At 43.5% G+C, this 72,089-nt stretch overlaps 2 protein-coding genes across 2 annotated transcripts; both read right to left on the minus strand.

Moving 5' to 3' along the window:
- Window positions 1-5,246: 5,246 nt before the first annotated feature.
- On the minus strand, window positions 5,247-46,331 carry LOC134352495 (zinc finger protein 239-like). The gene is made up of 5 exons (XM_063059765.1): window positions 46,299-46,331; window positions 41,608-41,789; window positions 35,148-35,795; window positions 21,891-21,986; window positions 5,247-6,530 (listed from the first exon to the last, which is right to left on the minus strand). Exon 5 carries the CDS (start codon window positions 6,300-6,302, stop codon window positions 5,247-5,249), a length of 1,056 nt encoding a protein of 351 aa, XP_062915835.1. The 5' UTR covers window positions 6,303-6,530; window positions 21,891-21,986; window positions 35,148-35,795; window positions 41,608-41,789; window positions 46,299-46,331.
- On the minus strand, window positions 40,415-41,601 carry LOC134352831 (zinc finger protein 239-like). Its single transcript, XM_063060320.1, has one exon. It carries the CDS (start codon window positions 41,474-41,476, stop codon window positions 40,550-40,552), a length of 927 nt encoding a protein of 308 aa, XP_062916390.1. The 5' UTR covers window positions 41,477-41,601; the 3' UTR covers window positions 40,415-40,549.
- Window positions 46,332-72,089: the final 25,758 nt, after the last annotated feature.

Here is a 72,089-nt window from a genome sequence, read left to right on the forward strand (position 1 = left end):
GGTATGCTGACATTTATAGCAAGAGGATTCGAGTACAGGAGCAGGGAGGTACTACAGCAGGGAGGTACAAGGCCTTGGTGAGACCACACCTGGAGTATTGTGTACAGTTTTGGTCCCCTAATCTGAGGAAAGACATCCTTGCCATAGAGGGAGTACAAAGAAGGTTCACCAGATTGATTCCTGGGATGGCAGGGCTTTCATATGAAAAAAGACTGGATGAACTAGGCTTATACTCGTTGGAATTTAGGAGATTGAGGGGGGATCTGATTGAAATGTATAAAATCCTAAAGGGATTGGACAGGCTAGATGCAGGAAGATTGTTCCCGATGTTGGGGAAGTCCAGAAAGAGGGGTCACAGTTTGAGGATAAAGGGGAAGCCTTTTAGGACCAAGATTAGGAAAAACTTCTTCACACAGAGGGTGGTGAATCTGTGGAATTCTCTGCCACAGGAAACAGTTGAGGCCAGTTCATTGGCTATATTTAAGAGGGAGTTAGATATGGCCCTTGTGGCTAAAGGGTTCAGGGGGTATGGAGGGGATGCTGGTACAGGGTTCTGAGTTGGATGATCAGCCATGATCATACTGAATGGCGGTGCAGGCTCGAAGGGCCGAATGGCCTTCTCCTGCACCTATTTTCTATGTTTCTATGTAATCCTCAGAGGGAGATCAGAGGTGGAGAGAGTGAGCAGTTTCAAGTTCCCGGTGTCAAGATCTCTGAGGGTTTAACTTTGCAGTTTTAAAAAAGGCAAGACAGCGGCTGTACTTCATTAGGAGTTTGAAGAGATTCGGAATGTCAATAAATACACTCAAATAGAGCATTCTGACAGGCTGCATCACTGTCTGCTATGGGGGTTGGTGCGGGGGGGGGGGGGACGCTACTGCACAGGTCCAAAAGAAGCTGCAGAGGGTCGTAAATTTAGTCAGCTCCATCTTGGATACTAGTCTATAAAGTACCCAGGACATCTTCAAAGAACGATGTCTCAGAAAGGCAGCGTCCATTATTAAGGACCTCCAGCATTCAGGGCATGCCCTTTTCTCACTGTTACCATCAGCTAGGAGATACAGAAGCCTGAAGGCACACACTCAGCGATTCAGGAACAGCTTCTTCCCCTCCGCCATCAGATTCCTAAATGGACATTGAACCTTTGGACACTACCTCACTTTTTAAAATATATAGTACTTCCAGTTTTTTTGCACGATTTTTAATCAATTCAATATACATATAGTGTAATAGATTTACTGATTTATTATTATTATTTTATTTTGTTTTTTTCTTCTATATTAAGTATTGCATTGAACTGCTGCTGCTAAGTTAACAAATTTCACGTCACATGCCGGTGATAATAAACCTGATTCTGATTCTGGGAATGATTAAGTCTCTCCACCAGAGATTTCCTGAGACCTTGTATGGTCTCAGAGACAGTTTATTGTGAAAGGATGGGGACAAGTAAAGATCCGTTAGATCGATTGAGGAGAAATCGCCGATGGAAGCCGAAATACTGATAGCAGTGTTACCTGAAATCAGAATTGGAATTAATATGTTGCGGGGACAGAGTGCAGACTAAACAGGGGGAATCACATTAGCTGTCTCCGTGTCTTAGTGGGGTTAGCACCACCTAGTGCTATGGTCTGCGTGAAGCAGTGTCGGATACCGGCAGAATACAGTACTTGGGAGGTCTCCGACAAGACAACGGGTTACGCGATTCAACCTCAAAGTCTGGCGGTCCCGCTCAGCCACTGAAAAGATCAGAAGGCAGCTGGACAATGTCAAGTTGATTTTCGGCAGCCAATAACACGGCCCTCCATTAGCTGCTGTCATCCTATCCATGCTGACAACTGGAGACAGAGGCAGTTGCGGAGGAAACCACATTACTGTACCTTACTCACTCTTCCTTCAGTTAGTCCTGACGAAGGGTCTCGGCCTGAAACGTCGACTGCACCTCTTCCTAGAGATGCTGCTTGGCCTGCTGCGTTCACCAGCAACTTTGATGTGTGTTGCTTGAATTTCCAGCATCTGCAGAATTCCTGTTGTTTACTGTACCTTGCGACCGACCTCCCCATTATGACGTGAGTGCTCTTGGAGAAACCCGCTAACTGGGTGGGTAGAGCATAGGAAGCCTCTCGTAAAAATGGAAAGGGCACATTGCAGAACGAGCGAGTGAGGCAGTCAGCAAGTTGCAGCAACGTGTCGCCCACACGCCCATGGAGAGCTGCATAAGAGACCATCCAACTTCCAGTCCCAGTGTCCCCACCCCACGTCCCATTACGCTGGAATGCCGGCGCACATGGGGTAGAAGACTCCTGCATTTCGTCGCAGAAATAACTACAGCCACAGTTCGAGAGGAGGACATCCCGGAGAAACCAGCTGCCCGTACCAGAAAGGGGACCGGCCCAACCCAGATACAGCATATCGATTGGACACCTGACACAGCAGCAACGGTTGAAATACCTGTTCACTACGCTTGACATCTATTCAGGTCTTCTAATGGTAATTTCTTGTACAAAAGCTGATTGGGATCACACTCTGAGATTGCAGAAGTTGACTAGTTATAATGGGACCACCCTGCCGCCCCCCAACAAACAATTAGATAATGGGTCTCATTTTTCAGGATGCTGTGAAAGACCAGGCTGCCTGTAAAGGCATTCATGGGTATATCACTTACCTTTTTATCCCAGACTATTCGAGAGGATGAATGGATTCTTGAAACAACAGATCTGTTTATTAACACTAACTCCTATCTTCCTGGGGTGACTGGCTGAACTACGCAAAGCCTTCTACAATCTCAGAACAGACCCTTGCCCCAAGAATCACCTATGACTAGAATGACAGGGGGTGCCACAGAACCTGAGGAAGAAACGGGCATTGAGGAAAGGACTCTCTCGGTGGGTAGGAAGGTATGGGTGCATCTACTGGGTAACAGAACAAGGTGAAGATCGCCTGCTGTGTTTAAACAGGGAAAAGTTGACAGAACGAGAGTAATCTTGAAATATCTGCAAAACAAATGCTTTCTTTTAGGTGAAATGAGGATGCTGAAGGGTCAGTAACTTGGATCCTTTTCCAGGTACAGAACGTCACCTGGGTGCATGGGAAGGACACACAAAGGCCATAACCCAACACGAAGAGAATAATTTTCTTCACTGTAATGGATTTAACTTCTATGGGCTAAACACATTAAAGTAAATAAAACATACTAATAAGACAAACAAAGTATCCCTTAACCAAGATTTTGAGGAAAAGCTTTGGAATTGGGGAACCAATATCCAGATACACCCCTGGCTTAGGATCCTTTTGCATCATGCCGTAATTGTAATATTAGTTGTGCTTGTCGTGCAGTTTATTTGTGCTCAGAGCCTTAAGGGAGAGGTTAGATGACTGTCATGACAGGTCCCCTCTACATTGTATGATTCATTACCCTTTATGGATCACGAATTATAATAAGTCTGCTGTTTAATACTGAATGAAGTTCATATTTGTATTCAATGTGTATAGATGTCAATTTGTATTGAATGAAGTTTTTAATGCAGTATTATGTTCTTGCGTAATAAGGAATCAAGGGTGGAATGTAAGGAGTTGAACTTGATTCTTCCTTTGTAAACCTAAAATGTGTAAAACAAAATGGAGGTTTGTAGGACAAAATGGTGTTAGTCTGGGATGAGGGAATGTTTTGAGATCCAGTACACAGAAATATTTTATTAGTGTGATTACCCATCTACAGCCTACACAGCAGGTAATGGTGAATAACATATCAGAATAAAGGGTCACAAAGGGTATAAAATGGGACATTTGTTTGTGCACAGGAGAATCTTCCAGTATGAGACATGACTAGTGCTAAGAGCTGGGTTTGGAGACAGGGGAGAGGGGAGAGGGGAGAGGGAGAGGAAAACTGAGATGTGAGGGAAATAGAGGAGGAAGATGGAGGGGGGGAAAGACAGGGATGTGAGGGAGACAGAGAGGGAGAGAGACATGAGGGACATGGAGAGGAGGAGAGAGAGACATGAGGCAGAGGGCGAGGGAGAGAGAAGAGGCAGGGAGAGGGAGAAAGAGACCGGAGGGAAAGGAGAAGAGAGAGAGACATGAGGAAGCTGGAGGGGGGAGTGAGATGTCAGGGAGGCAGAGAGGGAAAGAAAGATGTATGGGAGATGGAGAGGGAGACGAAGATAGGAGAGAGAGAGAGATGAGGGAGGCAGAGGGGGAGGGGAGGGGGAGCAAAGGAGAGATAGAGGGGGAGGAGAGGGGGGAGGGGAGAGGGGGAGGGGAGAGAGGGAGAGGGGAGGGGGCATGGAGAGAGAAAGAATGAATGAGGATGATGGAGAGCAATTGAGATGTGAAGGGGAGGACGAGAGAGGGATGGAGAGGGGGAGAGTGAGAGACGATAAGGGTGATGGAGAGGGATTGAGATGTATGGGGAGCAGGAGGGAGGAAGAGAGAGAGATGGAGAGGAAAAGCCAGTAGACTTTATTTATATTCTTTATATTAATTCAATAAAGCAATTCTTTATAACCGTTAACACATGTACAGTGCATCCTTTGTTGATCCGTTTTACTGCTGAATCAGAAAAGAACAAGGAATAAACTTTTAAATGTTTTCATTACAACCCACTACTTAAGATAAGTGAGATCTCTTCCTAAAGAAAGAACTGGTTTAATCTCCTCAGAATGGGTTACAAGCTCTCTCCCCAGGCTACATTGCCATGAGTGGGCAGCATGCTGCCCAACACGATCCATCCCAAACAATCCCACAAGGTCCCAGGCCAGCAAACTGAGGATAATATCCACCTGCTCCATGATCTGATCCACCATTCCCAGAGGGACACCTTGCAGATCCATCTTTTTCACTTGTTTCAGCTTGGCTTGAGTATATCAAGAACCAAACTCAATTTTATTTAAGCAATTTATTTAATACTCGTGGAATGGCAGTATAATGTCCAATTTGCAGTTCAAATTCCTATGGTGGAATGAAGGTGAAGGTTTGGCGTGGGCCCTGCTGTTGCCACACGACTCACCCACTCCGACGGGAAGGTGGAGCAGGAAGCCTGTGTTAGGACCCGATAGATAGTGAACTATGTCTGGGCAGCAGGAAGTCAGAAGGAATCCCTGGTGGAGGCCAACAGCGGTCCTGACATGCCGCCGAATCAAACTCCAACTGTCGGAATGACTTAAGAGTCAGATCGAAGGTTGCAGTCGGAGTGGAATCCAAATCCCCAGCAGTCACTTGTGAATGCGCTGGTGTGACTGCAAGTTGGATATTCAAGCGATTCCCTTCCCGCAGGCAGAGCAGGAGAACGGCCTCTCCCCGGTGTGAATCTGTCGATGCACCAACAGACTGGACGAGCAGGTGAACCCCTTGCCACACATGGTGCAGGAGTACAGCCCCTCTCCAGTGTGTACTCGCTTATGTCTTAGTAGGATGGATGAAGAAATGAACTGCTTCCCACAGACGGAGCACGAGAAAGGCCGCTCTCCAGTGTGAACCCGGCGGTGCACCAAGAGACTGGATGAAGAAGTGAATCCCTTCCCACATGCAGGGCAGGTGAACAGCCTCTCCCCCGTGTGAACCCGCTGGTGTGTCAGCAAGCTGGATGACTGGGTGAATCCCCTCCCACACGCCGAGCAGGAAAATGGCCGCTCCCCAGCATGGACTCGTTGGTGTATCAACATGTGTGAGGACTGAGTGAATCCCTTCCCACAAACAGAACAAGAGAAGGGTCTTTTTCCAGTGTGAACCCGCTCGTGGACCAGCAGGTGGAATGAGCAAGTGAATCCTTTCCCACACACAGAGCAAGTGAAAGGCCTCTCCCCGGTGTGAACTCGCTGGTGTGTCAGCAGGTCAGATGACTGGTTGAATCCCTTCCCACACACGGAACAGGTAAACGGCCATTCTCCAGTGTGAACCCGTTTGAGCACCAGCAGCTTGGATGAATGAGTGAACCCTTTCCCGCACACAGTGCAGGCGAAAGGCCTCTGGGTTGTGTGAATTTGCTGATGTCTCTGCAGATACTGGGAGCTTTTAAACCTCTTGGCATAGTTGGAGCAATTAAATGTTCTTTTATCAGTGTGAACCTGGTGATGTGCCTTCAGCTTGGATGACTTGGTGAATCCCTTCCCACACACTGTGCAGGTGTACGGCCTCTCCCCCGCGTGAATTCGCTGGTGTGCTAGCAGGTGGGACGAACGTGTGAATCCCTTCTCACACACGTTGCAGGTAAACGGTCTTCCTTTAATGTGACTACATTCACTAGTTTCCAGCTCGGGTGGGTAGCTGAACCCTTTCCCAAAGTCCTCACATTGACATGGGTGCTCCATGCTCTGAGTTTCCTTCTGACTCTCCAGGCTGGACAATCAAGTCCACACGCAGAACAAGTGCAGGGCCTTTCCTGTATAAATGGTTAAATCAGTCTTCACAGAGGGAACTGAGTCTTTCTCCCAGCGTATGTGTGTCTCTCCCAGCATGTGTACGTCTCTGTGACTTTACCATGGGGATCTAAAGTCTTGTTTGATTGTTCCGATCTGCAAATCTTCTATTCAAAGCACCTGCAAAGACATCATTGCACATAAAGAAAAGAAATTCAGATCAGGCAGTGTTCATTTCTTCTCCTCATCCACACTTGTAAATCTCCATCCTATTTCCTTCACGCTGCAGTGAAACTTCTATCAACACCCAACCCTTTGCACTCAGTTCTCTCCCTCCTCTAAAAGCAGTGGCTTTAGCTGAGAGCAGTTGCACACTCATAGTTGTCCCCTCACAGTCGCAGTCTGAGGAAGGATTGTATGACGTAGAGGAAAGAAGATCATGGACTACTGGGTGGCAAGTGGAGATGCTTCTTCAAGAGCAACTCAGATCAACAGCTGTGACTTGCAACCATCAAAGTTTGCTAATGTGAAAGATTTCTTTGGTTATAGTCAGGCAGCGCAGAAACTGGGCGTCTGACCCACAGGGTCTGCATTCACCTTCAACCATGCATTCACACTAACCCTCACCACTCCTGTTTCTCCACTCCCCCCAGATTTTACCCTTCACTTACCCACAAAGGGCTGTTTACAGGGGCCAATTAACCTACCGTCCAGTGCGTCTCTGGGATGTGGGAGGAAACCAGAGCAACTGGAGGAAACCTATGCAGTCACAAGCAGAATGTGGAAACTACATAGAAACGGGACTTGAGGTCAGGATTAAACCCGGGGTCTTTGGTCCTGTGAGAGAGCAGCTCTATAAGCTGCACATTGTCCGGAGAGCAGGGTGGGGGTGGGAAGGGTCAGAAGTTTGTCCGTTATTACTTCAGCCTCTGTACAGAGCTATAAAGCAAATACATCTAGTTATCTTCTGCCCTTAATTCAGGAATACGTCACAAATTGTTTCCAAGGAGTTCATGAGGTAAACTTTGACAGAGACACATACTAAGATATTAAGAGAGGCTAAACCCTTGACCTAGGCATTTTAGGTAGCATGTTAAACCAGCACAGTGAGGTACATCTGTTTCAGGAGGGAACTGTTGAAGATGGCTGATGGCCAAAGCACCAGATGTGGTGCATAATGAATCACGTGAGCACGAGCCTGGAATTAGGACACTACAGAGATTCTCTAAATTTGGGGGGATTTGAAGGGGATGGTCAATCCATGAATTAAATTCAAGAGAGGGTGGGTGAAATTTTTCAGAAAACTTGCATATATGCAAACAGCGTCAGTATTATTTTGCCTCACTATTATCAAAATAAAATTCTGACATCCAGCAAGTCATTAAGACTCATAGACAGAAGTATGGACAAAGGTAGACTGCGTGGAGGGTCTATTAAAGAAGCAGAGAGATTTGAAGAGAATCAGGGAGATAAAATTCCAGGAGGTAAGGTCTTTACGGTTTAAATTACAGTTGCTGGTACTGCTGAAACAAAAAAATAAGATTCCACTCATGCCAGGATTTGGGCGGTGCTGAGATCACTGTGGACTGTAGAGATGAAAGAAAATTATTCTAAAAACAGGATCAAGTTTTTAATGTTGCGACTGTACGGCCTTTATTAACCACCACTGCCTGGCACTTTATGCTGTCTGTGCACACTATGTTCACATCAGATCTGCACACGATGGCTAGTTTTGCTTCCACTGCACTTTCAGGCACAGAATTGTAGATCTACAGTCAAAAAAATTACTCAGAGTATCACCAGAATCCTTCCACTCATTACAGTGGAAACATGTTCCCAGGTTACTGACTGTTGTCATTCCTCTAAAGGCTACTCACTATCTTTTGCACCTTGATTAAACTTCTTTTGATTTCCAAGAAACCAATTCCAACCCAGACAACCCATCTTCATAATGACCATTCCCTCATCCTTGCACGTTTCATATAAATATACTCTACACAAGTATCACAACCTTTCAAGGGTCAAGGACACAAGGGGATTTGAAATATAGAATAATCTTTATACTTCAGTCATGAGTACGAACAGTTCTCCAACTCTGGCCTGAGTAAAAATTCCTGCTCTTTGAATCCATGCCACAGCCACTAGAAACGAGTGTCCTAATGCTTTCTTAACTAGCTCTATCTGCTTTGCTACCTCTAGGAACTCATACTCCTGCATTTCAAACTTCTTGTGTCCATTTATATATCTCAGTGTCTCACCAGTTAATGTCCATTCCCTTGACTAATTTCTTCCACCCTGAGATGTATTTTCTCAGTCTTCTTGGCATTGATTTCCACTTACCCCCTTTCTTAGCCCTAAATTTTTTGCAGCTATTATAACCCCAACACCAATTAAAACTTACGGCAGAATTAAAGAAGGAGATTGTAAATTTTTTTACAACAGAGAATGACGTCATTCAGCCATTCGAGTGTAGATGGAATCATAGAACACTACAGCATAGAAACAGGCCCTTTGGCCCATCTAGTCCATACTGAACTGTAATTCTTCAAGTCTAGATAGTCACTGAGCACAACAGCACCGAAACAGGCCCTTTGGCCCATCTAGAACACATCAATCTATGATTCTACAAAGTTATTGGCAGTTTCTATTGGACCAAATGCGTGCCTCTTTCTCATTGTCTTGCAAATTATCCTCAGTCAAGTGTCTCTTCACCTGCATTCAAAAGGCATTGATTGACTCATGCCTCTACCAAACCCACAAACAGTGAATTCCTGGTCTTAATTATTCTCCAAGTACAAAGTTTTTCTTATAGCCTACTTGGAAAATTTGTTCCGATTATTAAACATGTGTCATTGGTTTGTGTACCTTACACTATTATCATGAATAAGGAGAACATCGCAACAGTAGTCAGACTGAAATGACTGAAGGACCATCTGGCCAGGCCTGAAGGAGGGAGCTGAGAAATACGAAAAGGATGATCACCTTGTTTGAGTAGTACTGTAGACATCCCAAATAATCAATAACAATTAGAAGGACAAGTATGTAGCAAAATGTGGAGAGTCGCAAGTCATTGCAGAGGATTTTAAATTTGGTAACATAGACTGGGCTCCTAGATGTCAAGAATTATTTCTGGCCAGGAAAAAGGTGGTGTGCTTCAGGTACATTTTGTGTGCTGAAGTCCCAAGGAGACACCGGATTGCTTGAAGGGAGAAAAAGCTGAAAAGCAGTAGGGAGAGTTGGCATATTTTGTGTGCCACAGACCCGAGGATACACCGATTGCTTGGAGGGACAGAGTGTTTAAAAGAACCGAGTGAGGGCAGTTGGCATACTTTGCACGCCACAGGTCCGAGGAAACATTGGATTGTGCATAAGCAGGGTCTTGGCAAGGCCCTGTGAAAAGAAGTTAGGATTAAGCAGAGCAGCCGTTGTGTAAGTGGGGAGTTGAGGCTTTGGCTCAACGAAGCTTTAGTGAGGAAAAGCTAGGTGGTAGGTAGATTTTTATTTATTTATTCTTTCTTTCTTATTTCTCATTGCAGAATTGGATCAGTCACGACGAAATGACAGATCAGACTTGATGGGCTAAATGGCCAAATTCTGATTCTGTATCTATGGTCTTACGGTCATATGGAAAGTTCCTCCCTGTATGTCCTGTCTATCAACCCCTCAGCCTCCCAAATGATCCAGAGTTCATCCAGTTCCAGCTCCAACTTCTTAACATGGTCTGTTAGAAACTGCAGCCGGATGCACTTCTTGCAGGTGAGGTCGTCAGGGACACTGCCCACCTTCCTACATCCTGCAAGAGGAGCATTCCACTCTCTTGCCTAGAACTGTGGAAGACAGTAGCAGTATGTGTGCGAAGTTGCTTTTACTAGGGAGAAGGTGCTTGGGAATCTGAAAGGTCTGAAGGTAGATAAGTCACCTAGACCAGATTGTGTCCAGCCCAGGGTTCTGAAAGAGGTGGCTGAAGAGATTGTGGGGGCATTAGTAATTATCATTCAAGAATCAATCAATTCTGGCATGGTTCCACAGAACTGGAAATTTGCAAAATGTCACTCCACTCTTCCAAAAGGGAGAGAAGCAGAAGAGGTGAAATTATACACGGGTTAGTCAACTTCAGTGGTTGGGAAGATGTTGGAGTCGATTGTTAAGGATGTGGTTTGGGGGTTCTTGGAGGCACATGATAAACTAGGCCGAAGTCAGCATGGTTTCCTTAAGACACAATCTTGCCTGACAAATTTGTGGGCGTTCTTTGAGGAAATAACAAACAGGATAGACAAAGGGGAATTAGTAGATGTTGTGTACTTGGATTTTCAGAAGGCTTTTGACAAGGTGCCACATGAGGCTGCTTAACAAGGTAAGAACATAGAACATAGAGCATAGAATAGTACAGCACAGTACAGGCCCTTCGGCCCACAATGTTGTGCCGACCCTCAAACCCTGCCTCCCATATAAGCCCCCACCTTAGATTCCTCCATATACCTGTCTAGTAGTCTCTTAAACTTCACTAGTGTATCTGCCTCCACCACTAACTCAGGCAGTGCATTCCACGCACCAACCACGCTTTGAGTAAAAAACCTTCCTCTAATATCCCCCTTGAATTTCCCACCCCTTACCTTAAAGCCATGTCCTCTTGTATTGAGCAGTGGTGCCCTGGGGAAGAGGCGCTGGCTATCCACTCTATCTATTCCTCTTATTATCTTGTACACCTCTATCATGTCTCCTCTCATCCTCCTTCTCTCCAAAGAGTAAAGCCCTAGCTCCCTTAATCTCTGATCATAATGCATACTTTCTAAACCAGGCAGCATCCTGGTAAGTCTCCTCTGTACCCTTTCCAATGCTTCTACATCCTTCCTATAGTGAGGTGACCAGAACTGGACACAATACTCCAAGAGAGGCCTAACCAGAGTTTTATAGAGCTGCATCATTACATCGCGACTCTTAAACTCTATCCCTCGACTTATGAAAGCTAACACCCCATAAGCTTTCTTAACTACCCTATCCACCTGTGAGGCAACTTTCAGGGATCTGTGGACATGTACCCCCAGATCCCTCTGCTCCTCCACACTACCAAGTATCCTGCCATTTACTTTGTACTCTGCCTTGGAGTTTGTCTTTCCAAAGTGTACCACCTCACACTTCTCCGGGTTGAACTCCATCTGCCACTTCTCAGCCCACTTCTGCATCCTATCAATGTCTCTCCGCAATCTCTGACAATCCTCTACACTATCTACAACACCACCAACCTTTGTGTCGTCTGCAAACTTGCCAACCCATCCTTCTACCCCCACATCCAGGTCGTTAATAAAAATCACAAAAAGTAGAGGTTCCAGAACAGATCGTTGTGGGACACCACTAGTCACTAGAATTGATTATGGGGAGCAAGGACATGGCAGACCAATTGAATAATTACTTTGGTTCTGTCTTCACTAAGGAGGACATAAATAATCTTCCAGAAATAGTAAGGGACAGAGGGTCCAGTGAGATGGAGGAACTGAGCGAAATACATGTTAGTAGGGAAGTGGTGTTAGGTAAATTGAAGGGATTGAAGGCAGATAAATCCCCAGGGCCAGATGGTCTGCATCCCAGAGTGCTTAAGGAAGTGGCCCAAGAAATAGTGGATGCATTAGTGATAATTTTTCAAAACTCGTTAGATTCTGGACTAGTTCCTGAGGATTGGAGGGTGGCTAATGTAACCCCACTTTTTAAAAAAGGAGGGAGAGAGAAACCGGGGAATTATAGGCCGGTTAGCCTAGTTGAGAAAAAGGACCGCAAAGGTAGTAATCTCGGGATTACTGCCTGTGCCACGCGACAGTGAGAGTAGGAATGCGATGAGGTGGAGGATAAATGCGTGGCTGAGGGATTGGAGCAGGGGGCAGGGATTCAAGTTTTTGGATCATTGGGACCTCTTTTGGCGCAGGTGTGACCTGTACAAAAAGGACGGGTTACACTTAAATCCTCGGGGGACCAATATCCTGGCAGGGAGATTAGCGGGGGCTACTGAGGTGACTTTAAACTAGAATGGTGGGGGGGGGGAATCAAATTAAAGCGGCCAGGTGTGAGGAGGTTAGTTCACAACAGAGGGATGGGAACCAGTGCAGAGAGACAGAGGGGTGTAAAGTGAGCGTAGAAGCAAAAAGTACAAAGGGGAAAAGTAAAAGTGGCAGGCCGACAAATCCAGGGCAAGCATTAAAAAGGGCTAAGAGAGTTGTAAAAGAGTGCCTGAAGGCTTTATGTGTCAATGCAAGGAGCATTCGTAATAAGGTGGATGAATTGAAAGTGCAGATTGTTATTAATGATTATGATATAGTTGGGATCACAGAGACATGGCTCCAGGGTGACCAGGGATGGGAGCTCAACGTTCAGGGATATTCAATATTCAGGAGGGATAGACACGAAGGAAGGGGAGGTGGGGTGGCGTTGCTGGTTAAAAAAGAGATTAACGCAATAGAAAGGAAGGACATAAGCCGGGAAGATGTGGAATCGATATGGGTAGAGCTGCGTAACACTAAGGGGCAGAAGACGCTGGTGGGAGTTGTGTACAGGCCACCTAACAGTAGTAGTGAGGTCGGAGATGGTATTAAACAGGAAATTAGAAATGTGTGCAATAAAGGAACAGCAGTTATAATGGGTGACTTCAATCTACATGTAGACTGGGTGAACCAAATTGGTAAAGGTGCTGAGGAAGAGGATTTCTTGGAATGTATGCGGGATGGTTTTTTGAACCAACATGTCGAGGAACCGACTAGAGAGCAGGCTATTCTGGACTGGGTTTTGAGCAATGAGGAAGGGTTAATTAGCGATCTTGTCGTGAGAGGCCCCTTGGGTAAGAGTGACCATAATATGGTGGAATTCTTCATTAACATGGAGAGTGACGTAGTTAATTCAGAAACAAAGGTTCTGAACTTAAAGAGGGGTAACTTTGAAGGTATGAGACATGAATTAGCTAAGCTAGACTGGCAAATGACACTTCAAGGATTGACGGTGGATATGCAATGGCAGGCATTTAAAGGTTGCATGGATGAACTACAACAATTGTTCATCCCAGTTTGGCAAAAGAATAAATCAAGGAAGGTAGTGCACCCGTGGCTGACAAGAGAAATTAGGGATAGTATCAATTCCAAAGAAGTAGCATACAAATTAGCCAGAGAAAGTGGCTCACCTGAGGACTGGGAGAAATTCAGAGTTCAGCAGAGGAGGACAAAGGGCTTAATTAGGAAGGGGAAAAAAGATTATGAGAGAAAACTGGCAGAGAACATAAAAACGGACTGTAAAAGCTTTTATAGATATGTAAAAAGGAAAAGACTGATAAAGACAAATGTAGGTCCCCTGCAAACAGAAACAGGTGAATTGATTATGGGGAGCAAGGACATGGCAGACCAATTGAATAATTACTTTGGTTCTGTCTTCACTAAGGAGGACATAAATAATCTTCCAGAAATAGTAAGGGACAGAGGGTCCAGTGAGATGGAGGAACTGAGCGAAATACATGTTAGTAGGGAAGTGGTGTTAGGTAAATTGAAGGGATTGAAGGCAGATAAATCCCCAGGGCCAGATGGTCTGCATCCCAGAGTGCTTAAGGAAGTGGCCCAAGAAATAGTGGATGCATTAGTGATAATTTTTCAAAACTCGTTAGATTCTGGACTAGTTCCTGAGGATTGGAGGGTGGCTAATGTAACCCCACTTTTTAAAAAAGGAGGGAGAGAGAAACCGGGGAATTATAGGCCGGTTAGCCTAACGTCGGTGGTGGGGAAACTGCTGGAGTCAGTTATCAAGGATGTGATAACAGCACATTTGGAAAGCGGTGAAATGATCGGACAAAGTCAGCATGGATTTGTGAAAGGAAAATCATGTCTGACGAATCTCATAGAATTTTTTGAGGATGTAACTAGTAGAGTGGATAGGGGAGAACCAGTGGATGTGGTATATTTGGATTTTCAAAAGGCTTTTGACAAGGTCCCACATAGGAGATTAGTGTGCAAACTTAAAGCACACGGTATTGGGGGTAAGGTATTGGTGTGGGTGGAGAATTGGTTAGCAGACAGGAAGCAAAGAGTGGGAATAAACGGGACCTTTTCAGAATGGCAGGCGGTGACTAGTGGGGTACCGCAAGGCTCAGTGCTGGGACCCCAGTTGTTTACAATATATATTAATGACTTGGATGAGGGAATTAAATGCAGCATCTCCAAGTTTGCGGATGACACGAAGCTGGGTGGCAGTGTTAGCAGCGAGGAGGATGCTAAGAGGATGCAGGGTGACTTGGATAGGTTGGGTGAGTGGGCAAACTCATGGCAGATGCAATTTAATGTGGATAAATGTGAAGTTATCCACTTTGGTGGCAAAAATAGGAAAACAGATTATTATCTGAATGGTGGCCGATTAGGAAAAGGGGAGGTGCAACGAGACCTGGGTGTCATTATACACCAGTCATTGAAAGTGGGCATGCAGGTACAGCAGGCGGTGAAAAAGGCGAACGGTATGCTGGCATTTATAGCGAGAGGATTCGAGTACAGGAGCAGGGAGGTACTACTGCAGTTGTACAAGGCCTTGGTGAGACCACACCTGGAGTATTGTGTGCAGTTTTGGTCCCCTAATCTGAGGAAAGACATCTTTGCCATAGAGGGAGTACAAAGAAGGTTCACCAGATTGATTCCTGGGATGGCAGGTCTTTCATATGAAGAAAGACTGGATGAACTGGGCTTGTACTCGTTGGAATTTAGAAGATTGAGGGGGGATCTGATTGAAACGTATAAGATCCTAAAGGGATTGGACAGGCTAGATGCAGGAAGATTGTTCCCGATGTTGGGGAGGTCTAGAACGAGGGGTCACAGTTTGAGGATAGAGGGGAAGCCTTTTAGGACCGAGGTTAGGAAAAACTTCTTCACACAGAGAGTGGTGAATCTGTGGAATTCTCTGCCACAGCAAACTGTTGAGGCCAGTTCATTAGCTATGTTTAAAAGGAAGTTAGATATGGCCCTTGTGGCTACAGGGGTCAGGGGGTATGGAGGGAAGGCTGGGTTCTGAGTTGGATGATCAGCCATGATCATAATAAATGGCGGTGCAGGCTCGAAGGGCCGAATGGCCTACTCCTGCACCTATTTTCTATGTTTCTATGTTTCTATGTCACAACCCTCCAATCTGAATGTACTCCCTCCACCACCAGCCTCTGCCTTCTGCAGGCAAGCCAATTCTGAATCCACCTGGCCAAACTTCCCTGGATCCCATGCCTTCTGACTTTCTGAATAAGCCTACCATGTGGAACCTTGTCAAATGCTTTACTAAAATCCATATAGATCACATCCACTACACTACCCTCATCTATATGCCTGGTCACCTCCTCAAAGAACTCTATCAGGCTTGTTAGACATGATCTGCCCTTCACGAAGCCATGCTAACTGTCCCTGATCAGACCATGATTCTCTAAATGCCTATAGATCCTATCTCTAAGAATCTTTTCCAACAGCTTTCCCACCACAGACGTAAGGCTCACTGGTCTATAATTACCTGGACTATTCCTACTACCTTTTTTGAACAAGGGAACAACATTCGCCTCCCTCCAACCCTCCGGTACCATTCCCGTGGACAACGAGGACATAAAGATCCTAGCCAGAGGCTCAGCAATCTCTTCTCTCGCCTCGTGGAGCAGCCTGGGGAATATTCCATCAGGCCCCGGGGACTTATCTGTCCTAATGTATTTTAACAACTCCAACACCTCCTCTCCCTTAATATCAGCATGCTCCAGAACATCAACCTCACTCATATTGTCCTCACCATCATCAAGTTCCCTCTCATTGGTGAATACCGAAGAGAAGTATTCATTGAGGACCTCGCTCACTTCCACAGCCTCCAGGCACATCTTCCCACCTTTATCTCTAATCGGTCCTACCTTCACTCCTGTCATCCTTTTTTTCTTCACATAATTGAAGGATGCCTTGGGGTTTTCCTTTACCCTACTCACCAAGGCCTTCTCATGCCCCCTTCTTGCTCTTCTCAGCCCCTTCTTAAGCTCCTTTCTTGCTTCCCTATATTCCTCAATAGACCCATCTGATCCTTGCTTCCTAAACCTCATGTATGCTGCCTTCTTCCTCCTGACTAGATTTTCCCCCTCACTTGTCACCCATGGTTCCTTCACCCTACCATTCTTTATCTTCCTCACCGGGACAAATTTATCCCTTACATCCCGCAAGAGATCTCCTAAATATTGACCACATGTCCATAGTACATTTCCCCGCAAAAACATCATCGCAATTCACGCCCGCAAGTTCTAGCCTTATAGCCTCATAAATTGCCTTTCCCCAATTAAAAATTTTCCTGTCCTCTTTGATTCTATCCTTTTCCATGATAATTATAAAGGCCAGGGAGCGGTGGTCACTGTCCCCCAGATGCTCACCCACTGAGAGATCTGTGACCTGACCCTGTTCATTACCTAGTACTAGATCTAGTATGGCATTCCCCCTGGTCAGCCTGTCCACATACCGTGACAGGAATCCATCCTGGACACACTTAACAAATTCTGCCCCATCTGAACCCTTGGAACTAATCAGGTGCCAATCAATATTAGGGAAGTTAAAGTCACCCATGATAACAACCCTGTTATTTTTGCACCTTTCCAAAATCTGCCTCCCAATCTGCTCCTCTGTATCTCTGCTGCTACCAGGGGGCCTATAGATTACCCCCAGTAGAGTAACTGCTCCCTTCCTGTTCCTGACTTCCACCCATACTGACTCAAAAGAGGATCCTGCTACATTACCCACCCTTTCTGTAGCTGTAATAGTATCCCTGACCAGTAATGCCAGCCCTCTTCCCCTTTTTCCGCCCTCTCTATCCCTTTTAAAGCACTGAAATCCAGGAATATTGAGAATCCATTCCTGCCCTGGTGCCAGCCAAGTCTCTGTAATGGCCACTACATCATAATTCCATGTATGTATCCAAGCTCTCAGTTCATCACCTTTGTTCCTGATGCTTCTTGCATTGAGGTACACACATTTCAGCCCTTCTACCTTACTGTCTTTACACCGTTTATTCTGCTTCTCTTTCCTCAAAGCCTCTCTGTATGTTAGATCTGGCTTTACTCCATGCACTTCTTTCAATTGCTCTATCGTTCTGGATCCCATCCCCCTCGCAAATTCGTTTAAACCCTCCCGAACCATGCTAGCAAACCTACCTGCAAGGATATTGCTCCCCCTCGAGTTCAGGTGCAACCCATCCAATCTGTACAGGTCCCACCTTCCCCAGAAGAGATCCCAATGATCTAAAAATCTAAAACCCTGCTCCCTGCACCAACTCCTCAGCCATGCATTCAACTGCCATCTCCTCCAATTCTTACCATCTCTGTCACATAGCACTGGCAGCAATCCTGAGAACGCCACCCTCGAGGTCCTGTTCTTCAGCCTTCTGCCTAATTCCTGAAACTCACACTTCAGGACCTCATCCCTCTTCCTGCCTATGTCGTTGGTCCCAACATTCCCTCTCGTACCAGGATGTCATGCACCCGGTCAGAGACATCCCGGACCCTGGCACCCGGGAGGCAACAAACCATGCGGGTGTCCTTCTCACGTCCACAAAATCTCCTGTCTGCTCTCTTGACTATAGAGTCTCCAATGACGACAGCTCTCCTCTTCTCCGTCCCACCCTTCTGCACCACAGGGTCAGACTCAGTGCCGGAGGCCCTGCCACCATGGCTCACACCTGGTCGGTCGTCCCCGTTGACAGTATCCAGGACGGTAAACTTATTATTCAGGGGAATGGCTACAGGAATGGTAGTGCTCTGCACTACCTGTCTGCTCACCTTCGCTTTTCCCCCTCTGACTGTCACCCAACGACCTGCTTCCAACAGCCTCGGTGTGACTACCTCCCTGTAGCTCTCATCTATGATATTACAAGGAAAGGTATTAACATGGACAGAGCACTGGCTGATTGGCAGGAGGCAAAGAGTGGGAATAAAGGTTGGCTGCTGATGACTAGTGGTGTTCTGCAATTGTCTGTTTTGGGACCGATTCTCTTTACATTCTATCTCAATGATTTGGATGATGGAATTGATGGCTTTATAGCCAAGTTTGCAGTCAATATGAAGACAGTGGGAGGAGCAGGTAGTGTCGAGGAAACGGAGAAGCTACAGAAGGACATGGACAGATTAGGAGAATGGGCAAAGAAGTGGCAGATGGGATACAGTATTGGGGAAGTGTATGGTTATGCACTTTGGTGGAAGAAATAAAAGCATAGACTATTTTTTAAATGGAGAGAAAATTCAAATATCTTAGATGCCGAGTTCCCTAAAGGTTAATTTGCAGGTTGATGGTGAAGGCAAATTTGCAGGTGGTGAGGAAGGCAAATACAATGTTAGCATTCGCTTCAGGAGGACTAGAATGAAAAAGCATGGAGTTAATGTATAAAGCACTGGTGAGGCCTCACTTGGAGTATTCTCAGCAGTTTGGACCACATATCTAAGAAAGGATGTGCTGACATTGGAGAGGGTTCAAATGAGGTTCATGAAAATGATTCTGGGATTAAAAGGCTTTGAGGAGTGTTTGATGGCTCTGGGCTCTGGACTCACTGGAATTCAGAAGAATGAGGGAAGATCCCATTGATCTCCCCTCATTGAGATACAGCAGGAACGGAGAGGATGTTTCTTGTGGTGGGGGAGTCCAAGACCAGGGGATACAGCCTCAGAATACAGGGACGTCCATTTAGAACAGAGTTGAGGAGGAATATCTTTAGCCAGTGTGGTGAATCTGTGGAATTTGTTGCCACAGGCAGCTGTGGAAATCAAGTCATTGGGTATAAACAGAGCTAGATAGATTCTCGATTAGTCAGGACATAAAGGGATACGGGGAGAAGGCAGGACATTGGGGAAGAGAGAGAAACAGATCAGCCATGATGAAATAGCGGAGCAGGCTTGGTGGGTCAATTGGCCTAATTTTGCTCCTATATCTTATGGAACTGACGGGGGTGGGGGGGGGGGGTGGCTGTAGCGATAGGGGACCAGAAAGGAGGTTCTGTGGATGCAAACAAGATTCCCTGGTGGTTTGTTGCCTCCCAGGTGCCAGGGTCAGGGGCACCTCAGATTGAATTCACAGGAAGGGTGAGTAGCTGGAAGTCGTGGTCCATGTTGGTACAAATGACTTGGACAGGAGGCACGACAAGGTCCTGCAAAGTAAATTCAAGGAGTTAAGTGCTAAATTAAAAGACAGGACCTCCAGGGTTGTGATCTCAGGATTGCTACCGGGTTCCACGTGCTAATGAGGACAGAGATAGGTAGATCATACAGTGTAGCGTATGGTTAAGGAGTTGGTGCAGAAGAGAGGGTATGAGATACTTGAATCATTGGGCTCTCTTCCAGGGAAAGTGGGACCTGTACAGAAGAAATGATTTGAACTGGAGGGATATTAATATTCTCGTGGGAAGGTTTGCTAGTGCTGCAGGGGAGGGGTGAGGTGAGGGTTAACCTAGAGTAACAGGGGGATTTACCTTTATTTAAGTGAGACTGCAGACAAACCCCTGGAATTTATAGAGCAGTAAGCTTAACAGCAGCGGTGGCAAACTACTAAAGAGGATTTTGAGGGATAACATATACATGTATCTGGAAAGAGAGGGGCTGATTAGGCATAGTCAGCAAGGCTTTGTGCATAAGGTGATATTGACAACAGTGAAGGAAGTTATCAAAATTGCGGAGGATCTTAATCAGCTGGGTAAGTAGGCTCAGGAATGGCAAAACGGAGTTCAATTCAGATAAGTGTGAGGTGTTGAATTTTGGAAAGTCAAATCAATGTAGGGCTCTCATAGTTAACAGTAGGGTCATGGGAATATTGCAGATATTGAGGGATCTTGGAGTTCAAGTACATGGTTCCCTGAAAGTGGAATCACAGATAAGACAGGGTGCTGAAGAAGAATTTAGCTTACTGGCCTTCTTTGTAGAGTTATGTTGTACAATCAAATAACTTACCCACTAGTCAGCACCATGAAATAGTGTATATAAGATGAACTACATTAGAACAAGTTACTTTAGAAAGTAGCAATGGAATCAGTTTATCCCGTCTATACTGCAAACTCCAATTTAACCTGCTGGAAGTTTTTTAATACCATTGGCTTTAATTTCTCACAGTTAAAATCTACAATCAGATGTACATTACCAAACAAATCAGCACCACAAAATACACAAGATAAAACACTTTCAAGCAAGTTACTACAAATTTTTATTTTAGAGTGACAAATGAATGAATTTTTTTTTCTACATTGCAAACACGGATTTAGCCAATTTGTAAGCATTGTGGGATCATTGGTTCTGATTAATCTGGATTAAGTTGTACAATCAAATAAATGTTACCAAACATTTGAGTACAGTTAATTGAGTACAGAAGGTCAGTCATGGTGTAGTTGTACAAGATGCTGCTGGGGTCGCACTTGGAGTGTTCTGCTCAGTTTTGGTCACCCCGCTATAGGAAAGATGTTATTAAATGGAAAAAGCAGAAAAGATTTACAAGCATGTTATCAGGACTTGAGGGTCTGAGCTATAGGGAGAGGTTGGAAAGGCTAAGACATTTCAGCTTGGAGAACAGGAGAGGTGACTGATAGAGCTGTATGAAAACATGGGGTGCATAGACAGGGTGAACACACTCAGTCTTTTTCCCAGGGTTGGGGAATTAAGAATGAGAGAGCATCGGTTCAAGGTGAGAGGAGAAATATTTCGTAGGACTTGAAATCAAAGTTTTGTTTCTTTTTTAAACCAACACAGAGTTTGGTATGTATATGCAGTAAGCTGAGGCAAGTACAACAACACAAACTACAGCTGGGTTAGGTGCATGGATTGGAATGGTTTAGGATTGGGCCAAACACAGGAAAATGGGACCAGCTTGTATGGGCATCTTGGCTGGCATGTACCAGTAGGGCTGAAGGGCCTGTTTCCTGCTGTATCCTCAATGGGTAGGAAAGTCATAGAGCATGGAAACTCCCCTTCAACCCATGCAGTCCAAGGTACCTTCCTGATCTGGACCCATTTCCCTCTCTTTGGCCCATATCCATCTAAATCTTTCCTACCCATTTACTTCTTCTAAATGCCTTTTCAGTGTCGTAATCGCACTTGCCTCTGAGAGCTCCTTTCACATACCCACCAACCTCTTGATGCAAAAGTATGTCCTTCTGGTTCCCTGTAAATTTTTCCCTTCTCACCTGAAACCTATGTTTTGTTTTATACTCCCCTACCCTGGGGAAAAGACAGTCTTGCCCACCTGAAGCATGCCCCTCATAACTTTATAAACCTCTACAAGATCACACTTCAGCCTCTTTCACTCCAGGGAAACCAGTCGCAGTTTATTTAGTCTCTCAAGCTCTCCAGCCCTGGCAACACCCTCTTTAATTGTTTTCATGCACCATCTCTCGCCTAATCATATTCTTCCCCTGGTACAGGGAGCAAAACTGCACCTCACGTTCCTGCTGTGCTCTCTGCAATGCCTTGCACAGTTGTAACAAGATTTCCCAGCCCTTGTATTCAATACCCAGGCCAATGAAGGCAAGTGTACCAAACGCTTTCACCACCACCATGTCTACCTGTGTTGCCACTTTCCTTCAATCACCTTAAATTAGGGGTCGCCAACCCGTCGATCGCGATTGACTGGTCGATCTTTGAGACTTTCCCAGTCCATCCTGAAAAAAATGAAAAATAAATACACAAATACTGTTGTAATGTGAGCATTATAAAAATAAGTAATACTAATTAGGATAATGGTAATATAGCGATATTTTCGCTATTGAAAACTATTTGTAAAGAGAGATTGTTTCCGGGTTGCGCGGTTTTCGTTCATTCTTTCTGCCCAGTGTGCATGTGTGTAGCTGCCCCGCCATGCACCACATTTTCAGCGTAGCTTGTGCTGCATCAAAGTGACCAATTAGATTAGATTAGAGTACAGACTGTCACAAACATCAATATACCGCATTCGCTCGTGATATCCTGCAAGGTAGCTAGTTAGCATGGCGGAGGCTCCACGAAAGAAGGCGAAAACGTACAACTTACATCCAGAATGGGAAGAGGAATTTCTATTTACCTTGGTGAAAGACAAGTGTGTATGTATGTTGTGCCACCAAACACAAGCACTGACTAAAAGAGGGAATCTGGAGTGGCATCACAACACCAACCACCAGAAATTTAAAGACACCTACCCCCCAACGAGCGCAATTCGTGCCAGGAAAGTTGAGGAGCTGAAATCTGGGTTGAAGGCCCAGCAATCCTTTTTCACGAAACATGCTGCTCAAAATAAGGCTGTGATTGAAGCATCATTTCGTGTTAAGTCACCTTTTGGCTAAACACAAGAAGCCCTTTACAGATGACGATTTATTCAAGGAAGCAATGGTCATTACCGTAGAGACTGTTTTTACTGACTTTAAAAACAAAAGCGACATCACAACCGCAATACATAATATACCGCTTGGCTCTGCAACAGTGACAAGGAGGGTAGAGTCACTGTCAGAGTACGTGGATCGACAAGTGTTAAAGGACTTGTCACTCTGTGAATATTTTGAACTGCAGTTCGATGAATCCTGGATGTAATGCAAACAGCTCAGCTTGTTGTATTTGTCAGAATGGTTTTCCAGGATTTTACAACAAAGAAGGACTTCCTCACTCTTTTGCAATTAAAGGAGAGAACGAGAGGTGAGGATATTTACAATGAGTTAAAAAAATATATCCGTGAAAATGACATCCCCATTCATAAACTGGTGGCAATTACTACTGACGGGGCCCCAGCAATGCGTGGTGTGCGTGTTGGTTTTATAGCACTATGCCATAATGACCCTGATTTTCCCAGCTTCCTAGATTATCACTGTGTGATTCATCAGCAGGCCTTGGCTGGGAAGGTCGTGGACTTTTCTCAAGTAATGACACTGGTGGTCAAACTGATAAACTTGATTCTAGCAAAAGCACTTCAGCACCGCTTATTCAAGGCGTTATTGGATGAGCTCGGTGCCGCTTACGGAGACATACTTCTTCATGCTGATGTTCGATGGTTGAATCGCGGCAAAGTGCTGCAATGATTTCTTGACTTGCTGCCTGAGATAAAGACTTTCCTGTCAACAAGAAACGAGGAGCATGAGGAGCTGTCAGATGATGCGTGGCTACTGGCAGACATAACGACTAAATTAAATGCACTTAATAATGAGCTCATGGGAAAAGACCAACACCTAACCCACATGATAAGCGCAGTAAATGTGTTTAAGGCCAAGCTCAGTGTTTGGATTTCAAATTTAAAGAAAGGGAGGCTGACACACTTTCCCAACTTGGAAAAAATGTTACCAGCCATCACGGAAAAAAATGCTTTTCACCCTGAGCAGTACTGTGCTCACTTAGACAAACTGGCAATAGAGTTCGATCGGCGTTTTGGGGAGTTAAACGTCATGAAAGATATTGCTGCATTTATTCAAACCCATTTCTGCCGATTGATAGAGAACAGATAGCAGCCAAACTCCAGCAAGTATTTGGTGTGCCAAGTGATTCTGAAATGGAAATAATTGATTTGCAAAATGACATCAAGCTTAAAGCAAGATCAGGGGACGGTGACTTTTGGGGGCTTGTCAGCAGGGAGAAGTATCCTTATCTCACTGCATGTGCAAAGTCAGTGCCTACTTCGGGTCAACTTATCTGTGTGAAACTGCATTTTCACAGATGAAAATTATTAAATCTAAATACAGGAGCTCTCTTACTGACAGACACCTCACAGACTGTCTCAGACTGGCTGTCTGTAGTTATGAGCCAAATTTCAGGGTACTAGCAGAAAGTATTCAGCCCCAGTCATCACACTGAGTGCAACAGTCAAATTCTATTCATTTATTTTTCATGTTGAAATAAAACTAAATAATGAAACTTAGAATTAAAGGTGTGAAGTATTGTAATATTCTTAAAGAAAGACAGCTATGGCTTGTTTGATATGCCAGTTACAGTGTTTTCTTGTTTGAATTAATTTGAAAGTTTGACAAATGTATTTTGTGTAATTCAAATACAATTCGCCCAAATAAAAGGCCTCAAATTGGAAGTACAATCTGAGCTGTGTTCTCTCTAGACGATTTAGTAGGTAGATCTTACCTTTCACTAAGGTCAAGGTAGGTGATCTTGGGCTTAAAAAGGTTGGTGACCACTACCTTAAATCATGCCTCTTCCACCCCATTAGCTATTTCTACAATGGGAAAAAGCCTCTGGCTAGACACTTGATCTAAGCCTCTTATCATCTTTTACCGCTCTATCAAATCACCTCGCATCCTCCTTCACCCCAAAGAATTTCTTGCCTTGCTTCCCTCCGAGGATACACCTGGTCAGGCCTTGGGATATACCCCCCTCCTGCTGCTCAAGACCACTCACGTTTTCTCTTTCATCATGATGTTGATGCTGGTCTCTTTCCTGAACTCCCCATTTCTACGACATTTTCCATATTAAATACAGATTACAAGTATTTATGCAAGACCACTCCTCTCCCATGGCCCACACACAAGCAAACACACCAATCGTAAGGAACCATTCTTTTCGCCCTAGTTGTCCTTTAGCTTTTAATATACTTACAGAATCTCTCAGGATTCTCCTTACCTGCCGAGCTTTTCACTTCATTCTTAACAGGAACGCGCTGGCCCGAACTGCCATGCACAGATAACTTCACTCATCACAACGTACAGGATCAACTTCAAGGACTCTACAGCGCACATTCTTCGTTATATATACACATATACATACACACGATTTGTCTTTCGCATGTTAATTGTTTGTCATTCAATATCTATGTATAGATTTTCATAATTTTATTGCATTTCTCTATTCTGCTGTAAATGCCTGCAAGAAAATGAATCTTGGTGTAGTATATTGTGATAAATACGTACTTTGATAATAAATTAACTTTGACTAAATCCTTCCTCCCTCACTTCTATACACCTCCCACTTGACAGACATCCCTTTCCCTGCAAACAGCTTCTCCCAATCAGCCTTCGCAAGTTTCTGTCCAATGCCAGCAAAATTAGCTGTGCCCTAATTTTAGTTTCGAACCTATTGGCCATAGCGGATTTGAAATATTGAATGAATCACAGACGGTGGACTCAAACAGACCAATTGCCTTTGTTCTTGTCATGAGGGAAGCTCCCATTTTATGAAGAGACCGTGTTCTCCATTTTGTGAGTCAGTCGTTTGGCTTGATCAGTGTTTTAAATTAGACACACTGATGCCTCAGGCAATCTGCTGAACTAGAAATCATTTCCAAATAAGAAGCTATTCATGAGGTGTACTTTGGTTGGATATAACATACAGGTTTGAGAATGTTGGGGACTGTACTGTGCGATTCAAGCTGGTTACTGATTGAGAACAGAGAGTCATAAATTACTGATTGTCACTTGCTAAGAAGAGGGCATTAAACGGATGCTGGCCTGGAGCAGAGCCAATAAAAAGGTGTTAAAGGTCGGACACTTGACCGACAGCCAATGACACTGGAGTCCAATATTTGAATTGGTCAGGAATGAATATAAAAGTGGACACATCGATTGCACTCTGGAGAATCACCATCGTGAGGAAGAACCTCCACACCAGGGGCTGGGAGTAGAAAAGATTGATCGTCTGGCCGACAGAGATCTCCTATTTCAGTGTTATAAATTGGAAAAGTTGTCTGAGTGAGTATTGGTACAGAGGGAACTGTAAAATGCTGTGCCAAACATGTACTTACTTTAAAAATTACCCAGGGTTACACATAGCCCTCTATTTTTCTAAGCCCCATGTACCTATACAGGAGTCTCTTAAAAGACCCTATCGTATCCACCTCCACCACCATCGCCAGCAGTCCATTCCACACACTCACTACTCTCTACGTAAAACAACTTACTCCTGACATCTCCTCTGCACCTACTTCCTAGCACCTTAAAACTATGCTCTCTCACATTAGCCATTTCAGCCTTGGAAAACACCCCTGACCATCCACACAATCAATACCTCTCGTCATCTTATCCACCTCTACCAGGTCACCTCTCATCGTTCATTGCTCCAAGGAGAAAGGGCCAAGTTCACTCAACCTATTCTCATAAGGCATGGTCCTCAATCCAATCAACATCCTCCTAAATCTCCTCTGCACCCTTTCTATAGTTTCCACATCCTTCCTGTAGTGATATGACCAGAACTGAGCACAGTACTGCAAGTGGGGTCTGACCAGGGTCCTGTAAAGCTGTATCATTACCTCTCAGCTCTTAAACTCTATCCCACAGTTGCACCATATGCCTTCTAAACCATACAGTCAACCTGCATAGCAGCTTTGAGTGTCCTATGGACATGGACCCCAAGATCCCTCTGATCCTCCACACTGCCAAGAGTCTTACTATATTATATTAGCATATTAAGGTGCTTGAAAGCAGGTACAGAGGAGATGTCAGGAGTAAGTTTCTTTATGCAGAGAGTGGTGAGTGCGTGGAATGGACTGCTGGCGACGGTGGTGGAAACGGATACGATAGGGTCTTTTAAGAGACTACTGGATAGGTGCATGGGGCTGAGAAAAATAGAGGGCTATGTGTAGCCCCAGGTAATTTTTAAAGAAAGTACATGTTTGGCACAGCATTTTACAGTTCCCTCTGTACCAATACTATACTATATTCTGCCATCATATTTGATCTACCAAAATGAACCACCTCACACTTAACTGGCTTGACCTCCATCTGCCACTTCTCAGCCCAGTTTTGCAACCTATCAATGTCCTATTGTAACCTCTGAGAGCCCTCCACACTATCCACAACACTCCTAACCTTTGCGTCATCAGATTTACTAACCCTTTCTTCCACTTCCTCATCCAGGTCATTTATAAAAATCATGAAGAGAAGGGTTCCCAGAACAGATCCCTGAGGCACACCACTGGTCACCGACCTCCATGCAGGATATCACCCTTCTACAATCACTCTTTGCCTTCTATGGGCAAGCCAATTTTGGATCCACAAAGCAAATTCCTCTTGGATCCCATGCCTCCTTACTTTCTTAATAAGCCTTGCATGGGGTGCCTTATCAAATGCCTTGCTGAAATCCATATACACTACATCTACTGCTCTACCTTCATGAATGTGTTTAATCACATCCTCAGAAAATTCAATCTGGCTCATAAGGCATAACCTGCCTTTGATAAAGCCATGCTGACTATTCCTAATCATATTATGCTTCTCCAAATGTTCATAAATCCTGCCTCTCAGGATCTTCTCCATCAATTTATGAACCACTGAAGTAAGACTCGCTGGTCTATAATTTCCTGGGCTATCTCTACTCGCTTTCTTGAATAAGTGAACAATACCTGCAACCCTCCAATCCTCCAGAACCTCTCCCATCCCCATTGATGATGCAAAGATTATTGCCAGAGGCTCAGCAATCTCCTCTCTCGCCTCCCACAGTAGCCGGGGGTATATCTTGTCCGGTCCTGGTGACTTATCCAACTTGATGCTTTCCGAAAGCTCCAGCACATCCTCTTTCTTAATGTCTATATGCTCAAGCTTTTCAGTCCTCTGTAAGTCATTCCTACAATTGCCAAGGTCATTTTGCATAGTGAATACCGAAGCAAAGTACTGATTAAGTACCTCCGCTACCTCCTCCGGTACCACACACACTTTTCCACTGTTACACTTGATTGGTCCTATTCTCTCACGTCTTATCCGCTTACTCTTCAAGTACTTGTAGAATGCTTTGGGGTTTTCCTTAATTCTGTCTGCCAAGGCCTTCTCATGGGCCCTTCTAGCTCTCCTATTTTCATTCTTGAGCTCCTTCCTGCTAGCCTTATAATTCCTAGATCTCTATCATTACCTAGTTTTTTGAACCTTTCGTAAGCTCTTCTTTTCTTCTTGACCAGATTTTCAACAGTCTTTGTACACCATGGTTCCTGTACCCTACCATCCTTTCCCTGTCTCATTGGAACATACCTATGCAGAATTCCACGCAAATATCCCCCTGTGAAAATTTTTACAGTATTCCATAGGATGAATGCTCATATTATTTTTCTACAAGAAACTCATGTCTGGAAAGAGGATAATCAACGTTTCTTTAGATTCTGGAAGGACCACCAGTATCATGCGAATTCACAAGTTAAAGTAAAAGGCGTTTCTATATTTATAGATTCGTCAATTTCATTTATGCACTATGAGACGATTTCAGATTCTAATGGCAGATTTTTGTTGATTACTAGCTTGCTATTCAACAAAAAAGTTGCTATGCTCAATGTTGATGCCCCAAATGTTGACTGTCCTGATTTTTTTAAGAATCTCCTCACATCTCTTCCCAACTTAAATGACTATATGCTGATTATGGGTGGTAATTTTAATTGTTGTTTAAATCCTTTGATAGATAGATCCAAGTTTAATCAAGCACTTCCGAATAAATCGGCTACCCTTATTAACTCTTTTATGACCGACTCTGGAATCTTAGAAATTTGGAGATTCTTACATTCGAATGACAAAGAGTTCTCTTTTTTTTTCACAAGTACATCAGCACTATTCAAGAATTGACTACTTTCTTATTGACTCTCGATTAATTCCTTTTGTTACGGGTTGCGAATATGATTCTATTGCTGTTTCTGACCATGCACTGTTGAAATTATTTATTAACTTAAGGGATATATCTACTAATTCTAGACAATGGAGATCTAATATCTCTTTGCTTCAAGATTCAGATTTCGTTAGGTTTATTGATGAACAGATTAACTTTTTCTTTACAATGAATTCCACGGATGATATTTCCAGTGGGATCCTCTGGGATACTTTTAAAGCATATATTCGTGGACAAATTATTTCATACACTGCTGGACTAAAAATGTGAACTAATAAAGAAATACTTAAACTGGTTGACAAGATTAAAGAAGTTGATAAGAAATATTCTATAGCTCCTAATCAAGAACTTTATAAACAGAGAGTTGAACTTCAAATGGAACATAACCTCTTATTATCATCTTCAATTGAAAGTCAATTAATCAAAACTAAGAGTCAATTTTATATACATGGTGATAAAACTGGGAAACTTTTAGCTAATCAATTGAAATCGGCCTCGGTTAAATGACAGATTCTTAAATTTCATAAACAAGATGGCACTTTGACAGTTGACCATGACGAGATTAATAAATCCTTTCAAGAATTTTATACCTCCCTTTATCAATTAGAATTTCCTGATGACTCCACTATAATGCATGAATTTTTTAAGAAATTGAATATTCCAAAATTATCATCTAATGAACGTTCAAAACTAGATGTACCTATTACAGTAGAATTTTTTAAATTTTTCTCAACTACACTAATTCCTTGGCTATGTAATGTTTTTAGGGATGCAGTTTCAATAGGTAAATTACCACAATTTTTCTATCGAGCTTCTATTTCCCTAATTCTTAAAAAAGATAAGGATCCTACTGAATGTGCATCTTATAGACCTATATCTCTGCTGAATGTCGATTCTAAAATTTTTTCTAAAATATTGGCAACGAGATTGGAGAATGTATTACCCCAAATTATTTCTGCTGATTAAACTGGATTTATTAAAAACTGTTACTCTTTTTTTAATATTAGGAGATTAATGAATATCGTTTATACACCTTCACCCAAAATTCCAGAATGTGTCATTTCATTGGATGCTGAAAAAGCTTTTGATAGGGTTGAACGGATATATTTATTCAATACCCTTGAGAACTTTAATTTTAGTCCGATATTAATTCCCTGGATTAAACTGATATATTTTACCCCTTTGGCCTCGGTATTTACTAACAACCAAAGATCCCCTTCTTTTCATTTATTCTGTGGTACTAGGCAGGGTTGCCCTCTTAGTCCATTACTATTGGATATTGCTTTGGAACCGCTAGCTATTGCCATTCGTGACTCCCCTAATATACTTGGTATTACCCGTGAAAATGAGATTCATAAATTATCACTATATGCAGATGATCTTCTGTTATATATTTCTAACCCAGGAAAATCTATTCCGGCAGTATTAACTTTGCTTGCTCAGTTTAGTAGCTTTTCTGGTTATAAACTGAACCTAAGTAAGAGTGAACTCTTCCCATTAAATATGCAGGTTCCTATTTATAGAAATTCTCCACTTAGACTGATTACTTTACTTATTTGGGAGTTAAAATTACTAAGAGACCTAAGGATCTATTCAATTTCAACCTTTTACCAATAATTAATCAGGTTAAACAACTGATTACTAAATGGTCCCCTTTGTCTCTATCATTGATTGGCCGTATTAATGCTTTTAAAATGATTATTTTACCCAAATTTTTATATTTATTTCAAGCAATACCGATTTTTATTCCTAAATCTTTTTTTGATACTATTGACTCTAAAATTTCCTCTTATATATGGCAAAATAGAAATCCCAGATTCAGTAAAAAATACTTATAGAAATCTAAGAAAGAGGGTGGTTTGGCATTGCCTGTCCTAAGATTTTACTACTGGGCAATTAATATCCGATACTTAATATTTTGGACACAAGATTGGAATATAACTCCAAGCCCACATTGGGTAAACCTTGAAGGCCATTCTGTACAAGGTTTTTCTTGAGCCTCCATTTTAGGAACTTCATTGCCTTTTGCACTATCTAAATTGAATAAACAAATTTTCAACCCTATAGTTAAACATACATTGCGAATATGGTTTCAATTTCGTAAATTTTTTGGCCTAAATGAATTTATGTTATCAAGTCCTATTATATCTAATTTCTTTTTCCAACCCTTCATAATGGAACAGGCCTTTTTGATATGGAAAACGAAAGGCATAATATATTTTCGTGATCTATTTTTGGATAACCGCTTAATGTCTTTTGAGCAGTTATCTGAGAAATTTGATTTGCCTAGATCCCATTTTTTTAGATACTTACAAATAAGAAATTTTTTAAATACTACGTTGCCTACTTTTCTGACTTCAAATCCTTCTGGCATTTTTGATAAAATTTTAGGTTTTAATCCTTTGCAGAAGGGATTAATAGCAATAATTTATGATATAATTATGAAATTACAGCCAGATATATCTGATAAAATTAAAAATGAATGGGAAAGGGAACTTCAACTTTCCCTGCCTACAGAGAAATGGGATAAAATTTTTCAATTAGTTAGTACTTCTTCTATATGTGCTAAACATACTTTAATACAATTTAAAGTAGTACACAGAGCTCATATGTCCAAAGATAAACTAGCTCGTTTTTATTCACATATTAAACCCTACTTGTGATAGATGTCACTCTGAAGTGGCTTCTTTAACTCATATGTTTTGGTCCTGTCCTCTTTTGGAAAAATATTGGAAAGACATTTTTGATATTATTTCAACAGTTCTATGCTTTGATTTAAAACCCCATCCTATTACGGCAATCTTTGGATTGCCAATGGTAGAACATAGATCTTTATCTTCTTCAGCCTCTCGAATGATAGCTTTTGTTACTTTAATGGCGAGAAGATCTACTTTGTTGAATTGGAAGGAAATTAATCCTCCAACTACATTCCAATGGTTTTCTCAAACCATATTAAGTTTAAATTTAGAAAAAATTAGAAGTGATATTTTTGACCCTTCGGTTAAATTTGAAGATACCTGGAAACCTCTTATGCAACATTTTCATATGATGTAATCTGACCTTTCCAAATCTTTTTTCTAAAATTATATGATGAGAGGAGCGGAGTTAGCGACATTATGGATCTTGTCTGATACAAGTTGTTGGTCTAGCCCTGTTTTGCCTCTTTTTGGGGTTTTTTTTTGTTTATATATATTTTTTTCTTTTTATTTCTTTGTTAATGTTTAATTTCATTATGAGTTTGGAAATCTTTTATTTCTATGTCACTTAAAATTCATTTTATATATGCTGATGAACATTTTTCCAATCTCCTTGTACCAACTTTGTTATTGAGTTTATAATTTTGAAAAATTAATAAAAAGATTTAAAAAGAAAGAAATATCCCCTGAACATTTGCCACATTTCTGCCATACATTTCCCTGAGAACATCTGTTCCCAATTTATACTTCCAAGCTCCTGCCTGATAGCTTTATAATTAACCTTACACCAATTAAACACTTTCACAACTTGTCTGCTCCTATACCTCTCCAATGCTATGGTAAAGGAGATAGAATTCTGATCACTATGTCCAAAATGCTCTCCCACTAAGAGACCTGACATCTGACCAGGTTCATTTCCCAATACCAGATCAAATACAGCCTCTCCTCTTGTCGGCTTATCTACATATTGTGTCATGAAACCTTCTTGAACAAACCTAACAAACTTCACCTCATCTAAACCCCTTGTTCTAGGGGGATGCCAATCAATATTGGGGAAATTAAAATCTCCCATCACAGCCTCCCTGTTATTATTGCACCATTCCAGAATCTGTCTCCCTATCTGCTCCTCAATGTCTCTGTTACAATTGAGTGGTCAATAGTACTTTGGCAGAACCAGTCAACAGTATGGAAGTTACAATCTTATTATTCCTATAACTATCTGACAATCTCCCAAAATACGAGCTCCTCTCCCACTGACTAACCCTATGTCACTGATTTGGACTATGGCATTAATGTATTTGTGGCTAAATTTGCCAATGATACAGTAGTTGGAGGAGTAGGTAGTGTGGAGGAAACAGAGAGCTTGCAGAGAAGCTTAGATAGTTTAGGGGAATGGGCAAAGAAGTGTCAAATGAAATCCAATCTTAGAAAGTGTATGGTCATGCACTTTGGTGGAAGAAATAAACAGGCAGAGTATTATTTAGATGGGGAGAGAATTCAAAATGCAGAGACACAAAGGGACTTGGGAGTCCTTGTGCAAGATATCCTGAAGGTTAATCTCCAGGTTGAGTCAGTTGTGAAGAAGGCAAATGCAATGTTGGCATTCGTTTCTAGAGGTATAGAGCAGGGATGCCATTTTGAGGCTGTATAAGGCACACGTGAGACCACACTTGGAGTATTGTGTGCAATTTTGGGCTCCTTATTTCAGAAAGGATATACTGACATTGGAGAGGGTTCAGAGGAGATTCATGAGAATAATTACAGGAATGAAAGGGTTACTGTATGAGGAATGTCTGGCAGCTCTTGGGCTGTATTGCCTGGAGTTCAGGAGAATGTGGGAGGAACTCATAGAAACATTCTGAATGTTAAAAGGCCTGAAAAGATTAGATATGGCAAAGTTATTTCCCATGGTAGGGGATTCTAGGACAAGAGGACACAACTTCAGGATTGAAGGGCATCCTTTCAGAACTGAGATGCCGAGAAATTATTTTAGTCAAAGCGTAGTAAATCTGTGGAATTTGTTACCATGAGCTGTCAGGCCAAGTCATTGGGTGTATTTAAGGCAGAGATAGATAGCTTGATTAGCCAGGGCATCAAAGGGTATGGGGTGAAAGTAAGAGAGTGGAGATGACTGAAGAATTGGATCAGCCCATGATTGAATGGCAGAGCAGACTTGATGGGCCAAATGGCCTACTTCTGCTCCTATATCTTATGGCCTTAAAATGCCATTAAAGTGATCAATCCCTTCTTATTTTAAAGTTCTACCCACAGTTTCACTGGACAACCCCTCAGAAATATATGCTCTCTTCCACTGTGATTCCACTCACCCCATCTAAAACTGTCTATCCCCATTAAATCTCCTCTCAACTTCTTCTCCAAGAACAAGCTCAGCTTCCACATTCTAAGTTTTTCACTGGAAACCCTCAGCCCTGGAATCATACCAGTAACCTCTCTTAGTTTTTCACTTCCTGCCCAAATTTCTCCAGTTTCAAGCACATTTATTCCACCTGCAAAAAGCAGGTGGCCAACCATCTTAACTGCAATCCCATTCTGACAGGTCAGTTCATGGCCTTCTCTACTGCCATGAGGCCACTCTGGTTGGTGAAGCAACACCTCATATTCCGCTTGTGTAGCCTCCAACCCAATGACACGGACATTGATTTCTCTAACCTGGTAATTCCCCCCAACCTTTCCTCTCCTTCCATTCCCTCCTTTGGTTCCCCTCTTCTCCCACACTAACCTATAACATCCCCATTGCCTATCCTCCTACCCTTTCTCCCTTGGCCCACACTTCTCTTCTATCAGATTCCTTCTTCTCCAGCACTTTACCTTTTCATCCTATCACCTCCCTGCCTTTTACTTCATCTCCCTTCCCCAACCACAGTGCTTCACCTACTTCCTCTATCTGGCACTCCTTCCCCTCCCCTCACCTTATTTGGCTTGTCACTCAACATGCCGGAACCGAGCAGGTCAGGCAGCATCTATGGAAATGAATAAACTTCTGACATTTCAGGCTAAGAACCTCCTAGATCTCAGCACGAAACGTCCATTTCCATAGATGTTACCCGAACTAAGTTTTGTGGGTGTTGCTCTGGATTTCCAGTTATCTGCAGAACCTGTTGCGTTTACAACTTCTCAATTGCAGCCTCATCTGTGTTCTGTCTAGCACCCCCATCGTCCCTTCCCCTACCCCGCTGATGCTGGCTCCTCTGCATTTGTCATAGCCCGCAAGTTCCACCCCATCACCTTTGCAGATACTCCGTGACCAGTCACCATTTCACATTCACACTCTCCGACTCCATTTTCTATTTGATTTAGACACGTTCCCTGGCCTTTCCTCCTCATTTAAGGATGCCCCCTGAAAGGCAGCACAGGCTGCGCACACGCGCTTTCGACCCCAACAGCAGATTCTGGACATTCGCCCGAACGAATCAAGATAAAGCGGCGGCGTGCAAAGAGGACAACATTCATCGTTTCGTTTCGGGAGCTGGGATTCAGATTAGCATTCTGAAGTTCTGCCTTGGAACCCACAATCGGCGTCCTCTCCCCAGCCCCGGTTTATTCCTCGCCTTTCCTTTGCGCTCTTACCTGCTACGTGCCCCGTCGTGGCAGTCTGCGCATGCTCAGGAGCCGCCGCTCCAGCGATTGGAGTCGGATCTGCGCTGGATGAAGGCTGGAGCCGCTGCGTGGTCGAAGGGCTGGCATTTGTGGTTGCGGAGCTGAACCCCCCCATCTCACTGTCTGAACCTCGCGGAAAACATCCAATTTTGTAACGTCGCAGAGGATTGAGTATTGTAAAACGAATTCGTAAAATGTATTGTTCACCGCAGCCAGCTGGGATGATTTAGAACAGTACTGAAGGAATCGCAGCCAGTGTTGTGTAGTTACAGGCCGTACCAGGTTCCTAATAACCGACTTACGAACTCCCAGAATATTACTGAATTCAGAGATCCACCATACACACAAACGTCCGTACTATCTAAATTAGTCACCGCCATCCACAACGGGCCCCTACTACCAAACAAAGAACACTACACAATCTCCTCTCAAATGTATTTATTAATTTTCCTTTCTTGATAGTCGTCTGTGCTTTTGATGCCATTTATTACAGTGCTGCAGTTGTATGATTGCCGTATCGAGCGATTTGTGTATATCTGCTAATGCAAGGACAATATTGCCTTCTGGTACAATCATAATCTGAGTAGATGGAAATGTTGTAAACAGGTCAGGCAATATCTGTGGAGAGAAAAACAGAATTAATGTTTCAGGTTGAACAACCTTTGTCAGACTTGCTGATCATTTCTGATTTCAATTCAGATTTGCAATATCTACATTTTGACCAGATAGGACAGTATGATCATGGAGGGGAAAACACAAGAGTCACCATGATTTTAAGAATCGATAATGCGCATCGGAAGCTACCTAAAGACAAGGAACAGACAGTCATGGAGTGATACAGCTCGGAAGCTCTTCTACCTATGTAATCCATGTCTATCTCAGGACCATACACCTCTACCCTCTACCCTGTATCCCTCTAAATGCCTTTTGAACATTGTAATTGTGCCCATCTCAACAGTTTCCCCTGGAAGCTCCTTTCACATGCCCACCATCCTCTGTGTGAAAAAGTTTTCACGTCTTTTTTTTAGATCTTTCACAAATCTAGGTTTTCTAGTTTCAGCCTCCACTGTTTTGGGAACAAGATTATGATCATAATAAAAGTGACGAATTGTTATGGCAAAGAAGCTTTCGTAGATGTTATGGCCCGTAAGTCTGTAAGCAAGAACAAGTAGGGAGCAAGGTAATGAACATAACGGGATAGACATATTGAAGTGTGTTTACTTAATATGAGGAATATTACCAGTAAGGGTAATGAATCTAGAGCATAGATCAATACACAGAACTATAATGTTGTGGCCTTTACAGAGACCTGGTTGAATAGAGAGAAATCTGGAAGCATTATACATTAACCTGGAACATTAAGTTCCAGGGTTTTGATATTTTACAAAAGATGGGGGGGGGGTATAAAAGAGACGCAATATTAATCAGCGAAAGGGCAGTATCATAGTTAACTCAGAGAGGATATAATGGGGGCTAATCCTCTGAATCTATATCAGTAGAACTCAAAAATGAGAAAGATGCAAATACTCATGGGATTGTAACGGCCACTGGGACATTGAAGAACAGATACGTAGGCAGATTGGGGAAAGCTGTAAAAACAACAGGGTTGTTGGTGCGGATGACTTCAATTTTACTAATCTGAGTGCAAGGGGTTTAGATCGTGCATACAGTAAGGTTTTTTTTAAACCGATATGTAGACAGTCCAACAAGTGTAGGGGGCCATACAGGAAGTTCAGCTGGAATTCGGAAATGAGCCTGGCTAGATGACTGACCGTTCAGTCGGAGAACAGTTATGGGACAGTGACCACAACTCATTATGTATTAAGGTAGCTATAGATAGGGGGAAGCATGGACCTTGCAGGAGAGTATTAAATTGAAACAAGATAATTACAAGCATATTCAGCAAGAAATAGGGAGAGTTAATTGGGAACAGCTGTTTACATCTTACATGGAGGGTGGACCAACTGCACAGAGTATAGGACAGCTATGCTCCAGTAAGAAGGAAAGACAAAGATGGCAAGGGAAGGGAACCTCGTACATAAAGAGGCAGGTTGATTTCAGTCAAGAAGAAAAAGGAAGCAAATATAAGGTTGAGGAAGACTTTAGGATTGTAAAAATGATAGAAGAAGAACTCATGAAAGGAATGGAGAGAGCCAGGAGGGGCTGTGAAAGATCCTTGGTAGGTAGAGATTCCTAAAGCATTCCATATACATCAAGCACAAATGGTAAACCAGGAAGGTACAACAAATAACTCAACAACGAGGGAACATGTGCTTGAAGGCTGAGGATGTGGATTAGGTTCTAAGTATTCTACATCAGTATTCACCAATGGAAAGGCAGTAGAGGATAGAGAAATCAGTGTGGTGTGTGCTAATATGCTTGGGCATTTTGAGATAAAGAAGGCAGGGTTGTTTCGCTTTAAATAACATTAAAGTTGATGTGACAGGTGAAATGATATTTCTGGGGCCCTAACCAAATCTTCACGTCCTTCTTAGCCACAGGCGAGGTTCTGGGCAGGCGATTTTCTAATGCTTCTACATTATTCAAGAAAGGAAATAGGAATAGTCCTGGAAACTGTAGACTGGTGAGTCTCACATCAATTGTAGGGAAACTATGGGGGAGGAATATTAGGTATAGGATTTATGAGCTCTTGGAAAACCCTGGCCAGATTAGGGCCAGCCAGTATGGTTTCATGCAGGGCAAGTGAAATCTTCTCATTCAGTTTTTCAAGGAGGTGATTGATGAATGTAGAGCTGTGAATATTGTCCACATGGAGATTAGCAATGCATTTGACAAGGTCCCTCATAGTAAACTCATTCAGAAGATGATGATGCACAGTGAATTGGCCATTTGGATTCAGAATTGCTTTGCCCATAGAAGACTTGCTCTGTCTGGAAGTCCATGATTAGTGATGCTCTGCAGCTATCCATACTGGGACTTCTACTGTGTGCGATATATATAATGGCCTGGATAAAAATGTAGATGGGTGGATTAGTAAGTTCACTGGTGAATCAAGGATTGGTGGAGGAGAATGATGTAGAAGATTGCCAGGATATAACAGTATACAGATCAGTTGCAGATATGTACAGAGAAATAGCGAATGCAGTTTAATCTGTCCAAATATGAGGCGTTACAGTTTGGGAAATCTAAAGGGACAGAATACTGTCAATGGCAAAATCTTTAATAGTGTTGACATACAGAGGGATCCTGTTGTCCAATTCCATGGCACCCTGAAAGTGACTGCACAGGTTAACAGGATGGTAAAGAATGTGTACGGTATGCTTGCCTTGATTAGTTGAGGCACTGAGTTCAAGATTTGTGAAATTATGTGGTTAGATCACATCTGGAATATTGCATTCATTTTCATATAATGGGGTTGCCCCATTATAGGAAACACATGAAGGCTTTGGAGAGGACGTAGAAGAGGTTTACCAGATTGCTGCCTGGATTAGAGGGCATGCACTATAAACACAGGATGGACAAACTCGAGTTGTATTCTCTGGAGAGGTAGGATTTGGGAGATTTGATTGAAGTTTGTAAGATTATGAGAGGCATAGCAATACAGATATAAAAGGCTTAGATACAGTGGATCTTCCATTAGTGGGAGAGTCAAGGGCCAAAGGGCACAGCTTCAGAACAGGACGTTCCTTTTAGAATAGAGATGAGAAGGTTCTTAAGCCAGAGTGGTGAATCTGTAGAATTCATTGCCACAGACAGCTGTGAAGGCTAAGAGATTACATATATTTGAAGCAGAGGTTGCTAGATTCTTGAATGGTAAGGGTGTTAAAGATTACAGGGAGAATGGAGTCGAGTGGGAAATATTAAACCAAATTCTAATTCTGAAATCAACCATGATCAAATGGCAGAGCAGATCTGAAGGCTCGAATTACTTACTACTACTATTTAGAAATAATGTTATTCTTCAATTTTTTTAAGATTAATTTTGATTTTTGAATAAACTTTCTAAAGTTCTTCGTTAGTTAAATCTGTCTGTTATAAATTTATTAATTGCAGAACAATGAATACACATAAATCAGAACTGTAACAGGACTCATCCTTTTTTCCTTACCATCTCTGGTCTAGGGACTTGGTGAAAGTACATCACACAGAGTACCGTGTAGTTTTGGTCTCCTTACCCAAGAATTCCTTAGAGGGAATGCCACGAGGATTCAGAAGACCGGTTCCAGAGAGGTCAGGCTAGCTATTTTAACATTTTGGAACTGTATTCTCTAGCGTTGCAGAATTTGAGAGTTCAATGAAAAGTATAAAATTCTTAAAACACATCACAGATAAACATGGGGAAGACATTCAGTTAGGATGGTAGTAAACCACTGAAATCCCCGCCCCAGAGAGCTAAAGAGCCTCAATTATGTTAATTCAAAAAATGGATTGATACATTTCTGGGCAATAATGTAAGCAAGGAGGCTGGTGATGATGCCAGTGTCGAAAATGCTGCTGAGACAGAAAACCAGCTATGATTTTGATGAATGATAGAGCAGGCTTAAAGGGCTGAATGGTTTATTTCTGCTGTTTCTTATGCCATAATGTGTCAGCATCCTTCTGTGCTGTGCCAATTTTATTCCAACTGAACAATGCCCAAGTTACCCCACATCTAGCACACACAAACTCTTGAGTATTGCAATTCAGGGGGGGGGGGGCACAGCATGATTCAACAATGCTGGATCCTCAAAACACCCAAGTTAAATTCTGAATGGGGAAAAAACACACAATTCAAGTTTGTATTCTCTGGAAGATGGAGGGCAATTTAGCCGAGGTTGTTAGGACTTTTATGGTTGTTTGAAACTTCTATTTGTGAGCAAATCAGGTGAATAGGAAGTTAGAAACCACAATCTCAAAGCACAGTACAAACTTAAGTCTCTAGGCACTGAACCTCAAAAAAATTGGACCATCCTGCAGTAAAAGGGGGCTTGAGAGGTTCAATATAAAGACAGATTGTCTAATTATATCTTTCATGCCCTTGAACACTTGAATGGCAGTACACTGTTCTCAACTATGTGAGTCAGACGAGAAAGTCTATTGAACAATTTCCTGATGTTACTTCAGGGCAATAGCACAAGACCTTCAAACTGGAGTCAAATCTTTGCACTGTGAAAGTTGTTTTTCTATTAAAGTAGCCATTATTTGTCCTGCATTTACAACTTAAACCAGCTTCATCTTGGGATAAAGAACCAAACACGCACCATTAAAAGAAAGCAAATTTATTTAACACCTGCGCAGAAGATGAATAAATCATCCATCCCATCTGGAGTTTTGTAACATCAACAGACTCAAGTCTCAACTGTCAAGAATGTCTTAGATCAACTGTGACTGACAGCCATAGCCACAGCAGAAGAGAATCAAAAACCCTGAAATCACTTGTGAACCCGTTGGTGTGACTGTAAATTGGATAATTGAGTGAACCCCTTCCCACAGATGGAGCAGGAGAATGGCCTCTCCCCACTGTGAACCCGGCGGTGCACCAAGAGACTGGATGAAGAAGTGAATCCCTTCCCACACACCGAGCAGGAGTACGGCCTCTCTCCTGTGTGAACCCGGCGGTGCACCAACAGGCTGGATGAACAAGCAAATCCCTTCCCGCACACCGAGCAGGAAAACGGCCGCTCCCCGGTATGGACTCGTTGGTGTATCATCAGGTGTGATGACTGAGTGAATCCCTTCCCACAAACAGAACAAGAGAAGGGTCTTTTCCCAGTGTGAACCCGCTCGTGGACCAGCAAGTTAAATGAGCGAGTGAATCCTTTCCCGCACACAGAGCAAGTGAAAGGCCTCTCCCCGGTGTGAACTCGCTGGTGTGTCAGCAGGTCAGATGACTGGTTGAATCCCTTCCCACACACGGAACAGGTAAACGGCCATTCTCCAGTGTGAACCCGTTTGTGCACCAGCAGCTTGGATGAATGAGTGAACCCTTTCCCGCACACAGTGCAGGCGAAAGGCCTCTCGGTTGTGTGAATTTGCTGATGTCTCCGCAGATACTGGGAGCTTTTAAAGCTCTTGGCACAGTTGGAGCAATTAAATGTTCTTTTATCAGTGTGAACCTGGTGATGTGCCTTCAGCTTGGATGACTCGGTGAATCCCTTCCCACACACTGTGCAGGTGTACGGCCTCTCCCCCGTGTGAATTCGCTGGTGTGCTAGCAGGTGGGACGAACGTGTGAATCCCTTCTCACACATGAAACAGATAAATGGCCTCTCCTTGGTGTGTGTGCGCTGATGGGTTTCCAGTTGGGAAGGGTAACTGAATCCTTTCCCACAGTCCACACATTTACATGGATTCTCCATGGTCTGAGGGTCCTTCTGGCTCTATGACTATCTCAGAAAACTCTCCTCACACAGAACAGACAGAATCCCTCCTGTAAATATTTTTTTTCCAGACTGGATTATTGGTTAAAGACCCGCTGGGGCACTCTCACCTGGATATATACTTGTCTTGGTTCAGCCAGGCAAGTTTGAAATCTCCATGAGACAGGCAAATCCTTTTTTTTGCCCTTTTAAATTCATTGACATTCAGGTTCTAATATATTGAATGACCATCAAAACTTGGCGTGCAGTTTGGTTTGAGTTTACCACTTGAAAATCCTTTACTTATAATCCCCTGTAAAAGAGTTTACAAAAGCCATTACTAAGTACAAGATAGAACTTCAAGAATAATAATAATAATAATAATAATAATATCTTTTAAACATTCCTTCAGTTTTGTGCCTTAAAGCTACAAAATCTCTGCCCCATAGGTCATTGTTGAGGAGCAGTGAGAAGACCTTCCTCTTAATCGGCTTCCCAGACAACAAGCATATTTAATACAAAAAAACTACCATTATAAACATAAAATGCAAACAATTTGAGCCTTTTGTAAACAGAGAACTAGATTCTAAAACTGTAATACAACTACTCAGAATGATAGCCACACACAAAAGGCTGGAGGAATCCAGAAAGGTCAGGCAGCATCTATGGAAAAGAGTAAACGGTCGACGTTTCGGGCCGAGATCCCTCATCAGGATTTCCAGCATCTGCAAATTCTCTCGTGTTTGTACTTCGTAATCTAGATTTAGTGTAAAGAAACATCCTGAAGGGATTCACAGATTATAATCAAAAGTTGTCAGAGACAGACGATCATTGGATAACAGCAGAATCCTACTGTAGGAAAAGTAAATGAGGAGAGAGGTTTCAGGAGGGACAGGGTCAAAGGTACAGTAGGTTGTCTGAAAGGGTGAAGGAAATTTTATGTGACCGAGGTTAAAAATGATTTATTAGAGTCTGTCAGAGTTTACAGTTGAAGGGTGACAAAGCCATGAATGACTGTAAGACAGAGGTGAGAATTTTAAGATAACTGTCACTCACAACACTGTCTTTAATCTTGCAACCATACTTTACAATAACAGAAGGAAACATTTATAGAAGCAGCCAATAGTTGAAACAGGTAAACTTTAAAGCTGAGACACAGTCACCAGTGGAAACAACACAATTGTAATTCCACGTGTCGGTGTTTCAGCAGTAATACAATTCTAAAAGCGAAATTGTACAAAAACAAGAGTTTGTCCCCGATTACAATCTCTCGATCCTTTATTCATACTCCCTTGTCTAGGGACATTTTTCAGAATTTAGGATGTAGAAGCTGAAGGTGGGCATGTCAGCCAACCTTAAACCTATGCTTCCTGTTTTTCTATCCACTATTCTCTACGTTATTTCATTTGATTTTCATTACTTATTGTCCATTCTCAATTATCCTTGATTAACTTTATTAGAATAATGAAGGTGGATCTCATTGAAACCTATCGAATATTGAAAGGTCTGGATGGAGTGGATGTGCGGATGTTTCTTATAGTGGCGGAGTTGAGGACTAGAGGGCACAGCCTCAGAATTGAGAGACGTGTTTAGAGTAGAGATGGGAAATGATTTCTTTAACCAGAGGGGAGTGAATCTGTGGAATTCATTCCAACAGACAGCTGTGTGGGCGAGATCTTAGAAACATAGAAACATAGAAAATAGGTGCAGGAGTAGGCCATTCGGCCCTTCGAGCCTGCACCGCCATTTATTATGATCATGGCTGATCATCCAACTCAGAACCCAGCCTTCCCTCCATACCCCCTGACCCCTGTAGCCACAAGGGCCATATCTAACTCCCTCTTAAACATAGCCAATGAACTGGCCTCAACTGTTTGCTGTGGCAGAGAATTCCACAGATTCACCACTCTCTGTGTGAAGAAGTTTTTCCTAATCTCGGTCCTAAAAGGCTTCCCCTCTATCCTCAAACTGTGACCCCTCGTTCTGGACCTCCCCAACATCGGGAACAATCTTCCCGCATCTAGCCTGTCCAATCCCTTTAGGATCTTATACGTTTCAATCAGATCCCCCCTCAATCTTCTAAATTCCAACGAGTACAAGCCCAGTTCATCCAGTCTTTCATCATATGAAAGACCTGCCATCCCAGGAATCAATCTGGTGAACCTTCTTTGTACTCCCTCTATGGCAAAGATGTCTTTCCTCAGATTAGGAGACCAAAACTGCACACAATACTGCAGGTGTGGTCTCACCATGGCCTTGTACAACTGCAGTAGTATCTCCCTGCTCCTGTACTCGAATCCTCTCGCTATAAATGCCAGCATACCGTTCGCCTTTTTCACCGCCTGCTGTACCTGCATGCCCACTTTCAATGACTGGTGTATAATGACACCCAGGTCTCGTTGCACCTCCCCTTTTCCTAATCGGCCACCATTCAGATAATAATCTGTTTTCCTATTTTTGCCACCAAAGTGGATAACTTCACATTTATCCACATTAAATTGCATCTGCCATGAGTTTGCCCACTCACCCAACCTATCCAAGTCACCCTGCATCCTCTTAGTATCCTCCTCACTGCTAACACTGCCACCCAGCTTCGTGTCATCCGCAAACTTGGAGATGCTGCATTTAATTCCCTCATCCAAGTCATTAATATATATTGTAAACAACTGGGGTCCCAGCACTGAGCCTTGCGGTACCCCACTAGTCACTGCCTGCCATTCTGAAAAGGTCCCGTTTATTCCCACTCTTTGCTTCCTGCCTGCTAACCAATTCTCCACCCACACCAATACCTTACCCCCAATACCGTGTGCTTTAAGTTTGCACACTAATCTCCTGTGTGGGACCTTGTCAAAAGCCTTTTGAAAATCCAAATATACCACATCCACTGGATCTCCCCTATCCACTCTACTAGTTGATCTTTGGGTTGATAGGTTCTTAGTTATTCAGGGCATCAAAGAAGGCAGGGGAATGGGGTTTAGAGGGATAATAAATTAGCTGTGATGGAACAGCAGTGCAGACTCAATGGGCTGAGTGGCCTAATTCTGCTATGATGTCTTATGGTCTGACTGGTGACAAACTACCTTCATGAACCGCTGTAGCAGTCCCTCAGTGCTTTAGATAGGAAGGTCTAGGATTTGCACCTGGGGACGAAGGAACTGCAAGATATTTCTCAGTCAGCATCGTTTACCACTTGATGTTCCCATGTACCACCTATCCTCCTTGTTGGGAGAAGGCATGTATTCAGATGGCTCCGTTTCAGTAACTCACTTCAGGGAATTTTGTAGACTGTACACACTGCACCCAACAACCACTTGTGGTAGACAGAATGAACTGCTTAGTGTGGTGAACAGGATATCATTCAAGCTGGTTGCTGTTCTGGATGGTATACATCAGCTGGATAATCATGTGAGCTAAACTCGTCCTGGCAAATGACTTGTTCCCTGTAAATGCAGACAGGCCTTAGGGTTGTCGGGAAGGTACAAAGCAGCTGACCCTGTCTGAAGCCATGGTACTTATACGGTTCGAACATTTAAGTTCCTGGTCGGTGGTGATCTGAAATGTCACTGATGGTGAGGAACAATGTCATGGGCACATTGCTATTTTCTGTCTCATTTCTGTGGTGTGAATGTTACTTGCCACTTATCAGCACGTGCCTAAACTTTGTCTAAGACTTGCTGCTTGAGAGTCAGAAATTAAGCTTAGCATTGTGCAATCATCCTCAAATTTCTCATCTTACTATGGAAGGTCATTGAGGAAAAACCCGAAGAATGAATCAGCCAAGTGTACCACCCCATCCTAGTGATGACCTGGGGCACGGACAGCAGATAAATGAGTCTCATCTATATGGTAACATATAGGTACTTTGATAATGAATTTGATTTGACTTCAAACAATCACAATCATCTTCATTTGTGCAGAATACGACTCCAACCACCTGGTTGTTTTCCCTTTATTGCCTATTGACTTAAGTCTTATCATGGCACCTCAATGCCATGTTTACTTCTCCTGGCATTCAGCTCTTTGGTCCACATTTGAACCAAGCTGGGGAGATTGGGAGACAATGGACTAGCAGATTATATTGCAGCAATTGTACTACATCCACTTATTGGCCGCTGTGTTAAGGGAAAGAAGTCTTTACTGTTATTCCAGCCATTCATTCATGTTAAACTCCATGACAACTCTCTAGGTTACAGAAAATAAATCTTAAACTCCTCTATTGTTATAACATTTCCATGCCCTGATACCATTCTCTTAATTCTCACACACACCTCTTATTATGGTAACCCAGTGGTAACTAGCTGTGTAGATATCAATCTGTGGCCAGACGAATGCTTTACATATGTCTGTGTGCTGTCATATTCTACACCAATAATAGCAAGTATTCAAAAGTTTTCTTTCACGCCAAGCTCATTAACTTAAGACCCTGTCTTCCCTCGTGCTTCAGCACCCTGTCATTATTAGTGTGGTGGTAGTTGTCCATCATATGATTGTCCAGCAATGACAGGAAACCCGTGTGGGAGAGGTTTTAAAGCAAAAAAGAAGCCTTTGAACTGGGGCAGTTGTACTCTCTCAACCTCAGGTCCAGGTCCAGGTCCACGGATACAAACAACCATCAGAACTTCCGTAGTTGCAGGGGATGACAGTGACTACTGCTGTGCCTTGTCGTGCCCTTCACTTTCCTTCGAGCATTGCATAGCTGCCTTCCTGGCCATTGGATCTCATCCACCCAGTCCACCGGGGCTGACTTTACATGCTAGAACAGGCATGTTCCTACCTCCCCGGGCTATGAGGCAGCTGGCTGCCCTCACCTGGTTTAACCTACCTGTCGAAGCAGTGGCCACTGTCGCATGCAAACACCTATTTGGGAGCTACAGGTGAGAGCTGAGGACCAAAGATAAATGACCTGCATTATTAGTGTATCCTTTGACTAACCACCAAGTTTAGGAGCAGTTATTACCCTTCAACAATCAGGCTCTTGAACTAGCATGGACAACTCCACTCACCTCAGCAATGACTACAACCCATATTCCCAGAATCATTTTTCTCCCATTCGCACGATTTGTCTTTTGCACATTAGCTGCTGGTTTGCCTTTGTGTGTAATTCTTCAATGTATTTCTTTGTTGTACTGTGGATGCCCACAAGAAAACAAATCTCAAGATTGTATATGGTGACATATACGTACTTTGACAATAAATTTATTTTGAATTTTAATTTCGCCAACACCACCCTAATCAGAACTGTAATTGCCAAATTTCACATCCACATGACAATGACCTTCCACAAAGCACCCCGGTTTCATTTGTAATTTTAAGACAATAATACAATAAAGAAATACAAGGAAACTTGAAATGACCCATAAATGCGTGTGCCCCTCTTACACAGGCACTGCTGTTACCGCGTTTGGAATCATTCGCTTGTTATTTACAGATGATCCCGAGGTGTCTTAATTTACTTTAATTTCGGGTCATCCCCGAGTTTGCAACCAGCAGTGTGCACGCGTGGTGGGTCCCAAAGGCCGCTTGTGGGGATTGGTTCGGAGCGAAGTCAGTACTCGGGATCATACTCATCCTGGAGTTTGAGGGAAATGTTTGCAATTCTATATTCAGCACTGGTACCACACTCAGTACCTGTGCGACCAACACGCTCACAGGACTTTGTTATTCTTTACTCCGCACGGTCCTACCTCCTGCCTGCTTCATCGCCTCGCCCAGCGCATGCTCAGCAGCCTGTGCGTACTCGCAGCACGGACCAATCGAAAGCTCAGTTAAAACGTAGTCTTCCGACCAATCGCAATGTGGAAGGCGGGGCCACCCGGAGCCCCACCCTGATTGGCTAACGTGCTGTAACCGTTTTAATTGCAGAGTTAAGCCTGGCTCGAAATGATACTTCGGCCCGTCCCGGTAGTTTTCAATGTAACACTTCCCTCTCTCGTTTATTTTTCTAAAGTCCAGTGAGTACAGGCCCAGAGTCATCAAACACTTGGAAACAGAGAAAACCTACAGCATACAGGCCCTTCGGCCCACAAAGCTGTGCCGAACATGTCCCTACCTTAGAAATTACCTAGTCTTACCCATAGCCCTCTATTTTTTGGAGCGCCATGTACCTATCCAGGAGTATATTAAAAGGCCCGATTGTATCCGCCTCCGCCACCATTGCCGGCGGCCCATTCCACGCACTCAACACTCTCTGCATAAAAAAACTTACCCCTGACAGCTCCTCTGTACCTACTTCCAAGCATCTTAAAACTATGCCCTCTTGTGTTAACCGTTTCAGCCCTGGGAAAAAGCCTTTGACTATCTGCACTATAAGTGCCTCTCATCCTCTTATACACCTCTATCAGGTCACCTCTTATCCTCCGTCACTCCAAGGAAAAAAGGCTGAGTTCATTCAATCTATACTCATAAAGCATGCTCCCCAATCCAGGCAACATCCTTGTAAATCTCTTCTGCACCCTTTCTATGGTTTCCACATGCTTCCTATGGGGTGTATGGGGTGTCAGGGAGGGGTAGCACCTCTGGTGGGGTAACATGTCGCATCCTTTTCAAGGCGGTTAGTCCACCTTTGGTCCCCAACTGGCACTCAGCTCTCACCTGTGGCTCCCCGTAGCTGTTTGCATGTGACAGCGGCCACACCCCGGGCAACGGCTTCGACAAGTCGGCTAAACCAGGTGAGGGTAGCCGACGGGTCTCAAACCCTCAGTGAGATAGGGAGTTGTCTATCCCAGCATGTGAAGACAGACTCCGGCGGATTGAGCGGACGAGACCAATGGAAGGTCCAACGGTCAAGAAGGCGGTCTCTGCAAGCGTCGTGGAACGTGTAGAGCAGGACAAGACACAGAAGACGTCCTGGTCATCCACTGCGCCTAGTCCCATCTCCAGCCGTCTCGACTCTGTCTTGCCACTGGATCCAGATGGGAATTGGGAAGAGAGAGTGAGGCTGACGCTGCGCAACTCTCCCTCACTTAAATCCAAGTCACACACTAGGCTCGACACCATCAATAATGGTGTCGAAGTCCTCATCGACGTACGATGGACGAACAACAACATAGTGAGGCGACCAGAACTGAGCACAGTACTCCAAGTGGGGTCTGACCAGGGTCCAATATAGCTGTAACATTACCTCTCGGCTCTTAAACTCAATCCCATGATTGATGAAGGCCAATGCACCGTACGCTTTCTTAACCACAGAGTCAACCTATGCAGCAGCTTTGAGTGTCCTATAGACTCAGACCCCAAGATTCCTCTGATCCTCCACACTGCCAAGAGTCTCACCATTAATACTATATTCTGCCATCATACTTGACCTACCAAAATGAACCATCTCACACTTATTTGGGTTGAACTCCATCTGCGACTTCTTAGCCCAGTTTTGCATGCTATCAATGTCCCATTGTAATGTCTGACAGCCCTCCACACAATCCACAACACCCCCAGCCTTCGTGTCATCAGCAAATTTACTAACTCATCCTTCCACTTCCTCATCCAGATCATTTATAAAAATCACGAAGAGAAGGGGTCCCAGAACAGATCCCTGAGGCGCACCACTGGTCACCAACCTCCATGCAGAATATGACCCATCTACAACCAGTCTTTGCCTTCTGTGGGCAAGCCAGTTCTGGATCCACAAAGTAATGTCCCCTTGGATTCCATACCTCCTTACTTTTTCAATAAGCCTTGCATAGGGTACCTTGTCAAATACCTTGCTGAAATCCATATACCCTACATCTATGGCTCTAACTTCATCAATGTGTTTAGTCACATCCTCAAAAAATTAAATCAGGCTTGTAAGGCTTGACCTGCCTTTGACAATGCCATGCTGACTATTCCTAATCATATTATGCCTCTCTAAATGTTCATAAATCCTGCCTCTCAGGATCTTCTCCATCAAATTACCAACCACTGAAGTAAGACTCACTGGTCTATAATTTCCTGGGCTATCCCTACTCCCTTTCTTGAATAAGGGAACAACATCCGGTACTTCTCCCGTCCCCAGAGGCTCAGCAATCTCCTCCCTTGCCCCCCACAGTAGCCTCAGGTACATCTTGTTAGGTTCCAGTGACTTATCCAACTTGATGCTTTCCAAAAGCTCCAGCACATCCTCTTTCTTAATATCTACATGCTCAAGCTTTTCAGTCCGCTGTGTCACCCTTACAATCGCCAAGATCCTTTTCCATAGTGAATACTGAAGCAAAGTACTCATTAAGTACCTTTGTTATCTCCTTCGGTTCCATGTACGCTTTTCCACTGTCACACTTGATTGGTCTATTCTCTCACGTCTTGTCCTCTTGCTCTTCACATATTTGTAGAATGCCTTGGGGTTTTCCTTAATTCTAACTGCCAAGGGCTTCTCATGGGCCCTTGTGGCTCTCCTAATTTCATTCTTAAACTCCTTCCTGCTAGCTTTCTAGATTCATATCATTACCTAGTTTTTTGAACCTTTCGTAAATTCTTCTTTTCTTCTTGTCTAGATTTACAACAGCCTTTGTACATCACGGTTCCTGTACCTTAATATCCTGTCCCTGTGTCATTGGAACGTACCGATGCAGAACTCCGTGCAAATGTCCCCTGAATATTTGCCACATTTCTTCCATACATTTCCCTGAGAACATCTGTTCCCAGTTTATGCTTCCAAGTTCCTGTCTGATAGCCTCATATTTCCCCTTACTCCAATTAAATGCTTTCCTAACTTGTCTATTCCTATCCCTCTCCAATGCTATGGTAAAGGAGATAGAATTGTGATCACTATCTCCAAAATGCTCTCCCACTGAGAGACCTGACACCTGACCAGGTTCATTTCCCAAAACCAGATCAAGTGCAGCCTCTCCTCTTGTAGGTTTACCTTCCTGAACACACGAAACAAACTCCACCCCATCTAAACTCCTCACTTTAGGGATATGTCAATTGATACTTGGGAATTTAAAATCTCCCACCATGGTAACCCTGTTATTATTACACCTTTCCAGAATCTGTCTCCCTGTCTGCTCCTTGATGTCCCTGTTACTATTGGGGGTTTATAAAAAACACCCTTCTCATACGTTAATCCTTTTATACCCGGATCATTCTGGTGAACCTCCTCTGATGTTATGTAATGCCAGCATATCCTTTCTTAGATCTGAGGCCTAACACTGCTCACGATACTCCAAATGTGGTCTGATCAATGCCTTATAAAGTCCCAACATTACATCCTGCATATTCAAGTGCCCCTCTTAAAGCTTCTTAATACCAATATGGTACCTGCACTCACTACCAGCCTGGCAGTGCATTTTAGGTATCTACCACTGCTGGCAAAAGAAAAATATCCTGTATGTCCCCATTAAACTTCCTGCCTCACTCCGTAAAGCTATCTATCTAGTATTTGTCATTTCAACCCTGGGAAACAGACTTTAACTGTCTACCCTGTCCATGCCTCTCATAATTCTATAATCTTTTGTTGTGACACCCCTGAGCTTCCGATGCTCCGCAGAAAACAATTCAAGTTTCTCTAACTTCTCCCTGAAGCTCATTCCTCTGATCTAGGCAACACCAAGGTAAACTCCTATACCCTCTCCAAAGTCTTAAAGATTAAAATTACCTTTATTTGTCAATTTACAGTACATTATAACTTTGAAAAATACAATGAAATTGCATTGTTTGTGTCAAGAGTAATCAGTGAAGATGTGCTGGGGGCAGCCTGCAAATGTTGCCATGATTCTGGCAGCTAACTTACTAACCCTAACCATACATCTTTAGGATGTGGGAGAAAACTAGAGCACCTGGACGAAACCTACATAGTCACTGGAAGAGTGTAGTAACTCCATACAGTCACTGGAAGAATTTAGCAACTCCATACAGTCACTGGAAGAATTTAGCAACTCCATACAGTCACTGGAAGAATGTAGTGACTCCATACAGTCACTGGAAGAATGTAGTGACTCCATACCGTCAGCAGCAGGAATCGAACCCCGATCGGTAATCACTGTCATTATAAAGCAATTTCACTGATCGCTATGCTACCGTTATGCTACTGTGTCTTCAAAGGTTCAAAGTTCATTTTATCATTGAAGTATGTATGAAGAGTACTACTCTGAGATTCACCTTCTCCAGACAGCCATGGAATACAGAAAAACCATGGAAGTAAATTAAAGAAAAGACATCAACCCCCTCCCCGACCACAACCCCTCCCTTAGGCAAAAACTAACAGACCGTCCAACTGGAAAAAAGCAGCTGGAACATCAAACCCCAAACCCCCTTCACATCCTTCCCGTAATGTGGTGACCAGGGCTGCATGCAATTCTCCAAGTGTAGCCTAAACAAATTTACATACAGCTACATCATGAATATACAGTATCAGCATCTCTGGAATGGGATGGTGGATTTGGTAGGATCATTGAAGGATGGGTGATAGCACTGCCTCGGTGGGCTGAAGGGCCAGTTTCTGTGCTGTAACTATCTACAACTATGATTGCTCCCTGAACATGCTGTCAAAGTTATTCAGCGGGGTGGCACGGCAGCATAGTGGTTAACGCATCACTTTTACAGAGTCACTGCTCTGTGATCAGGGTTCGATTCTCACCACAGTCTGTATGGTGTCCCCATGACCTGGGTTTCCTCCAGGTGCTCTGGTTTCCTCCCACATTCCTAAGATGTATGGTTATGGTGCTGGAAGCATGGCGACACTTTCAGGCTGCCCCCAACACAATGCAAGCAGCACATTAGATGAAGGGTCGCGGCCCGAAACCTTGACTGTTCGTTTCCACGGATGCTGCCCGACCTGTTGAGTTCCTCCAGCGTGTCGTGCGTGTTGCTTTGACCCCAGCATCTGCAGAGAATTTTGTGTCCACATTTCCTTGTATGTTTTGATGTCCATGAGACAAATAAAGCTCATCTTTGTCTTTAATCAACAATGCTTTCAAGCAAGAGCCATGACCTTGCTTGGTTGGTAATGAGAAAGACCCTCTTTGACACCCTTTATGTTTTGATGCTGTGCCCACGGCGGCTGCACTGGAAGTGCCCGCTCTGCCCCATCTCCTTGCAGTGTGCGACAGTGCTAGGGAAAAGAGATAAAAATGTTTTTGTGGAGGTTTGAACTGAGAGGCCGTGTGGATTATTCCCAGTGCCACACGTTGAGAGTAACATCAGCTGCTGTCGGAAAACTGGCAATACAGCGACGGTCTGCCTGAAACTCGCTAGTGTTTCACAGCAACATATTGTCCAGTGTGCTGCAAACTGCTTTACCGCAGGCCGGGGTTGCATCCATGGACCCCTCAGTTAATAGTAGGGATCCATGGTATTAAAAAGGTAGAGAACCCCTACCCTAGAGGAAAATCTTCCTATTGTTACTTAACAATTTGCTTAGGGTAATGTCCTCAGAATCAGAATCAGGTTTATGATTAGGCTAGGATTAAACTGGAGGATTGCTGGTCGATGTGGGTCATAGGCCTTCTCCTTGGAGTATCTCAATTCGCAAACAAACAGATAAATAAATAAATTGCCACTGTCAGGTGCCATGAAATTTGCTGTATTGCAACAGCAGCACTCTGCAATACTTAAAGTATACTATAACTTACAGTAAGAAATATATATTCAAAAACTACATAAGCCAGCGGTCCCCAACCACCGGGGCACAAAGCATGTGCTACCGGGCCATGAGGAAACAATATGAGTCAGCTGCACCTTTCCTCATTTCCTGTCACACACTGTTGAACTTGAACATGGGATTGCCAACTGTCCTGTATTTGCCGGGAAATCCCGTATATTGGGCTAAATTGGTTTGTCCCGTATTTCCCCCGCTAAGGTAAAGCGTTCCTATGAAACATTTCATGCCAAAATGCCAAAATGGTGTGAAGCGAAGGAGCAATTATGTACCATTAATTTATATGGGAAAAATTTTTGAGTGCTCCCAGACCCAAAAAATAACCTAACAAATCATACCAAATAACACATAAAACCGAAAATAAATAACACTAACATATAGTAAAAACAGGAATGACATGATAAATACACAGCCTATATAAAGTAGAAATAATGTATGTACAGTGTAGTCGGGAAGATGGAGGCAAAACCGATTTGTGTGGAGAGAAATCAGCACGTACGTGCATGCGCACACAGGTACCGGTGCAAGGCTTTATGGTAGTCTTTCCCGAGGTAAAGTGTCCCGGGATTTGACTGCTACTTTGTCTCTTATCTGGGAGTGAGAAAGTTGGCAACCCTAACTGTAAAAGACATGTTGAGGTGAGTTTAACCCTACTTGAACACCCCCCGCCACCCCCCCCCGCCCCAGTCGGCAAGAATATTGTCAACATTAAACCGGTCCGCGGGCCGAGAAGGGTTGGGGACTCCTAATATAAGCAGTACAAAGAGAGAGCAAAATAATGAGGTGGTGTTCATGGACGGATCAGAAATCTGATGACAGAGAGAGAGAGAGAAGCCGTTTCTATAGGCGCCCTGGTAGGGTAATGGCCAGTGTGATGCTATTACAGCTTGGGAAGTTAGAGTTCAGAGTTCAATCCCAGCACCTTCTGTAAGGAGTTTGCAGCATCCCTGCAGAAGGTGTGGGTTTCCTCCAGGTGCTCTGGTTTCCTCCCAAAGTCCAAAGATGTACCAGTTAGTAGATTAATTGTTCATTATAAATATTCCCGTGATTAGGCGAAGATTATATCGGAGGGTTGCTGGCGGTGTGGCTCAAAGGGCCTATTCTGTGCTGTATCTCTAAATAACGAAGTAAAATGTTGAATATGTGTCTTCAGGCTCCTACAGCATGAGAAGAGGGCAGTTCCTGGGTGGCAGGTCCTTAATGATTGATGCTGTCATTTTGAGACATCACCTCTTGAAGATGTCCTCAGTGGTGGGGAAGGCTTGTGCCCATGATGGAGCTGGTTGAGTTCTCCGTTCTCACAGTTAGGAGGGAATTGGTGAGTGGAATCAGAGGTCTACGTGTACTGTGAGTGAAGGGGCACTCTGAAGCTGAATGCTGCGACCACCAAGAACTGCATGGGGAAAGGAGGGTTTGGGCTCCTTCTGCCACTGCCACATTCGAGACGTATTTTGTGTTTGAACCCCCGTGAATCATTTGCTTTAGCTTTGTAAATGAATGCCAACTGATGATGTGTTAATATAATGGAACAGGAGGACCATGATGTTGACATTACTGTTCTGCATTACATACAATCTATTCTTGTAATGAATTTTTCAAAAGAATTATGTTTGCAAAGTAATTCTGGAAGACTATGGCTGCAAATGTGTGGGAATGTAACAATGAACTTTTAAAGGTAGAACATAGAACATAGAATAGTGCAGCACAGTACAGGACCTTTGGCCCACAATGTTGTGCCGACACTCAAACCAGTGCCTCCCATATAACCCGCCACCTTAAATTCCTCCATATACCTGTCTAGCAGTCTCTTAAATTTTACTAGTGTATCTGCCTCCACCACTGACTCAGGCAGCGCATTCCACGCACCAACCACTCTCTGAGTAAAAAACCTTCCTCTACTATCCCCCTTGAACTTCCCACCCCTTACCTTAAAGCCATGTCCTCTTGTATTGAGCAGTGGTGTCCTGGGGAAGAGGCGCTGGCTGTCCACTCTATCTTTTCCTGTTAATATCTTGTACACCTCTATCATGTCTCCTCTCATCCTCCTTCTCTCCAAAGAGTAAAGCCCTAGCTCCCTTAATCTCTGATCATAATGCATACTCTCTAAATCAGGCAGCATCCTGGTAAATCTCTTTTGTACCCTTTCCAATGCTTCCACATCCTTCCTATAGTGAGGCAACCAGAACTGGACACAGTACTCCAAGTGTGGCCTAACCAGAGTTTTATAGAGCTGCATCATTCCTTCGCGACTCTTAAAATTTATCCCTCGATTTATGAAAGTTAACACCACATAATCTTTCTTAACTACCTTTATTTTATCATTGGTCTCCAAGTACCCCGAAAACTCATATTTAATAATCGACTCCAGTACTTTCCCAACGACTGAGATTAGGCTAACTGGCCTATAATTTCCTTTCTTTTGACTTCCCCCGTTCTTAAAGAGTGGAATGACATTTTCAATTTTCCAATCCTCCGGAACTGTGCCAGAATCAAGTGATTCTTAAAATATCGTAACAATAAATATACATCCATCTCTCCCTGAGTCGGCAAATTCTATGCTAAACTCTGGCATACATCTAGTGTCCTCCACAGTAAAGATTGAAGCAAAGTACTTATTAAGTTCATCTGCCATTTCCTTTTCCGCCATTACTACGTCACCAGCATCATTTTCTAGTGGTCCAATATCAACTCTGACTTCCCTTTTACTCCTTATGTAACTGAACTTCCTCCTCTGTGGGACATATCTATCCTGCGCTTTGTGAACTATTTCTGGAAAAGTCAACCATTTTTGCTCTGCCGTTATCCCCGCCAATATCCTCCTCTAATCCACCTGGGCAAGCTCCTCTCTCATGCTTCTTTATTCCATTGTTGTACTGATACATGTGAGTTATGCGTTTCCCTCTCTAATTGCAGTATGCATTCAATCATATTATGATTGATCAATCATATTATAATTACTGTCTCCTAAGGGTTCCTTTACGTTAAGCTCCCTAATAAGATCTGGGTTATTACACAACACCCAGTCTAAGATAAATGCAACTAAACAAGATGCAAGAAGGGGAAAGATGAAATATAAGAGTAGACTAGCCTTTTTGCCCTTTGTTGGATTTTAAAAGCTTCCCAATAATCCAACTTTCCACTCATTTTTACCACCTTATGTGCCCTTTCCTTGACTTTTACGCAGTCCTTAACTTCCTTTGTTAACCACGGTTCTCTACCCCTGTCACTTGAGAACTTCTTTTCCTCTAGGACATATCTATCCTGAACCTTGTGAACTATTCCCAGAAACTTCAGCCATCTCTGCTCTGCTGTCATCCCCCCAGCCCACCCCCACCCCCGGTACCCCGCTCCAATCCTCCTGGGCAGCTCCTCTTTCATGCCTCTGTAATTCTCTTTATTCCATTGCAATACTGATACATGTGTCTTATTTTTGTCCCTCACAAATTGCAGTATGAATTCAATCATATTATAATCACTGCCTCCTTAGGTTTCCTGTACGTTTAACTCCCAAATAAGATCTCGGTTATCAGACAACACCCAATCAAATAAAATTCTGAATAATCTGTTTTCTCAGACTCTTTCTCCATGCCAAGAAATAATTATGAATTACTGTTAAAATCTAAAGACCATGATTATGCATCCCAGTAAACCTGTCAAAGCAAAGTGTGAAAATTAATTTTGTGAAACGATCAGATTCTCTAACATCAGAAGATTTGTGTTTTCAGCATCATTTCAGTTATTTGAGTCATGATTCCTGGTTCAATGCTCCTTGGTCTTCAAGTTACACCCATCCAAGTTGCCATAGATACGGAGTAAGGTAGCCCATACCATCTCGCTCCTTACTGCAAGAGCCCTTGCCTGGGCCACCGCACTCCAGGAGAAGGATTTGCTCGTCTGTGCCAATACAGACCTCTTTTTACAGTCTTTGAGGAGGTAGTTGTTCTATCATCCCACCAGAAGACATTAGCCTGTGGTAAATCCCTTCAATTTATGCCAGGGTAATTGGTCTGTGCCCGATTATTCCAGAGAATTTTGTACCTTGGATGCAGAGACCGTTTGGAATGTGGAGGCGCTAACCGCTCTGTTCTCCAAGGGATTAAGTGACGAGTTAAAGTATATCATCGAGAATACAGATCGAGGAGATGATCATCAATTTCAGATGGTCTCAGCCTGAGCACACACCCCTTAGCATCAGCGGCTCCACAGTGGAGAGAGTGGAAAACATCAAGTTCCTTGGGGTGCAGATCTCGGACAATCTCACCTGGTCCAGGAACACCACTGGGATTGTGAAACGGGCCCAGCAGAGATTGCACTTTCTGAGGAAGCTTAAACAAGCCTCATTCCCCACTAACATCTTAACTACATTCTACAGAGGCATGGTTGAGAGTGTGCTGACCTTTAGCATCACAACCTGGTACTCCAGCTGCTGTTCTGTCGACAAAAAAGCCTTGTAGAGGGTGGTTAGGGGAGCAGAGAAGGTTATTGGGGTCTCCCTACCTTCTGTCCAAGACCTCTTTCAGAGTCGATGCCTCCAGAAGACACGGTACATCATTAAAGACCCCTCACACCCTCTCCATGAACTGTTTGTTCTTCTGCCATCAGGCAAATGTTACAGGCGCATCAAAACTAAACTCACAAGGCTACTAAACAGCTTCCTACCACAGGCAGTCAGACTGCTAAATAGCTGCTCTACCTGACTCTGCTTTGGACACTTTTAACTTGCACTGGACAAGTTAAATCTTTTGAATCTTTGAATCTTTGAATCTTTGAATGCTGTACATACTGTATATTTGTGCGTCAACCCGCCTGCAGATTAACCTTCTCCAATATCCTACCACCCACCCCCCCCCGCCAACACCCCATCCCCCATCATTTCTGGCATTTCCCAATGCAGATAATGCCAAATACACTGCTGTTTCTTGGCTGAGAGGGCATAAATTTCACTGAACTAAGCATGTGAGAAAGACGAAGCCTTTGGCTTCTTGTCATAAATCTCAATCTGCAATCAACTAGTCCATCTTTCACTCTGATGCTTAACAGTGCCACAAACTCGATTATGTGTATTCAATCCAAAGTGTTCAACCTCCTCACGTTGTCCACATCCAATACAGCACAAATATGAAGACTGTGTTCCTCCACCTCGTAACATAAACCACCTCTTGTTAACTCTCTTGTTAGACATGATCCGTCCTTCACAAAGCCATGCTGACTGTCCCTGATCAGACCATGATTCTCTAAATGCCCATAGATCCTATCTCTAAAAATCTTTTCCAACAGCTTTCCCACCACAGACGTAAGGCTCACTGGTCTATAATTACCTGGACTATCCCTACTACCTTTTTTGAGCAAGGGAACAACATTCGCTTCCCTCCAATCCTCCAGTACCTTTCCCATAGACAACGAGGACATAAAGATCCTATCCAGGGGCTCAGCAAGCTCTTCCCTCGCCTCCTGGAGCAGCCTGGGGAATATCACCTCAGGCCCCGGGGACTTATCCATCCTAATGTATTTTAATAACTCCAACACCTCCTCTCCCTTAATAGCAACATGCTCCAGAACATCAACCTCACTCATATTGTCCTCACCATCATCAAGTTCCCTCTCATTGGTGAATACCGAAGAGAAGTATTCATTGAGGACCTCATTCACTTCCACAGCCTCCAGGCATATCTCTAATTGGTCCTACCTTCACTCCTGTCATCCTTTTGTTCTTCACATAATTGAAGAATGCCTTGGGGTTTTCCTTTACCCTACTTGCCAAGACCTTCTCATGCCCCCTTCTTGCTCTCCTCAGTCCCTTCTTAAGCCCCTTTCTTGCTACCCTATATTCCTCAATAGACCCATCTGATCCTTGCTTCCTAAACCTCAAGTATGCTGCCTTCTTCCACTTGACTAGATTTTCAACTTCACTTGTCACCCATGATTCCTTCACCCTACCATTCTTTATCTTCCTCACCGGGACAAATTTATCCCTAACATCCTGCAAGAGATCTCTAAACATCGATCACATGTCCATAGTACATTTCCCTGCAAAAACATCATCCCAATCCACAACCGCAAGTTCTAGCCTTATAGCCTCATAATTTGCCCTTCCCCAATTAAAAACTTTCCTGTCCTCTCTGATTCTATCCTTTTTCATGATAATGCTAAAGGCCAGGGAGTGGTGGTCACTGTCCCACTGAGAGATCTGTGACCGGACCCCGTTCGTTACCTAATACTAGATCTAATGTGGCATTCCCCTTAGTCAGCCTGTCAACATACTGTGACAGCAATCCGTCCTGGACACATTTAACAAACTCTGCCCTGTCTAAACCATTGGAACTAATCAGGTGCCAATCAATATTAGGGAAGTTAAAGTCTTTCTTTCTTTTTCAATCCTTTTATTAGTTTCAATATCATACACATTACAAAAAATAAGTACAGAGCAATTGGGATTGTATTAATTAATAATAATTATGTTATAAAAGTATACAGTCAAGTAACACATAGGTAATAAACCTCTCAAAATCTCACAAATTAGCAATAGAATATATAAAAAGTGTACATAAAATACAAAAATATCATAAAAAAACAGAAAAAGAAAAAAAATTATATCCCATTAGAAAAAAAAACAAATCTACCCAAACTAAAAGAGATCTAAGGAAAAAAAAAGAAAAAGAAAGGGCTATTATGATACCTCAGATAGAACCAATAGTATCGCCACTTCCGCTCCTCTCCCCATATATTGAAATCACAAAATAGATTTGGAAAGGGTAAATTACATCACGTGGAAATATTGAATAAATGGTCTCCAAGTCTCATCAAATTTATTAGATGGGTCATAAATGACACTTCTAATTTTTTCTAGATTTAAACAGGACATAGTTTGAGAAAACCAATGAAGTGTAGTAGGAGGATTAATCTCTTTCCAATTCAATAGTATGGATCTTCTAGCCATTAGAGTAACAAAAGCAATCATCCGACAAGCTGAAGAGGTCAAGTGATGTTTTTCTATGATTGGTAAACCAAAGATGGCAGTAATAGGATGAGGTTGTAAATCAATATTCAAGACATTTGAAATAATATCAAAAATATCGTCCCAATATTTCTTCAATAAAGGACAAGACCAAAACATATGAGTTAATGACGCTATCTCAGAATGACATCAATCACATACAGGGTTTATATGAGAGTAATAACGAGCTAATTTATCCTTAGTCATATGGACCCTGTGTACAAATTTAAACTGTATCAATGCATGTTTAGCACATATTGTCATAAGGCGGTGGCTGGGAACAGACCCAAGTGCAAGACACAGACACTGAAGTACTAGGGACAGGACTAGGATGCCGGGTGAGGGCTAGGACATGGATACGAAAACCGGGAACCCGGAACAGGACTGGACAAGAGAGCTAGGAGCCTGGGCTTGGACTCCGAGCCAGAGACTGGACAAGGACCCAGAACCTGGGTCTTGCCTCTGGCTCGGACCCCAGAACTAGGCAAGGACATGGCTTGGCTGGAAGGCAGGACGAGGCTGGAGACCAGAGACTTGAAGAGAGGCTTGAGGCTCAGGATCTTGAAGCTCCTCCTGGACAGGGCGCGGATCTCCACCCAATGGAGGCAAGGGACAGGAAGGGACAGAACCAACTGCAGGGTAACAGCAATATGGCCTGGCTTACCCCACGGAAGCAAGGGACAGCAAGGGAGCTAGGTACAGGGTGGCTTCAAGAGAAGACTACAGGCGAGACGAGGCGAGAGTTACCGGCAAGACAAGGCAGGGCTTCAGGCGAGGAAAGAGAAGGCAGGGGAAGGGATACAAGGAGTAAGGACAAGAACAATCCAGCAGCCATGCCCTGGTCTCTGGAGGTATTTATGCAGCCAGCTCCAATGAGAATCAGCTGCCTCAATTAGCTCAACAAGAACAGAAACATGGTAGATCGGAAAACCTGGAGCAAGGGTCGATGGTCCGGACCGTGAACCGGAATGCGGACGTCATGGACCAGACCATGACACATATAGAGGAAGAGTTAATTAGTTGGAAGTTTTTTTTGCCATTTCTCAGCACGTAAGGTAAACTTAAGTTCCGTTTCCCAATCATTCTTAATTGTGTTCTGGATCTGGATTTATTTTCCTTATCATATTATAAATAGGAAGTTAAAGTCACCCATGATAACAACCTTGTTATTTTTGCACCTTTCCAAAATCTGCCTCCCAATTTGCTCCTCGGTATCTCTGCTGCTACCAGGGTGCCTATAGAATGCTCCCAATAGAGTAACTTCTCCCTTCCTGTTCCTGACTTCCACCCATACTGACTCAAAAGAGGATCCTGCTACATTACCCACCCTTTCTGTAGCTGTAATAGTATCCCTGACCAGTAATGCCACCCGTCCTCCCCTTTCCCCCACTCTCTATCCATTTTAAAGCACTGAAATCCAGGAATATTGAGAATCCATTCCTACTCTGGTGCCAGCCAAGTCTCTGTAATGTACATCATAATTCCATGTATGTATCCAAGCTCTCAGTTCATCACCTTTGCTCCTGATGCTTCTTTCATTGAAGCACATGCACTTTAGCCCTTCTACCTTACTACCTTTACACCCTTTATTCTGCTTCTCTTTCCCCAAATCCTCTTTATATGTTAGATCTGGCTTTACTCCATGCACTTCTTTCACTGCTCTATCGCTCTGGGTCCCATCCCCCTTGCAAATTAGTTTAAACCCTCCCGAACCATGCTAGCAAACCTACCTGCAAGGATATTGCTCCCCCTCGAGTTCAGGTGCAACCCATCCAATCTGTACAGGTCCCACCTTCCCCAGAAGAGATCCCAATGATCCAAAAATCTAAAACGCCCTGCACCAACTGCTCAGCCACACATTCAACTGCCATCTCCTGCAATTCTTACCATCACTATTATGTAGCACTGGCAGCAATCCTGAGAACGCCACCCTTGAGGTCCTGTTCTTCAGCCTTCTGCCTAGTTCCTGAAACTCACACTTCAGGACCTCATCCCTCTTCCTGCCTATGTCATTGGTACCAACATGTATCACGACTCCTGGTTGCTTTCCCTCTCGTACCAGGATGTCGTGCACCCAGTCAGAGAGGTCCCAGACCCTGGCACCCAGGAGGCAACAAACCATGCGGGTGTCCTTCTCACGTCCACAAAATCTCCTGTCTGCTCCCCTGACTATAGAGTTCCCATTGACGACAGCTCTCCTTTTCTCTGTCCCACCCTTCTGCACCACAGGGTCAGACTCAGTGCCGGAGGCCCTGCCACCGTGGCTCACATCTGGTCAGTCGTTCCCACCAGCAGTATCCAGGACGGTAAACTTATTATTCAGGGGAATGTCTACAGGGGTGCTCTGCACTGCCTGTCTATTCACCTTCGCTTTCCCCCCTCTGACTGTCACCCAACGACCTGCTTCCGGCAGCTTAGATGTGACTACCTCCCTGTAGCTCTTATCTATGACTGCCTCATTCTCCCTTATGAGTCGAAGGTCATCATCAAAATGAAAGTTGCCCCTTCATTTTGTTGGTTTCCTGCACTGAAGGTGGTTGACTACCATATATCCCAGTTTAGTATAAGGATCCCCCGACACCAACTTTCAGATTCAGATATATTGATCACGTGAATATTGAAACATATAGTGAAATGTGCCATTTGTGTTAACAACCTACACAACCGAGGGTTGTGCTGGGGTCAGCTTGCAAGTGTCACCACACATTCCGGCACCAACACAGCGTGTCCACAATGCTTGGCAGAACTACACAGAACACAATAAGCAACAAAACAAGCCGCTTTCTTTCCTCCAACTCTCCCTCTCACATGCATCTCCATCTCCTCCATCACATCCTCCATCGCCAGACTTCAGCCACCAGACTTGACCTCTGAACTACCAATCGACCTTTGGGCTCTGATCTTTGGCATTGACCTCTGCACTAGCTGACGAGGGACCCCGAGCTCCAGGCTTGAATGACTGGGTCTCATTCCTTCTTGTCACTAGCCTTCGAACATGGAGTGGAGGCCTTTAGATCTCTACATCACCTGACCACGTCACTGGCCTTTGAGTGCAGCGTGGAGGCCTGGACTGCGGATGTCCTTCATCGTCCGTCTATGTCACTAGACTTTGAAAATGGAATGCTGAGCAGTGGCCTGACCTCTAACACCTCAACATTCCTGCCTCTAAACCCTAATTTGACAACACTAATCTGACCTGTAACTTCCTCACGTCACTATCTCTAATCCCTCACCTGACCTCCAACTCTCCTCTCTGTCCCCAAAACCACCCTTACAAACTTAAAAACCAACTGTGTCTGAGCCACAACCTCAATGCAGCCCACAGCTCAGCTGGGAGAAAAAACTTTGTACTCAGCAACAAGGTCAATGACCTTGACCTCACACACTGTAGCTGAATGATTTTAAGTTCTTTGAAGTGCAGATGGGGAAGGCTGGATGATGTCTTGTGTGTCAGTGGCCAGTTAATGCACAGAGACAGCTCCTAAGGCCAGTAGAGCTGTGAGCGGCTCTTCTAGTTGTGCTGCCCTCTGATAGTCATTGCACCAGACACAGTGTGATTTTTCAAAGAATGCCAAAGGTCCTTTTGCAGGTGAACGTCAAGGCAGTCCAGGGTTTGCTGAGGCTCTTGTAGATTGGAAGCTGTCGGGTGAGGTACTGACAGAATAGAACTTTGCTAGTGATGTTTGAGTGTTTCAGTGTTGGTGGTCTTGGACTAGTGTATCTTTCCTGCTGTCATTTTGGTTCCAGATTGGTAGAGATGAGGGAGCAGATTAGTCCGCTGATATGCAGTCTCCCCATCATGGACATATTCTGGGAGGTGACGATGCTGGATGGAGAGCATTGTACCTGAGGCCGTAAGTGTTTCCACCAGAGTATGATAGGACTGCTGTGTTACAGGTTTTTTTTGGTCAGGAATACAGTTCCAATGGAGTTCACATAAAAACAATGAGTTCATATTTCCCCTTCAATCTACTCTGGTGTTCAGTATGAGTTTGATCCACTGTTCCTTCTAAGCAGCTTGGGTGCGTAGTTGCACGGTAAATAAGATGCTCCTGTGCACATAGCCTTTGTTGCCGCATCGCTGGAATTGGACACAGTTAGAAAAAGTTTACAAAACCTGAAAGATGTTCTTTGTTGTACAGTATTTCATTGCCCCTCAATTAAATAAAATCCAAAGTATATGAATGTTTTTTATTCTAAATGTTCATATTGTGTATATTACAAAAAAAAATCATTTAAAGTGCTGTACAGTTTTCAGGCCATAGAAAACTTTCCTGGTCAGAGCAATGGTTGGTCTGCACAACTGTAAAAAAGAAATAGAGGGAATGTTGGTCTAGCCTCTGCTCAACTTTCCTGCCTGTTTCCCAAAAAGCTGTCAACTGTGCAAGAGTCTAAAACTCTTTCTATAACCATCTTGAAAATATTAAACAATTCAGCTACACCAGCAGTGAAAAAGATGAGCAGTTTCAAGTTACTGGGTGTCAATGTCTCTGAAGTCATATCCTGGGTCCAACATATTGATGCAATTATGAAGAAAGCATGCCAGTGGTTATATTTCATTAGGAGATTGAGGAGATTGGGCACATGGCCAAGTGGTTAAGGCATTGGACTAACGACCTGAAGGTCGTGAGTTCGAGCCCCAGCCGAGGCAACGTGTTGTGTCCTTGAGCAAGGCACTTAATCACACATTGGTCTGCAATGACGACACTGGTGCCAAGCTGTATGGGTCCTAATGCCCTTCCCTTGGACAACATTGGTGTCGTGGAGAGTTGTGGACTTGCAGCATGGGCAACTGCTGGTCTTGCATACAACCTTGCCCAGGCCTGCGCCCTGGAGAGTGAAGACTTTCCAGGCACAGATCCATGGTCCCGCAAGACTAACGGATGAGGAGATTTGACAACCAAATTCCCACAGATGTAGCATAGAGAACACGCTGACCGGTTGCATTTGGAATTCAGGGAAAATTAGTATATTATAGTCTATGAATTGTACTGCTGCTGCAGAACAACAAATTTGACAACATACACACATAAGTTATAATAAGCCCAATTCTGATTCTGAACTCTTCTAGGTTCACATCTCCTTCCTTTTCACAAAGATGAGCCCTTCAGTGACAGATCCCACAACATGGGAAGCATTATTTTCACATGCTCCCTGACACAGCCCTTTTTTTATGTGGTTCAATAAGATCAACTCTCCAATTTTCTAAACTCCAGTGAGTGTCAGTCCAACCGGTTCATCTTCCCTGATAATTCTATCACAAGAATCAACCACATTAACATTATTCAAACATCCTCAGGTTTAAGTAAATTCCTCTTTACGTGAGAAGATCTTAACAGTTTGTAGTGTCCTAGATAACTGAAGCAAGATATCTCCATTTTCAGGTTCCAGTCTCTTGCAATGAATTTCAATGTTCAATTTGCTTTCCTGCTAATTTCCTGCAAAATAACTTTCCATGTGTCATTTACACTTACTTATTGCTTACACTTGATCAAAAAGCCATATTCTGTACTTGCTGTCCTTTTAAACAATGTTCAGCTTTTAATCAGAACCTGGTGGCATGGTGCAAAGACAATAACCTATCCCTCAACATCAGCAAGATGAAGGAATTGGTTGTTGACTTCAGAAGGAGTAGCGGACTGCACGACCCAATTTACATCGTTGGTGCGCAAGTGGAACAGGTCAAAATTTTTAAGTTCCTCGGGGTCAATATCACAAATGACCTGACTTGGTCCAATCAAACAGAGTTCACTGCCAAGAGGGCCCACCAGCGCCTTTACATCCTGAGAAAACTAAAGAAATTTGGCCTGTCCCCTAAAACCCTCACTAATTTTTATAGATGCACCGTAGAAAGCATTGTTCTAGGGTGCATCACAACCTGGTATGGAAGTTGTCCTGTCCAAGACCAAAAGAAGCTGCAGAAGATCGTGAAAACGGCGCAGCACATCACACAGACCAATCTTCCGTCCGTGGACTCACTTTACACCGCATGCTGTCGGAGCAGTGCTGCCAGGATAATCAAGGACACGACCCACCCAGCCAACAGACTTTTTGTCCCTCTTCCCTCCGGGAGAAGGCTCAGGAGCTTGAAGACTCATACGGCCAGATTTGGGAACAGCTTCTTTCCAACTGTGATAAGACTGCTGAGCAGATCCTGACCCGGATCTGGGCCGTACCCTCCAAATATCCAGACCTGCCTGTTGGTTTTTTTGCACTACCTTACTTTCCATTTTTCTATTTTCTATTTTTGATTTATAATTTACATTTTAATATTTACTAATTTTTACTATTTTAAATATTTTTAATATTTAATATTTGTAATCCAGGGAGCGGAAAGCACAGAATCAAATATCGCTGTGATGATTGTATGTTCTAGTATCAATTATCTGGCGACAATAAAGTATAAAGTATAATCCTTGCAAACAAAAGTAGATAACATCTCATTTTTCCAAATTATAGTCTATCTACCAAATTTTTATGCACTGATTTAACCTATCCATATTCTCTTGTAGGCACTTTCTAACCTGCTGATCACTTACTTTCCTGCCTTTGTATATTGTAGCAAATCTGCCTACAGCACAGACAGCCTCTTTATCTATGGCATCAGCATAGTTAGCTTTCCCTTTCCTCTCCTTGCCAATCATACCTTTCCAGAGGCTTGAATCTTTTCACTCTGACATTGAAGTTGCTGTGGAGGATCAGTTTTAAGTTGCAAAGACGGGATGGAGACTATGAGAACATGAATGATGGTAACGATGGTGGTGACAGTTGATTATTGAAAGTTAGTAGTGTAAGCAGGTAATGCACTGGATTTTAGCTGGAACTTCTTTTCAGTGTAATGAACTTCATTATATTGTTTTAAGAGACCAAAAATATCTCCCTTTCCAGATGAGTGAAGTGTCTTGTAAACGCTATCAGAGTGCCATTAATGTGGTGAATCTCTTTGAGAGAACTGTTCTGGGAGAATATCACAGTGAGGATATTATGATCAAGGAGTCAGTGTAGTGTGGTGCAGTGCGTTACAGATTCACTAGAAGAACAACCAGGCTTGAAAGATCAAATATAAGCTCAGGCTGTATGCGTACAGCCAGTCTGCCCTTGACAGGATAGATCAGGGCTGGTCTAGTCCCATAATAATAAGTTCAACAGGAATTTAACAATGTAGTGATATTAATTATTTATCTGGCATTGAAGTCTCAGATTAGCTTTAAATTAGGAATGAATACATTCATGGGGTTGCATAGCACAGAAGCATACCCTTCAGAGGTCTGTGTTAATGTCATTTACCTGCATTAGGCCTCTATTCTACTACTCCTTTCCTGTCCAAGTAGCCCTCCAAATGCCTTTAAATGTGATATTATCTGCCTCTACCACTTATTATGGCAGCACATTTAATGTTACCACCCCCCTCTGTATTAAAAAAAACTTGTCTCTCAGACCTCCTTAAGGTTTCTCCCCATTCACGTTAAACCTATGCCCCCTAGCGACAGACTCCCCTACCATGAAAAAAGACTTTACCTATCTTATGTATGTTCCTCATAATCTTATAAACCTCAGCGAGATCACCCCTCAGCTTCCTACACTCCAATGAGAACCAACTCAACCGGATCCAATCTCTCCAGATAGCTACAACCCTACATTGCACACGACCTCTCCTGCACTCTCCCTGTTGTTGCCACATTCTACCTGGTGTTTCCGAACTCTCCAAATGTGGCCTAACCAATGTGCTGTGTGCAGTTGCATTATGGCCCTCAGCTCTTACACTCAACCCCTCGTACTGTGGCAGCAAGCATGCCAAACGCCTCTTTTGTTACCCTAGACCGCCCCCTCACCCTCACCCCGGTGTTGCCATTTTCAAGGTTCAATATGTAAGGTTGTTTATTGTCATTCTTCAGTACACGAGTGTAAAGGAGAACAAAATGATTGTTACTCTGGAACTGATGCAGCATAAAAAGCCCAACAAGCTTAAAGAAAACAATTTAAAAACACAATAAACACAAACATGAAAACAATGAGCAAGTTACTGTTATATACATAGACTGATTGTCTATACATAAAGTGACACTTGGTAATGTTGGTAGAGGGGTAGGTTAGTGTTGGCGCATGGCCAAGTGGTTCAGGCGTTCGTCTAGTGATTTCAAGGTCGCTAGTTTGAGCCTTGGCTGAGGCAGCGTGTGTGTCCTTGAGCAAGGCACTTAACCACACATTCACTGTGACGATACTGGTGCCAAGCTGTATGGGTCCTAATGCCCTTCCCTTGGACAACATTGGTGTCGTGGAGAGGGGAGTCTTGCAGTATGGGCAACTGCTGGTCTTCCATACAACCTTGCCCAGGCCTGCGCCCTGGAAACCTTCCAAGGTGCAAATCCATGGTCTCATGAGACTAACGGATACCTATAATAATTAGTGGTGGGAGGTGTTGGATCAGTCTGCCGGCTTGGGGGAATTAACTGCTTTTGAGTCTGATAGTTTGGGTATGCTGAATAGCCTCTTCCCTGATGGGAATGGGACAAACAACCCATAAGTAGGGTGGGTGGGATCCGTTATGATATTGCTGCCTTTTTTCCAGCACTGTTTTGTAGGTATGTCTTTGACGGCGACTAGGCTGGTGCAAAGGATGCACCGGGCAATTTTGACTATCCATTGCAGAGCCTTCCTGTCTGATGCAGTGTATCTTCCGTACCACACAGTTAGGATGCCCTCCACTGTGTATCTGTAGAAAGTCGTGAGTGTTGGAGTGCATTCTTCAGCCTCCTCAGAAAGTAGAGGCATTGGTGAGCTTTCCTGATTGTGTGGAATGTGTTCTGGGACCATGAGAGATTGCGTGAGATGTCCCCTCCCAGGAGTTTGAAACTGATGATAGATAGGTGAGTTGTGAGGAAGACCCAGCCTGCAAAAGGGCATCGATGGGTGAGTGGGAAAAACAGTTGTGCGTTGATGTTCAATGTGGGGAGATGCCATTCATCTGTGGGAAGAATCAAAAGCAGAATATTGATTAATGGAGAAATTCCAGAATGCTTCTGACTTTGAACACAAGATGTATAATTTGAAGGCAACTAAAAAAGTAAATTATTGCAAGGGCTAGTAGACATCACTTTCCCCATCTGGGGAGTTCCCACATTGGCATTGTTGGTTATAAACATGTAAGTCGGGTAGTAGTGGATTCATTGTATGGATCAGATTATAACCTCAGCTCTCCAGTCTTTCCTACCTGTTAACTTTTCACCCCATTTTGCTTATCAGTTATCTATTTATGTCCATCTTGAAAATATACAGTTTGCTTTCACTACCTTTTGAAGTTGCATGAAAAATATCACTTTATCTTTGAGTAAAATGAGAAGTTTGTTTTTAAACTACTAATTCTAAATTATGAAATGAAATGAAATATCTTTATTGTCATTGCATAGTACAATTTGTCATGCACCAACACAATGAAAATGAGTTTGCAACTCTCGTACTCAATGCTATAAAATAACAAATAAAATAAATAAACAATAAATAAAATCAAGTAACCAGCCAGTACAAGCAACGTCCAGCAGTACAAAAACACAACTCAGATGCATGGCAGCCATAAAACCAGTATTTAAGTAGCAGTATAACAAATTTATGGATGATGCTTGATCGATTGGTTCAGAGCAATTATAGCTCTGGGGAAAAAGCTACTTTTCAGTCCAGAAGTGCGGACATAGAAAATCTTATAACGTTTGCCAGATGGAAGAAGTTCAAACAGATGATTGCATGGGTGTGTATTGTCGTTACAGATGCTTGTAGCTTTCCTTAGGCAGCGAGAGCTGTAGGTGTCCTCCAGGGCTTGGAGATGTGTCCCGATGATCTTCTGTGCGCTAGAGATGACCCGCTGAAGTGCTTTCCTATCAGCTGCTGTACAACTGAGATACCACACAGAGATGTAACATGTTAAGATGCTCTCTATGGTGCAGCGGTAAATGGAGAAGAAGCATTTCAAAAGAAAAAGCATTTTCTTCACATTCGCCCTGCCAAGATCCCACAGGTTCTTATCTTAGAAAACAGAGAAAATGAATCTTAAGGTAGTATATGGTAACATATCCGTGTTTTGATAATATATTTTACTTTGACTTTGAAGCAGGAGGGGACTTCTGGTCAAGATGGTTCCTGTGTACAATGCTTCCATGGTTGACATCTTCTGGATAGCCCACAAAACTATTAATTTTACATCTGTTTTTCATCTTGAAGGTGTTTCTGGAACTATTGGAGCCTGTGATTTGCAGTTTGGAGATGGTCTGGGTGATCCAGCACCTTGCTATCACCATGAGGATTCCAGGAGGCAGAGGTAGTGAATGCAAGCCTTGTGATGAGGAGACTGTGGGACAGGGTGTGAGCCAACATTCAACTCCGTTTCACTGATTAAAGCTTCCATTCTTCACCAATTAAAGTGATGAGGGAGCATGAAATATCAAGGCAAATGTAGAAGGTGAGCACCAGCTGTCTGCCTTTTGATCACTGGTGGGATCACTCTGCTATGGAGAGGGGAGATTGCCTTTTGATTGCTGGTGGGATCACTCTGCTTCCAGAGAGGGGAGACTGCCTTCAAATCGCTGCGTGATTACTCTGCTATGGAGAGGGGATACTGCCATTTGATCGCTGGTGGGATCACTCACTGCAGAGAGGGGAGACTATGTGGCCTGTTGCTGTGCCCAGAGAATGATACCCAAGTTTTTTGTGCTTTGGATATGGATTTGGAAAATGGACTATGGACTTTTTTCCCAGTCTCATAGTTTTTTATATACTGTTTCTCTCCTGATCTTTCCCAATTTTTTTTTGTGAGTGGCAGGGGGATTTAAGAATTGATGGTCCTCTTCTGTTTTTTGTTCATTTTTTTTATGCGGGGAGGGGAATTTAGGGGTTGATGATTGTGCTGCCATACTTTTCTTTCTTGGTTTCGTGGCTATCTGGAGAAGAAGAATTTCAGAGTTGTATACTTTGATAATGAATGAACCTCTGAACCAGAACATCTCGAATGCTAACGACAGGAATTCTGCAGGTGCTGGAAATTCAAGCAACACACATAAAAGTTGCTGGTGAATGCAGCAGGCCAGGCAGCATCTCTAGGAAGAGGTGCAGTCGACGTTTCAGGCCGAGACCCTTCATCAGGACCCTTCATCTCGAATGCTGCTGGGCTACCTGAGAAGAATGGCAAAGGCAATGAAATGGAGCTTCCGCTCAATGGACTCTGTCTACACTTCTCACTGCATTGGTAAAACACCCCGTCAATCAAAAACCCACTCACCCCTGACATAAACAAGAGAAAATCTGCAGATGCTGGAAATCCAAGCAACTCACACAAAATGCTGAAGGAATGCAGCAGGCCAGGCAGCATCTATGGAAAAGACTATTATCGACCTTCTGGGCTGAAACCCTTCAGCAGGACTGGAGAAAAAAAAAACTGAGGAGTAGATTTGAAAGGTGTGGGAGGGGAGAGAGAAACGAAAGGTGATAGGTGAAACCTGAAGTGGGAGGGATGAAGTAAAGAGCTGGGAAGTTGATAGGTGAAAGAGACAGAAGGACATGGAAGAAAGAAAAGTGGGGAGGGTCACCAGAGGGAATTGATGGGTGAGCAAGGAGATAAGGTGAGAGAAGGAAAAGGGGATGGGAAATGATGAAGGAGAGGGGAGGTAGGGGGCATTACTAGAAGTCTGAGTAATCGATGGTTATGCTATCAGGTTAGAGGCTACCCAAACGGAATACAAGGTTTTGTTCCTCCAACCTACGTGTGGCTTCATCACAACAGTGGAGGAAGCCGTGGATAAACATATTGTGATAGGAAGTTGAATTAAAATGGGTGGCCACTGGGAGATCTTGCTTTTTCTGGCAGAAGGAGCGTAGGTGCTCAGCGAAGCCATCTTCCAATCTATGTCGGGTCTCATTGATATACAAGAGGCCACAGAGGGAGCACTGGACACAGTATATGACCCCAACAGACTCATAGGTTAAGTGTCGCCTCACCCGGAAGGACTGTTTAGGGCCCTGAATGATAGTTAGGGAGGAGCTGTAGGGGCAGGAGTAGGTCC

The sequence above is a fragment of the Mobula hypostoma genome, chromosome 10 (assembly GCF_963921235.1).
Source record: "Mobula hypostoma chromosome 10, sMobHyp1.1, whole genome shotgun sequence".
Taxonomy (NCBI): domain Eukaryota; kingdom Metazoa; phylum Chordata; class Chondrichthyes; order Myliobatiformes; family Myliobatidae; genus Mobula; species Mobula hypostoma.

Coding starts and splice junctions, on each gene's coding strand:
- LOC134352495 (XM_063059765.1), bottom strand. CDS start 6,302: ATGGAGCACCCATGTCAATGTGAGGACTTTGGGAAAGGGTTCAGCTAC.
- LOC134352831 (XM_063060320.1), bottom strand. CDS start 41,476: ATGGAGAATCCATGTAAATGTGTGGACTGTGGGAAAGGATTCAGTTAC.